Source organism: Nicotiana tabacum, chromosome 6, assembly GCF_000715075.1.
Source record: "Nicotiana tabacum cultivar K326 chromosome 6, ASM71507v2, whole genome shotgun sequence".
Taxonomy (NCBI): Eukaryota; Viridiplantae; Streptophyta; class Magnoliopsida; order Solanales; family Solanaceae; genus Nicotiana; species Nicotiana tabacum.
In genome coordinates this window covers 117,870,142-117,942,230 of record NC_134085.1, presented here as the reverse complement: position 1 = coordinate 117,942,230, position 72,089 = coordinate 117,870,142, and the positions used below count along the sequence as shown (strand labels likewise).

Sequence of the window (72,089 nt, the reverse complement as noted above, 5' to 3'; positions counted from 1 at the left end):
ACCATTGACTGTTCCACAATGTTTTTAATTCTTTCTTTGCACAATTTGTTTGTCTTCTTTTCTGTTTGAGAGGAACCCGACAACTTCTGAAGCCTTTGGTTCGCTTAACCCTTGGTAGCAAATAATAAAAAATAGTCAATAGTGTATTCACAAATATATGGATTCTTTCGGAATTTTTCATATTTCTCATGTTGATCAATAAGATATGAGATGATTTTTTCAAGATTTTTTCTTGTCAATATCTGTTTAATTTCTTCTGCCACTCCTTCATAAGAAATACTTCTTCTAATAATCCGTTTTGTTTGTTATACAAGATTTCAGCGTCCTTCACAACACATTCATTGCTAAAGAATGTTTACCCCTTCTTCTCCATAAACACACCATAAATTGTGTTTTCTTGATTTGGTGTTACCGTGCTAACCATTTAAATCATAATTTAAAGAAGGCATTATGAAGGGTATGAAGCATTTTCTGTAGAAGTTATATTTATATATTTAATCAATAACAGCAAACAAAGGCTACAAAAAAAACTTTAAAAAGTAAGGCAAAAAAAAGCAATTTCAAGTAAACTTTAATCAAGTCGTAAAAATTCAAATTCATTCAACGCAAATGATCTCCAAATTCTAACCGTGTCAAAGAATATATCTCAGGTGAACAACTGTAAACAACGATTCAAAAACCATTTAAGGTAAAATTATAATAAAGTCAACGAAAAAACAAAACAAAGTAACTTAGAAGACAAAACCAAGGAACTTACAAATTAACTTTTCCAAAGATAAATAGCGGCTAGGATTTAGGGCTGGGAAGATGAAATAGTAATAGCACCGAAAATCTGATATAGAAAGAGATTAGGAAAAATTGGGTAGGAAAGGACTAATTGAAAAATATACCTATTGCTTTAATGGACAAAAACTTAGATTGAGAGAAAGCTGTCATGGGATTCTGATATTAACCGGTGCAACTGTTTGGGAAGATGATCGATGAAGGTAATAGGCGTCTGCCGAGGAGAGGGTGCGAACTGCGAAGAGATTTTTTAAAAAAACAATTTAAGTGAAGGTAATTCGTATAAATATACTAAAATAAGGGTAATATAGTAATTTGGCTTTTAGCTAAAAAGGCTCCTCCTTTTAATATATTGTAGATGTAGATAGATATATAATGTACATGGGCAGCTGCATGCGTATGGAGCTATCTCTCATTGTGTACATGTACTGTACCTCTTCTTGGTTCCTGACCCAAAAATAAGGTTATCCAAAAGTTAAAATTGACATATCTTTCTATCTAATATGATATCTGGGTAAACTTCGCAAATAGTTACTACATAACTATGTGTCTTTAACACCAAAGTCAGACAATATTAATTTTATCACATAAAATCACGACACTAACACCAGGATAACTAAATGATCACGATACGGTAAATATAAATTTCCCGTGGACTTAAATATTTTTTTGCATTAGTGGAAGACACAATTATTTCACTTATTTCGTTATATAAATTAAATACTTTTTCTATTTACTGCGCGATAAATCAAAATGTTCTGGCCGTGTGCAAATAGTATAATAATAGGACGAAAGGAATAACAATAACAATATATATAATGGAGAGAAAATGGGAAGGTAACAAAATTGGAACATGTGATATATTATGGTGGAGTAACGGGACGGGGACCCGCAAAGGCAGAAGGTGAGCTTAATGATGCTGGCTAGCCCACGCTAGACCCTGTAGAGCCGCAACGTGAACGGGCTCCAAACACCCCCATCATTTCTCCTCCACTGGGTCCCGCTTTCCACCCATTTGTCATTTCCCCGTTTTTCTCTCCTTCTCGTTACCAGCTCAAGCCGCCGCATTACTATTTACTTGGCTTAACTAGCCAACATGTTTTTCCTTTTCAATGTGTTTTCCAGTTAAAATTATCGCTAGAACACCATACTCTCTCTCATGTATGTATTATCCAAATCATATAAAACTTAGCCACAGATTATTTTCTATGTAAAACATTTTGAACTATACCAAAAACCGCCAAACTTGTTCTTCACGATTTTTAATCACAAGAACTTCACCTGATCAAGAAGGAATTCTCTGACCTCATTAATGTCTTCGTGATTTTTAGCATAATTATGGTTCCCTATTTTTCTAAATCTTACTTTGTCAATACCATAGTTATGAGGACAATAAGTTTAGGGTACATATATAGCAACGCGGAACGGCCAAATTACAAACTGTTGGAACGGGATTGAAGCTCCGTTTCACGTACGACTCTCCATCAGCTGAAACAGTCTAGGTTTACATATATGATACTCATATATAATTAAGTAGCCATATAGAGAGAGTTGTATAATGATGACAGTCGGTGGTGGTGTAGGAAGCGTATTAGTCACGGGCAACAACAATCTGCGACACTTCAATCATGTCTCGTACATTTATATATTTCATACGCTAATTCAACTTGGAACCAAATATCTACTCCGGCCTGCTTATTTCTTCATTCCCTCTTCTTCTGCTTTTAACTGCATACCAACAGAATATTGGAATTAATCCTTAAAAAGATTCGTAAACATTCTAGAGAGACTTATATACAAATTTTGTTTTTGTTGGTACACTTTAATAATTATAGCTTAAGCTGGTTTCTTTAGCAAGGTGGAATTCATTAGTAGTAAATTAGTTGAGATGTTTAACTTCAAACTTGAAAAAGGGAAAAAAGAGAGCTTAAATCCATAATTATATTACCAGACTCCCGTCGTTATGATTCTCTATCGGTTATTAAGTCGAATCATTGCCGCTTTGTTCATACAACTAAATCAATCTTCAAACTTAACAAGAAAAGGTCCAAACTTTTAGCATTCAGTTACAAAACCCCATCCACGGGAGAACCTAAAAGGTGAAGAAAAGAGAAATGAAAGAGAAAAGTAAAGCAAATTTGGACATAGAGAAATGATGCCTCAGTAGTCATGAAATGTCTTTAGTGAGAACAAGAGGTCCACCAAGTTGTGGTGGAATGGTAAGTATTCCTTCATTTTTAACTAGAGGTCTCGAATTTGAATCCTAAATATAGAGTCAGATTTGTTAGGGATCATTTTACCCCTCAATGTAAGATTTTCCAACGCGAATTAATTTGATTTAGTTAGGTCTCAATGCAAGTAACGGATACTGGGTGGGAAACCCACCCCCCACCCCCGAAAAAAAAGAGGTTAGCTCGTTGGTCAGCTGGTCCCAAGTAAGCAGTATTTTCAGTAATTCACAAGAAAGGGTAGAGACTAGGGAGAATGACCATGGTTTGAATTGTTTGGGCCACCTTTTATTTACCTCTTTTAGACATGAGGAGAATATTGTCCAATCTTAAAATTCTTTTCCCTGAAGATTTTGTTCCATTACGTCACCTCTGTAAAAGAACAAAACCAAGATAAGATTTTATTACTTGCATATTTTGAATTAATCAATCTCACTAGGGTTCCTTTTTGTAGGGTCTTACGGGAGATCATCTGTGCAAATTCAATTAAGCTGATTGGTCTGGTGCCATTACTCTCTTTGACATCCCCCGTTTACCCTCATTTCTTTATCATAGAACTGTTTTCATTACCTCCTCTCTCTTTTTGACATTCAAACAGAAACAAAATATTCTCTTCCATGTTATTCTCTCTATGACTATAACTAAAAACAACCAAGAAATTAAAAGAAAAGGAAAAAGATAAGAAAGTCATTATCAATGGTGGGTGAGTGGAGATGGCAGTTGCCCACACGCTGTGTGCCAATTTTTTTGCCACCTTTTTTGGCGCCCAAAAGCTTTCCCAACAATTCTGCTAAGTGAGAGAAACAGAAAATAACCATTCAAGATTGTGGTGGGGTGGTAAATATGTCTCTATCCTTAATTAGAGCTTTAGGTTCGACTTTTCGATTTATGGATATGATATTATTTCTTGTAGGGAGCGATTTACCCTAAAAAGAGATTTCTTTACTTGAAATAGGATTAGTCCAGCCTCAAAGCAGATACCGAACACCAAATGGAAAACAAAAAAATAGAGAAACAGAAAATGACGCCATATATGATCAATTAAATTTTGAGCTCTTGTCACTAGCTAGTTACTACTCTATTAAAAATATTATCCTTCATCATTAGGGCTTTTTCTTTCTCTCTATTTGTTGGGTGGAGTGGCTTTATATAACCCTATTAGTTCATCGTTTTTCCATTCCCTTCAGCCCTTTTCCATTTTCGTTCATTTGTCATCTTCTTAGCTTTCCTCTCCTCGGGATCTGGTCCGAGCGACAACTTCGAGTTCCACAATTCCCGAGGATTGAACTTTGAACTCCTCTTTTATCTATTTTAGTCTTTTTGTCTTGTCTTGTCTCTTGTCTTTTACATGTTCTTGGACCCTTCTCTTGACTTGGAGAAAAGAATAAAACCCTATTCTTCTCTGCTCAAAATTGACCTTGCTCAGATCTGTGCACTTGAAAATTAAGGCTTGCTCCACCTGTGAGATCTTGTCCTTTATCTCTTTAAGCTTGTTTTTAAACAAAATCTATGCTAGCCAGTCATGTGTTATAAGTGATTTGTGTCTATTAATGAGCTTATAATTAAGTTCTAATAGGTGCTCTTAGCTTGCAGGAATTAGCTAACTGTTTGGTTAATGTGGTCTTTTCAATTTTCTGTGGGTTTTTTAAGAGTTGAATTTGCTTGTTGGTTTCTCCACACAATGACTAGTAATCTTGTGATAAGAAATACTCATTCATGTGTCTCCGCTGATATCACACGCTAAATGATGAGAGTCATTATTTTGTTACTCCTACACTATCATATGCTTCATAATAATCTGTTTAGAGATGGGGATAAATGATAATAGCTATATTAATCCTTGATTTCTCTTTGGTTAATCTACTACTCCGGAAATAGAGATTTATAGACTTATAGCAATAGTCCCATTTGTGTACTAGGCTATTAAGAGTTCATCCTCCTTATTCTTTTTCTGACCTGTACGCAAAATAAAGTCAAAGGACAGTAATGTGGACCTGAAAATATTCATGTCATTCCTTGGATTAGATTATAACTATCCTTAAGAAGCGTAGAGTACTCGATGTAAACAATCAATAAAGTATTTCCAAAAAAATAAGCAATCTATTTCAATCAAACATTTTCTCATGTTGAATTTAAAGGAGTTCTATACTTCATTGTAAATAACTACTAGTATCTAATTTTCTGTTTTATATATTTCCCTTTTCTCAATGTTCTTTTTTCGTTTTCTCCATGTAGTTCGACATTATATCTTGTTTATTGTCTTTGTTGGACTTTCTTAATGTGTAGTCCAAGCAGTTTGCAGTGTGAGGAGTGAAGCAAAATAGTATTTGATCTGAATAATGTTTGCTGGAAATTAATCGAATCTTTTAAGATAAGCGATTTTTATTTCAATGTGTCGATGAAATGTTGTAAGTAGATACTGAGAATAACAGCACTGCAGTTTGGTCGAAGATGATTCGAGAAATCAAAAGAATAAAGTAAATTGTCTATCTCTAGCCAAACGCTGAAAGCAAAAGAGTAATTAATGTCTGCTTCTCTAATTGTTTAGAAAATTTTAAGTCACCTCATTTTGCAGAATTAAACATCCACTACTGAAAAATGCCCTGATGGTTTTCTACCCGAGACCACTTCTTTTTTAAACACTACTTCATTGAAAAATAGCATTATATAATTTAGCCTTATGAAGAAAAACTTATATGAGATTAAACTACTTTAGCATTTATGGACTTCAGGTGAAGTATTTGTCCTTCTCGTATGCTTCTTTAGATGAAGTATTTGTCATTCTCATATGTATATTATAGAAATGTGTCATTCTTTTTGGAACGGACTAATAAGGAAAATGTGTCATCTAAATTGAAAGAAAAGGAATATAATTGGAATCAAATAGAACTAGGCACCCCCCCCCCCCCCCACACACACACACACCATATGGTAATTGTTCGACCAGATATAGTAGCAAATCCTGATAATTTTTTTGATATTTTATGGACAATTTTATCAAATTAGGATCACTTATATAACATATACACCTTTTTCTCTACATTTCGAAAAGAATAGGAGCGGTGTTATTAAGAGATTTAATTAATTGCATGCCCAAGTTGAATGAAACAAGGAGTCGACCTCCAAATTTATTTTGCAGCAATCTCATACTTCTCCAAGCATTTGGTTGATCAAGAAACTAAGCGACTCATATTTGTTTGTGCTCCACTAAATATCTCATAATCAGAAACTAGATAGAAACTTTCAGTCTGCATTTTGATCTCCTTACCAAGCTTTCAATGTAAGTACTGAAAGCTGATATTCTTTTATTCTTGTGAATATTACAGGTTTGATTGCAAGATCATGAATTCGTTTTCACATGTTCCTCCTGGCTTTCGATTCCATCCAACTGATGAAGAACTTGTAGATTATTACCTCAGGAAAAAAATTACTTCCAGAAGGATTGACCTAGGTGTTATCAATGATGTGGACCTCTACAAGATTGAACCATGGGATCTTCAAGGTACTACTATTAAGATATAATTAAAAAAACTCAATAACTCATATACTCAAAAAATAAATGATGTAACGGGGAGAAATTCTTTGAATATAGAACTATGCAGAATAGGGACGGAGGAACAGAATGAATGGTACTTCTTCAGCCACAAAGATAAAAAATATCCAACTGGTACAAGAACAAATAGAGCAACAGCAGCAGGATTCTGGAAAGCAACAGGAAGAGACAAAGCTATTTATTCCAAGCATGACTTAATTGGCATGAGAAAAACTTTGGTGTTTTACAAAGGGAGGGCTCCAAATGGTCAAAAATCTGACTGGATTATGCATGAATACCGACTTGAGACTGATCCAAATGGTGCCCCTCAGGCGAGTTATTCTACTTTTTATAGTTTCAAACCTTATGCTTTACATGTCTTTTTGGTTGACCACATGCAAAGTCCTCCTAAGAAAATCAAACCTATAACTTCACTAAATAAGCTACTCAGTCAAATGATTGTTTGGACTTGTGCAATACTCTTTCCATTCCATTTTATGTGATGTAGTTCTAAATATACGGGTCAAACTGACTAATTTTCGGTTTAAATTTTTTAATTTTTTTAAAATGGAATTTAACATATTTAGGAACTATGTAAAAGTATTAGTCACAATATAGTTAGCAATACAATATATTTAAGAAGTGTTTGCAAAAGATATGATCAAAGAAAATCTTCTTTGACCTATATAGTAACTTTATTTCAAAGAACTTAAAGAATTCATGTCTGAAAAATAGTTAATTTGACCCTCGTACATGAAAAAGGTTCAAACAAATTGAATAGAATGGAATACTAGTTAGACGACCTGATAGTGTAAAAACTCGTTTGGATTGGCTTAAAAAAGTAGTTTTCCAGCATAAATAACTTTTACGTCAAAAAGCAACAATAAGTTGTGGTTGCCCAGCTTATTGCTTTTGGCTTATTTTAATCAATTTTAAACTTATTGTAAGCACTTTTTAACTTTGTCAAACACTAGAAAAAATTGAAAAGAGCTTAAAAGCTGATTTGACTAGCTTAAAAGGCAATCCAAACACCCTCTAAATGTATAAAAATTAAACTCTTTCTTGAATTGAACCACTCATTGATTGTTCTTAAAACAACCACAGGAAGAAGGATGGGTGGTATGCCGAGTGTTCAAGAAGAGAATAGCAACAATGAGGAAAGAAAGTGAACACGAGTCACCAATATGGTACGATCATGATCAAGTCTCATTCATGGACTCCCCAAAGCAACAACACTCTCAGTCTGGCCTCACTTACCACTATCCTAATTACCCTTGCAAGAAGGAGCTTGATACTTTGCATTACCAAATCCCACCTCCTCCTCATCATCATCATCAGCAGCAATTTCTTCAACTTCCTCTTTTAGAAAGCCCAAAGTTTCTTCCACCACCTCCATGCAGTTCAATGCCAGTGTTTGCCATTAACGTTAATAATCATGTGCATCAGTATGGAAACAACAACAATATTAGTACCAATACTAATGAACTAGCTGGAGATGATCAAGTGATGGATTGGCGAGTGCTTGACAAATTTGTAGCTTCTCAACTTAGCCAAGAGGAGGTTTCCAAGGAAAATGATTACTCAAATACCTTGCAGGGTGCTGCCGATGACTCAAATTTGAATATGGTCAGAAATTTGAACAAGCAATTAGAAGCAGCTACGGAAAATACTTCAACGGCATCCTCCTCTTCTCAAATTGATCTGTGGAAGTGAATTAAACTCCTCCTACTTAAGACAAGTACATATTGATCATAGGAATTAGTACAGTTCTTTGTTGACTAAATAACAAGTATTATTTGTACATAATAATACTACTAAGAAAGACTATATATATGACCCTTCCACTAATATTAAGTTAAGAGAAAATGAATTAACCGCTTGGTGATGAAAGAATATATAGGTGAATTATATATGCAGCCATCTTTATTAGCTGCTTGAGATGTAATTGAAGCATTTTCATTTTGTCAGGCATGGCTATCGATGTTATGGTATGATAGCTACTGCTTTGGTTATGTAAACCAGTGGATATTTCGAATGTGTTTAAATGTTACATTATGTAGTGATATTAGAATAATAATATCCGTGTTTTATTTTTTGAATTTATTTTATATTGGTATTCATCCAGTTAAAGGAACTCCAAAAGGTCCTAAATGGGAAAGTAATTTCCAATATCAGTTCTTGGTTTACTTTAGCAAAATTTTTGTATCCACAAGCTAAGTAAGGGGTAAAAATTAAACTGGACCATTGAGTTCCAAGCCTAAAGTCGGAAAAGGCTTAATTAACTTGGCAATATGGTGTCAAAAAGACAACCCATAAGTACTTTCTAGAGCTGATTAAATACCAATTTGGGGAATCATAGCTCAATAGGTTGGCTACCTAAATTTCACCTTGTCTGTGAGAGTTCAATTACCCCTCTATGTAATTCCTTTCACCCGTTTCCCTTCTCCTACCCCCTTATATATAATTTTATTTTATTTTAAAAAAACCCAATTTCAAAATTTTTAAGAAAAAGTAGATCTATTTTCCTTATTAAAGTTTAACTATATATGTCACTCCATTATATATGGGTAAAGCATTTATAAACATGCATTGCTTATAGGTTAAGTCTGTCTTTGGTTAATTTTTTTTTTTTCTTTTGGAAAAGAAAAATGATTTATTTTTCCGGCTTAATTTGCGGTCCATCAGCGGATGAATATATTACGTAACTTTGAAGGTGAGACTTATCCGGTTCATCGGTACTCTTGGCAGCTTGAACTGCAATTGCTTTGCTTAAAGACTTGTTGTTTCTTCAGTCTTCACAGCAAAGAAAATAATCTAGTAATACTCTGAAAATATTTACCAGATCGAAAGATCACGACTCGAAGTCCAAGTTATGCATGCATGCCACTGTACTATTACCTCTAAAGGACATTTATGTAGCTTGAAGAACAATTAAATCCATCTATAACAACAAGCAGGGGCGGATTTAGGGGGGCTGAAGGGGTTCACCCGAGCCCCTTCGCCGAAAAATTACACTGTATATAAGGCAAAATCTGATTTTTACCTCTATATATTAAGTTTTGAACCCTCTTAACACAACTCAAAAGTGTAGTTTAGTGGTCAAGAGGGTTCAAAACTTTTATAAGGTTATAGGTTCAATTCCCACTAGCTACAATTTTTTTTGAACCCCATCGTGGAGATTCTAAAGATTTTTTTACAATAACTTGTACTAAATAATATTTATCATAAAGAATTAATTACCCGTAATTATTAACTAACTTTTAAACTGAGCTGATTGTGTAACATTTTTATATTGCATGCATAGAATTTAAACAAAAGAACCAACAACAACAACAACAGTAGAAGCTTTCGTATCAAACAAAAGGTATTCCTCTGTTCCTTTCTGGGAGAAGCTAGAAAGAAAAAAGAGGAGGATGAGATGGTCTTTTTCCAACATGTTGACATGCAGATGTAAGCAAATACTTAAACGGTGAAACTTGTTCTCAGTCTCAGTTCCTTTTTCTAAAGTATATTTGCTTAATTACCAAATATCTCCTCAGAGTTGAAATTTGAAAACGAGAACGTAACATTATCCTTAAGAATATATATATATATACATATACCAAAGGAAAAAAAGAGGTTAAGCAAGATAGTGACAACGATACTTACAAAAACCTTTTCTCAACATGCATCAGCTAGAAATCCTCTGAACTGATGAACCAAGAGAAAAATGAAGGGAAGTCAGAGTTGATTGTAGAAAATCTTGTGGATTAAATACCATGAAAAGGTGGGACTAATTGGGACATGGCTTTGATAATTTCAAGCAAAGGTAAAAAAAATTCCATACTCATTAAGTATGTTCCCAACTCATTGACCGAGAGAGGACAGTAATATATGTCAATCAATACTATAGAATGGTATCCTAGGATGAAAAGAAGAATTATCTTAAGTCTGAAAAAGTGCGGATTCTAGGAGTCAAAAACATTGGTGTGTATACGCATGACATGAAGATGATGAGCACCTGGGGATCATAATTAAGGTTTTTGGAAGTTATGTTTTGTGTGTAAATTAAGTTAACATCATTTACAACTCCCATGTGACTCTTAATTATTATGCTCTTTTCCATAAATGGCTTTGTCCTGCATTCATAATTTCGTTTGCTCTTCTCATAAGAAATGTAATAAACACTAATTTGAGAGTAAATATTTCTGCGTCCAATAATATTTCCGTGATTAATCCATTTTTTGATAGTCAACTGATCAATTTTTAGTAAATTCAGCACATCTTACTTAGCCTATAAATCTATGCTACATTAAAAGCACGAAGGCCCTTAACGAAATGTCGTTCGCCTTTTTTACCCTTTAAAAATAAATTTTATATTGGACAAAATTGTAATTGTAGTTTAATTATTTACCTAATATGTAGGACTTTAAGATAAGCTAAATTTTATTTATTAAATATTTTTCCTTGAAGGTATCTAAAAACTCCTAATATTTAGGATCTAAATTGAGTAAAATTTTACTTATAAATATTTTTCCTTAGTTAAATCGTGTAACAATTTTCCTCAAATTTGACTCTTTCATGTTTACAAGTTTTAACACTTTTAGAATTATAAAAGAAGACTTTTGCAAGTTTCTGCCTTCGTTTTAATTTTTGTAGGAATCATTAGCATTTTTCAATGTTAATCCAGATTTTTACATGTGCGCAACGAGTTTAAGTTGACTTATAAATTTGCTATTTTTAATGTAAATCTTTTAATCATTAATGATGGATAACATGTAAGTTATATTTTATGTCAGATATTATATCATTCAAATTATATTATAACATTAAAATTTTAAAATTAACTAACATTTTGCTATTAATCTTTATTTATTTGGATTATTCGGAGGGAGTTCTAATATTTAGAAATTCAACATCAAACAAAATTTTAACTTATATAACTTATTTTCTTATCTGAATTGCGTAAAATAATCTTTAGTCAAATTCATATCCTAAGAAGTAAAGAAAAAATTTTAATTCAATTCCTTATTTATCAAGATCTAATAACAATCGTGAATATTGAATATCACCAAACTAAGTTGCACACACTTTAATAATTTTTTTTTGGATCAAAGAATAATCGAGAATATCAAGATATATTATCTTCTCTTTAAGTTGAAAAATTTGATCAAAATTATTATATCATCAGTTCAAATGAGAAAAATGAGTTTGGATATAAACGACGAACAAGGAAACCAAAAATAACAAAGTCAACAAAGAATAAGTAAGAAATTATCGTTTGGATATAATATCGTTCGCTTTTTACCTTTTATTTGTTAATTTCATAATGGACTAAATTGTTATTTAGGTTATTTTTCTAATACTTAGAAATTTGAAATCCTAATATTTAGGAGTTTGAAATTTTAAAAATAGGTTGATCATTAATGTTTTCTATATTTTAACTAAGTAAAAACTACTAATATGTAGCAACTCAAAATATATATATATTTCCCTAGCCCAATATTTTGAACTTTATAAATATTTCTAAAATATAATACTTACCAAGTTGCCCCATTTATACCAACCACTTGATTTTCTCTTCATCTTCTAATTTCATAATGCTTATGAATGTTCTTTATAATGTTTGGTGATGAAAAGTTAGTATACTCCCTAATTTTAGTGATGTAAAGGTTAAACCTCAAAGTCTTTAAAAGTATATCCTTCCCAACCCCATGAAAGAAAACAATGAATAAGAAGATTTGTTGAAAAAGATAATTAACTAATATAACTCTTAAGGTACATGATAATTTTATTATCATTAATAATGTGGAACTTATAGTAAAAAAATTTAGATTTTAAACGAGAGATAAAGAGACGTGATTGACAAGAGTCAATAACACTAATAATTCTGCAAATATGATGATCCAAAGTAAAATATTCGATAGATATTTTACCCTTTAAAAATAATTTTTTGGATAAATTATAACTATAGTTAAAAATGTAAAATTCTTGACAATTTCATACTAAAATATGAATAAAAATAAACGATTTTTTAAATAAATACTTGAGTTTTTAGAATTAATAGAAAAATAAATTCATTTCACTTCTTTTAAAACTATTCATATACGAAAATTATTTTTCAAGTTGATAAAACTAATATGGACCATAAATTTATTTTTATAAGAAAAATATTGGTGAAAAGAGAAATTAGAGATAGAGCAAACTTGAATCGACAAGAATAAAACATTAGAAGACAAAACATATTCTAAATGAGTTGTAATTTTTCATGATTCACTATAAAGAATGGTAACTCCCTATATTTTTTATACATTACTTCTTGTAAAATATTAACTCAACATTGGCAGAGGCAAACGAGAAAAAAATAATAGTAAGACGTTTGAGGACTTATGTGATGATAGATTACTTTTTCTAATTTGTATTTTACAACTCAAATATATTATGTGGTATATATAAGAAAAATAGAGAGAGATTTTCTCAAAATCGTATATTCACGAATATAGTATACACGCGCAAAGCGCGTACCCTAAGACTAGTAAGAATATAAACAACTGTCGGAAATCAAATACTGGTGTAAATTTTTGGTGTACTATTTTTTGCACCTCTTCCCATTTATGTGACATATTTACTCAAAAAAATACTAATACTTCTCTTTTAAAACTATTTACTTTTAGCATTCCAATTATCCTTAGTGAAATGACATTTTGCCCCCCCCCCCCCCGCTCCAATACTCATTTAAATGAAGAGACATGTGCTGCTCCCATTTTCAAAATACAAAGATAATATATTTTTCCACCATATTAATATGAGAAGAATAACAACTTATACCATTTTTTATATAGTTTTTAAATATTTAAATTTTAACTTTAAAATCTTAAATTAATACGATTCAATCTAGCTTCAAATATTAGTCAAATTATCACGAAAAGCGAAAAGGTTACATAAACTTAAACTAAGGAAGTACATATTTACGTACCAAAAGTTTTTAAATTTTTGTAAACTCGGTGTCCAATTAAATTTGGATAAAATACCGTCTCATTATGGAGTAATTTTTTTAGTTTTCTTTTTTATTTTGATATATGAATAAAGCACAGTTGGTTTAACACTCTACCTAGTAGTAATAGATAATCCACATTCCTGTCCAAGTCTAGTGGGACAGAGTAAGAGTCACAAAAACTAATTGCCACGAAAGGACACAGCACTTTGGTATTCGACGAGGTGACGCCCCACTACGGAGACAGTAATTTGCTACTCCCTCTTGTCCAAAATAAGCGATTTTTTTAGTTGTTTTCACACATATTAAGAAATTCATTTTTTAACATTAATTAACAATCAAATTGATCATATTAATATTTACTAGCTCTTCACATAAATACTCCTAACACATACTCCAACATTAATTACTCCAAGGGCATTGTAAGGAAAAAATAATTAATTAATTCTTGAAATCTGGAAAAATCACTTAATTTGGACCACAAAAAAAAAGCAAAAAAATCACTTATTTTGGACAGGAGGGAGTAGTTATTTGACACCTCTGCATCCACTAAGGAAAATTGCGGACAAAAAATGATTTTTCTTTTTTCAAGTTTTCCTATTACATTACGACATAAGAAAAGAAAGAAAACAATATATGAGAATTGAACCAAAATATATGTCGTAGGACTCCTTCAGTACTATTAGACTATCTGTCTTAATGAACAAAGAATAATTTGTTAACATGTTAAGTAATTCAGTTACTCCCTCCATTCCACTTTATTTATAGTGTTTCGAAGTACGAAGGTTAAAGCAGAGATGGATCCAGAATTTAAGTTCTATGAGTTCAATCTTTAAAGTTTTTAGCATTAAAGTCATTATATGTTTAAAATTATGGGTTCATATATACTAATTTTATAAATTTTTACACATAATTTATGCTTCGCATCAGAAATATTGAGTTCACATGAACCTGATACCGCCACTCACATCCGCCCATGGGTCAAAGTAGTTAATTGTTTCATTGTTTGTGTGAATTCCTGCTACATGTGCTGGTAAAAGGAATTAACCTGCTCGTTTGCCATATCCCTTTCTTTATGTATGTATTTTTGGATCTTAATATATTAGAAGGGTCTATCTAATGATCTGTGTATGACTTTTTTATTCTTATTGTGTAGTGTTATTAAATGGCATTTTACTTTCGGTTATATTTGAAAGTTAGTTAGCAAATTAGGGAGAGTATCTGTTCAAGGCACGATGCAATGTTGGGTATAAGAACTGGTGCTTAAAAGAAAGGCGAGGTAATATGATAGAGGTGGATTAAGTATAAAAGCACTTTCCAAAATTTTGAGTGAGTTAGTACCACAAAGCAGGGCAGATTGAACACCCTTCGTCGGAAAATTACACTATATATATAAGGCAAAATCTGTTTTTTATCTCTATATATTAAGTTTTGAACACCCTTAACACAATCCAAAAGTGTAGTTTAGTGGTCAAGGGGGTTCAAAATCTACATAAGGTCATGGGTTCAATTCCCACTAGCTACAAAAAAAAAAAGTTTGAACCCCCTTCGTGGAGATCCCAAAGGGGAAGTATGGATTGGAAGAATTCCACCAAGAGCGGAATGAGGTATCATTTCTCGGATAAGCCTATCCTATTGACAACCCTACCAAAATTACACTAGGCCTCAGTATATTTGGTCGAAGCATGTATACGTTTTTAAAAAGTTCACAATATTAATACAAATAACTTATTTCAAAACCCAGTATATCAAATTAGTAATGATAGAATACCAAACTAGAACTCATAAAGTTCAAATCTTTAATTTGACTCTTGCTCGTACAATTTGCCAGACTAATGGCCCGGACGATATTGTTATTTTAAAAAGTATGACTTAAATGAGCATTGTTTTTTGACAAAATTACAGATTAATGCAATCCATAAGTTCACGTTGCACTATTTTAGCCCAATTACAAGTTTACAAATGTATAGCTAAATATCAATAAGCTATTTTATTTTCCAATTCCTTCTATCTATAACAACCTCATTTTTTTTCGTCACCTACCTATCCATATTGTAGCTCTATCCTCATTTTCCACCAATAAATATTTAATTTAATTAATAAAAAAGAATCATATGCAAACAAAAATAAAAACAAAAAGTAGTTCCCCCATTTTTAGTGTAACCATTGATCGACACACTCAGTCAACACTCATTCGTGCCTTCTCCCATAACCAATACTTCTCTGAATTATTTTTTTTCCGTTTTTCTTGATTTTGTATATCTTCATGCGTGAAATATTCGTGAATTTTTATTCTCTTTTTTCCTCAAGTTTATACATACCTATCACAACTACAACACACAAAAACAGACGCGAGAAACCTAAAATCTCATCTTCTTTAATGTTAATCTTGTTAAATTTTCAATATGATTTTGTGAGAAACTTTGAGTGGGTATTGTTTGAACTTATTAGAAATAGTCTAAGTAGGTTGTATACAAAGTTTGAAGTCATTTGCTGGAGATTTGGACTAGTTTTATACAAGAACTGCAAGTGAAAATCGTATAAAAAGTTCGTCAGAGATGTTTATACACTATTATGGCATACACTTTTATATAATGTTATACACTTTATATAAAGAGGTGCATTATGTATATAGTTGTATAAAAGTGTATAAAGACGTATAATCACAATAGTGAAAATATTCGTAATACACTACGTAAGAAGAAGAAGAAGAGGTGTTTATAGGTGTATAAAAAGAAGAGGGAGAGGAAGAGGAGGAAGAAGAAGAAGAAGAAAAAGAAGAAAATGCGAGAAATTCACCAAATACATGTAAGTAATGTATCAACCTTGTATACAATAGTGTATAAGAGGCGTTTATACACTATTATATGCTATTTATACATATTATACAAATGAATCCTATCAATGGAGCTTCACGGGTTCTTCTCCTTCCTTGGGCATCCTCTGAAATTTAACTCAAATCTAGCTTAAATCTACTCTAAATCACTTGAAATTTAAGTTTTGAACTTCTCTTGATGATTCCAATCAATTGGGACAACACCCATTCCAAATATCTAACAAATCGGAAAATCCAATTTCTGAAATCGAATCTTTCGTGACAATAAATTCTCCTCATTCTTCCTTGGGCATCCTCTGAAATTTAACTCAAATCTAGCTTAAATCTACTCTAAATCACTTGAAATTTAAGTTTTGAACTTCTCTTGATGATTCCAATCAATTGGGACAACACCCATTCCAAATATCTAACAAATCGGCAAACTCAATTTCTGAAATCAAATCTTTCGTGACAATAAAGTCATTTCTCCCTATTCCAATGGAGGGAGTGATCTTCATGACTCCAAATAATTAATTCTCTTGCAAATTGGTTTACTTCTTCATCAGAATAGTGATTATCAGCATTGAATTTGGAAGAAAAATTGAAGGAGAATAACAATGGTAGAGAAATTTTGGGGTGCAAAGGCGTGATACAGGAAGAAGAAGAAGAACGAAGAAAAAAAGGTGGGCTAACTGGTTAAAAGCAATTTTCAGATTATGTACAACCTGGGCGACACTAGGTAAGAGCTTCAAACGTGAGCCATTTTCTGATGGGTTGTTGGGCCCGGTGATAAAGGGGTGCAATTCTCCCCTTTTTTCCTTTTGTGAAGGCAATAGAGAAACGAAGCAACTCTGTTTATTAGCATTGTTGTAAATACCCGAGGCCTATACTGTCATATGGCTATAAACTGTGAGATTGACCCAAAAATATTTAAATGCTTGATCAAGCTGACCCATTTTCAAGCTAAATAGGCCATCAGACATAGGCCTAAAACCAAATAATTATAACTTGAGAGGCACAACAAAGCTTCTAGAGACAACAAAATAATTACAAGAGTTTTATCTCAAAAGATCAAAGTAAAAGGGGCTAATGACACCAAATTAGAGGACAAACCAGAATAATCACAAAGGGTTGCTCATCATAACTAATAGCTATGCAGTAATTGAGACAAAGAATGATGGATCCCCCGCGAAATACTGTTTGTTAGTTGGCTTCACATTTTTCCAAAACTTTTAAAAAAAATTAAAGAAAAAGGAGGGACACTGTGCAAACTAATGTTAATTAACTTTCTCAAGGAAAAGAAAAAGAATTAAGAAGCATAAATCCTATCAGCACATTCCTCCCCACAAGAAAGTGAATTCCCGGTTCCAGCTATTCCAATGTTTTTTCACAAGCTAGCATAGGAGACTGATAACAGCAGAGAATATCAACATAAACGTAAGATACATCTCCGAGCTTCTAAATATGGTTGTCGCTGAAGATGTTTTCTGTGGCCTGAAATGCATGCATGATCAATTTAGAGGTGCGTTAAGAGTAACCAAAAATATGTGCGACAAAAGAGATAATATCATACTTCTGCTTAGAAGCAAGGGCACCACAGTAGAGAGCATTGCTAGGAACTGGCAATTCTGTTTTGTTGCTATGATCTTCGGGATTAATGATTCTCATATAAGTTTCCTGCCCTAAATACCACCTGTCCAGGTTTTCTGCTCTGAGGTTCCATACCCCTACGTTGTCAAGAGATGCCATGATTGCTGTCCATCCTCCAGGAAAAACCTAAAAGGAAAGCGAATAAGTCACAATAGAGAGAGAGGAAGAGGTACATAGATACAAAATGAGCAAAGCAAAAACAGTAATCGAAAGCCTTCAACCTATTAAAGGGCTATATACGTGAAGACGACTACAGAAGAACAAACCTGAGTTGTAGACCGGAAAATTGCATCCCACCGATTATAAGAGCCCCTGTTGTTCTCTGTCCATTCTCCAAAACCCATCCTGCAGCAAACAGGAAAATAACCACATTAACATTCACTTGACTGGAAGGTACAAATAATAGAACAATACATTTTTAAGGCAAAAGCTATACCCAACAACAAAAAATGAGTAACCATCCATGTGAAAGCTCTGTGCTACAGTGTCATTGTTCTGCAATATGACTTCTATAAATCCTTTGTACGTCGCATTGATAAGGGAGGTATCCACCTTGGGTGGCCTGTTCATTGGCTTGGTTGGGAAATCAAGCTTGTAGTCACCCTTCACACGGTATACATCGGCAAGCCTTATTGGAGTTTCAGGATTTTTAAATGATATCCCATTATACGTAGCTCGAAGTTTTCCATCAATTACCACTGGTGGCACACTCTTTAACAAATAAACATCTGTGACATTAATTTGACCATAATGGAAAGATCCTTGAGGATTCGGCCGAGCTCCACTTGCAGAAACATTTTGCCTACAGACATTGCATCACATTATTGAATAGAAAGAAACAATCGCAAATTCCCAGTCAAATTAGTCAACTTAAGTAGTATACCAATTTGTATTACTTGAACGACATAGTGAAATCAATAGGTAAGGAAAGGAAACAGTCAATGAACCTGATGGACATGGCCTGATTCAGTGCATAAGATGTGTCATAAGCATCATTTGGAGGGTCCGGAAGGGGTCCCGCTGCGTTTCCTTTGGAATTGGAATAATGCAAAACAGCAACACCAGTTACTTTCTGCCAGAGTGATTGATTTACAAACCTAGGACTCGCCACAATGTAGTAATCACTACTTGCATTCTGATCCATGGTAACCAGAAATGTGTAAGATTGCCCAACATGAATATCTACACTAGTATAATTCTGCTGTGAGGTGTAATATCCCTCTGTCTCCACCAAGAGTAAATTATGATTTTGAATCCTAAAATTCAAACAAGTAGAGACTCCAACATTGTGCACCCGAACCCGATAGGTTTTGCCTGCAGAACGACATATGCAAAGGATTAAGATTTATGTCAACCAACAAACAGAAAAATCCAAATTACTTGCTTTCAAATAAGATAATAATGTAAAATAACAAGGTCCAGTTCTTAATATAAGCTTTCACAAATCTGCTACTTGCAATGTTTTTATGACATCAACCACACTTCAAATTTCGACAGGCTCAAAACGAAAAACAAAAGTTGAAAATACAAAAGAATCCAATAAAATTGTTATCACTTCCCTAATGTGAGTTTTCTTTTCATTTACTACAAAACACAAAGGATAAATACAACTAAAGGTGATCAAAAAACAATTCCAAGTGGACGGATCAATTTCATGAACATAATAAGCAGGCAATTTTCCTGTCAAAGCGCCAGTATAAGGGAAACCAATCAACTATCAAGTTTTGAGACTTATTTAGCAAGTTCTGAAGAGCTTGACCTGGATTAACATTTATCGTTTCGTAATCAATCCCATCAGGCACATACGTCGTGTTGTATCTAAATGGTCCTTTTCCATTAATAAGTACTCCATCTGGCATCCCCAATTGCTTTCCAGCATCAAGGTCCTTCCTCAAAGCCTATAATTTAAAAGTAAACCAGAGTTGGTAAATTTGAAAATTTGTAATCCCCACTGCTTAAAAGAGAGAACTAAAACTGGAAGAGACACTAACCTTATGGTCGCGGGTGTACCAATCTCCAATAATTATCACTATATCCCCATCAGGAGGACTAAAGGGAATAGGGATAATGTTACGGTTTGTGATAATAAAAGAACCGAAACCACCAGATGCCCTCTGTAGGTTGAGGGAAGGAGCATAGAAGAAGCTACCAATCTGATCCTTTACTTGAAACTGGTAAGTGAAGTTCCATTTAGCAGGGATAGGGCAATTTGTACCAAGAACACCATCTTGCCAGGAACTGCGTCGCATCTGAATTCCAGACCTGCAAAAATTCAAAAGTAACAACTAAAATCCTAAGTATATAACACTTAATATCACATAAGTCAACAGCCATTCTTCCTATTAAACATAGAAAATGTGCTTGAGATTATAACTTGAAACTTACCAAGTGACAAGCAGATTTTCATCCAATTTGTTCTTCACGTTCACCACGACATTATAATTAGTTGTAACGTTAAGGACAGGACCTGGAAATTTCCCATTCACAGCTATAACCTGCAATTATATGTCAAATCATAGTCCATTAACCAACAGTCAGAGCCTGTTTTCTATTTATTTTTCTCCCTCATTCGGGGAAAATTGGAAAACAGGACAGCATATATTTGGGCATAGCACCTAAATAAGTTTTTTAGCATAATTCAGTAAAAATAGAAGACATAAAAATGTTAATAAGAGAAAAAACTGCATCCAATTCATAATAATATTATTTTTATCACGGTTGTGTGCGGACCAACTTGAGCGCACACCTCAACTATTGCACTGAATACCTCAACTATTGCACAGGGTACCTACTACCTCCCTCATAATATTTTTTTTATGATGGTAGTGTGTGAACCAACTTGCACGCACCTCAACCAACCAGTACAAGTACCGGGTAACTTATGAAGATGGTAAGAAATTACCTAGTAAATTTTACATCCAATTCATAATCATATAACTGAATATAGAAACTATACAAGCAAAATGTGTACAAAAATCGCCATTCTATGTACCAAAATATAGCAAAACTTAAAGTAACTCTAGCATTTTGGTCTCAAGCACAAACTAAAAATCACCACTATGGACGGAAATTTACTAACACAAGGGGCCCAAATAGTGACCCTAAGTGGTCCCTTGCAACTTTTACACATCAAATGATAAAGAGCAAATCTTAAAAAAGTATTACATCAGGGGAAATTGAAACTGACATGTATCTCTAATGAGATCCTAATCTTTTTCATCTACCAAAGTATCAAGATACCATCAAAATTATGAACAGTTATAAAGGGTAAAAGCGAAAGAAAAAAAAAGAGAGAACCCATGGAACATACCACATAAGTTCAAACCCGATAACCCAAGAAAATTATAAAAAAAATAGGTTCTTTTTCTCAAATCTTTCATGAATAGCAAGAGGGAAAAGATTCTTTTTAGTTAATAAAGCAAAAAAAAAAAAAAAACGGTTGGTTAATGCAGATAAAAGATGGAGGGGAAAATGGGGAAACCTGTTGAGGAACGCCAAGAGGAGAAACGGTGATGTAGGAATATTCCAACTCAAAATTGACATATGGGTCAGCGGCGAAGCAAAGAGTGAAGAGCAGAGCAATGCAACACAAACGGCAGCCCATTGATGATTCAATGGAAAAATACAACGAAGGGGTTTTACTTAGTATAGATTATATATAGAGAGAGAGAGAGATTAGATTACTTTTTGTGTATGAAAACACCTTAAAAATACATGAGAGTGGTGTGCAGTGCTAAGTAGGGGAATGAAGTTTGAAGAGTCACAGGGGAGAGCAGAGCCTCTTTTAAAACCTCTTCTTTTTTCTTCCGTGGGGGTATGTTTGTAGGGTTTTTTTTTTAATTTTTCTTTCAAATGTTTGTATAGTATCGAAATTAGTAAATTAAGTACTAGTACATAATAGTTGGCTTTAAAAACAAGGGAAAGGAATCCCTATAATGAATTGGGGTGAGTCAGCAAAAAACGGTTCTGTATTTCGCCCTAAATTTATAAATCCCTATAATGTGTGGCGCAATGTGCGTTCATATCTTACCCCACTAACCCGTCAAGCCGGTCGTACACCAACTCTCTTTTTATTCCCATTTCTATCTATTTTCTTTCGGTGGTAAAATACATTTTCAAGAAGATTTGGACCTACAAATGTACAACTTTGACTTATGTGGTCCTTTTGGTGATTAAAGTTCATCTCTATTTCTTCTTCCCTAACAAATTATTCGAGAAAAAGAAAAGTTAAAATTAATTGTTATTATATTGGTCAAATTCGACTTTGACACATGGATAAATCGCATGTATTCTTTGTGATAAGTTTTATCTTGGACAGTAGCAGAATTCGATGTTTACAGGAAGTACTTATGGCTCCGTAATCCCCTCGACAAAGAAATAAGTGTTGTGTCTCGGTGAAGCGCCCCAACTATTCCAGAGACTTACTAATGAAGTCACGACCTGAAACTTGACTTAGTCCTCAATTCTCCTTGTAACTCACGAGATTCACCCATGCCCACTATGCCAGATTATTGTCCACAACTGCCGAGTATCTCGCGATTGATAACCGCTTCGAGCGACGTGCAAACATGGAGATGATCATGTGACCGTTAAACTAGGCTATAAATACCCCACTCAATTTACTTGTAAATTCATTCACAATCGATTGATCTTACTCTTTACTTAAAGCTATTGTATTATTGCGAGGCAATCTTTCTTGATCTAGCAAAGCATTGTAGTTCATAGTGACAACTAATAGGATCCTTTCTTTGCTTAATTTCATTAATTTACACAATATTGGCAACTTGATTTTACGTTTCATTCCATTGAACTTTGATTCGAACCGATTGTTAATAATCTCGTCAAAAATAAATTTAATTGTTTATTTCTAAAATTAGTTTTTGGTTAAATAATTATATTTATTTTATTTGAAACTGAGTAATCCAACTTGCATTCTTTAAACCACAATGATTTGTTTGGTATTCTATTATTACCTCCACAAATTTTCTTTTACTTTTTCTTGGACATATTTTGCTTTGTATAGTTCGTGAAAAAATAGTTAAGAGACAAATGGGTTTTAATATTTTTTCCTAATTAGGTAGCAATTATAATAATTTTTTACAAAAGTTAACCTCAAATGCAATTTACCTTCAAGATTCAGTATTTAAATCCAATCCTCGTTAAGTTCCATCACTAAATGAAATAAAGAAAAAAATGCATTTCAATCCACATAAGTTTATGTTATACCTATGTGGTAATGACATGGAGCCTACATGGCAAAAGCAACAGGCTATTGCCGGTGAGACAAATTAGTAGAAAGTGGAAACAAATGGATCAGCAATGAGTAGAAAAATCCCCCCTTCCAACGTTCATATTATTTCCAAAAAACCGGTTAAAGGGCCCCACGCATTATGTGGTCCCACACCACCCACCAACGCAAAAACCGAAACACACGCTCGTTTTTGCACTTTTCTTGTGAACTTAAATTTCCTTCCAAATGGTGACAAAAGTCAAATTTTGCTTTGTTTTGTTGCTTACCCCTGTTTCGGGTTTAAATCTTGAATATCATAATTTTTTAATGGGAAATACTTTCTCTTTTAATGGATTTTATGCAAAATAAATTTAAATTATTCAAAAACTCAATGCAAATGCCGAAATATATGTTTTTTTCTAAATAAACCATACACTCTTCGTTTCCTTATTTGTTTTGAAATAAAATGACTAATATGCTTTCAAATACAAACTGATAATGAGGTTAATTCTTTTTCGTAAAATATGTGATTTATGAAATACTACCATTATGAAGGAGAGGGACCACCGCAACCAGACCCCTCTCAGGTTGAGGCATGTTTTCTTGTCGACTTATCCATTGTCCCTAATGTCTTTTTTTTTTCTCAATCAGTCCATGAATTATTATTATTTTGACATAATGAGTTGTTTAATTTGAAGGTGAGAAATGGCGTGATCGGTGGGCATATGACAGGAATGAGTAAGATAGAGGAAGAGAATAACTTAATAAGGTTGGTTATCCATTAATTAGGGCATTCTCTAAAAGTGATGCCTAGCTGTCATTAAACGAATTTAATCCAAATCCTACTACTCCATTGAGTAGGAGAATACTCAATGCCTTTACCAGCTTTGCTAAAACTAGGTCCACATGTTCACTTATTACTCTGTGATGTTGATTTCAATAAGGTTCTATATTCGCTAACGTATTTAATTTTAACTATTAAAGAGCATAAGTCAAACTTTCACTAGCAAAAAACAAAAACAAAATCACTATAATAAAAATTATTCAAGCCCTCATTTTTAACCAAATATCTCCGGTTTGAATTAGAAAACGATAAATTTTTTAATAAGGGGTGCGCTTTCTCTTTCAATGAGCCTAATGCGATGCAAATTCGAATTGGTTGGAGCCCTAATACATGTGTACTGAATACCATGTGAAAATTAATAAAAGACTTCCACTTGCTGCTAGGATGAGGATTGATTTAAACACAAAGTACAATTACAGTATTTGCAAATATTGAATTCAATAAGAGAGAACCTTCGTGTTTTTCTATTATTTTTTTTAAAAAAACAATTGAAATGTTATACTCATTGAAATTTGAAAATACGAGATTTAAAACTATGTTTTTGCCTCATTTCAAATTAATGTGCACATGAACACAGTTTTAACTCTAATCCTATGGAAACATGTACAATTAAACTCTAATTTCATATATTCATCATCACAACTCACAAGAAATATTGGTAACTAATTGCGGTAATCATATAAATATGGCTTGGATTTTTTCTTTTCTGCGTAATGGGATCTCATATCTCTAACCTAAAAAAAATGCTCCCGTATCAATCTTGGATGGTTCACAATATGTGACAGATTTGCTTTTTTATTTTGATTCAAAATAAGTGTCCATTTATATAATTAAGAAAGAATTCAATTTGTTTTTACAAAATTGCCCTTATGTACATATCCATAAAAAGTTTTCTTACTCCTCACATTAAATATTTAATTAAGGGTAGTTTAGTCATACTAGATATTTTTGTATAGAATTTAGTATTCTCTTAATGGGCGTGCTAAAAGTAAATTGGTCACTTATTTTAGACCGAAGGAGTAAGAATTTATATTGACTTATTTAGATTGGATCAGAAGGCCAAACTTGTACTATCATAGTTGGAAATTTTGTTTTAATTACCATACAATTAAATGTAGGTTTAAATCAGATTTGATTCGAAGTAAGAAATTAACCTTTTACGGTATCCCCCAAACAAAATTTAAAAAAAAAAAAAAAAACAGCGACACATAAATTCAGATGATGATGATGCCTTTGAATTCGTCCACTAAATCCTCATTCCATAGGATTCTACCAATGAATGTTGACTTTGAGAATATAAATATAGTTCATCTTCCAATAAATATTAAGGAGTACTAATATTTATAAACCCCCAAGCCCCCAAGAAAAAAGGAAAAAGAAAAAGGGGTTCACACAATTTCACTGGTTGAGACTTTGGAGCCGGCGCATAATTTCTTGTTCTGTTTATTTATTTTTCTCCACTTCACTATATCTCTTCTTTTCTACTAGTTTTTATTTTAAACTTTTTACTATTATTATTATAACCCTCCATGTTTTAGTGGAAGGGATTGGTCGCACTTATGGTTAGGTAATCATTAGTTGAAGGTTGAAACAAGAAATTATGAGGGGTCATCATAGTTACATTTAACGTGATTTGAGCCGGATTTCGTTATCTTGATGGAGACTACCAAATGGTTAAATATAATAAAAAATTTAGAACATTTTCAGTGGTCCACTTTTATATAATTGTCTTTTATGTGGATCTCTATTCGTCCTCTTAATCTTGTTTTTGGGGGCTTGGGCCACCATAGATAATATGGGTGGATAATTATTTTTTTAAACCATTTTGCCACCACCATGTAAAACCAGCAGAGGATGAGGATAATCCCTTTCAACTTAAAATTCATAAGTGGTATTTTTTTTTTTCCTTTTCTAGTTTAGTTTATTTAGGGGTGTTCATGAAAACCCGAAAAATCGAACCAAATCGAAAACCAAATCAAACCGACCAAAAAAATCGATACTTTTTGGTTTGGATTGGTTTTGGTTTTAAATTTTAAAAACCGATCAAATTTGGTTTGGTTTTGGTTTTAATCAAAAACAACTGAACCAAACCGACTATAGGAGTAGCTATTTCTAATTTGTTATTACACCTATACATATGTTTATTGTTATACAAAGTTTCAAAAAATTTATGGTAAATGTTAATAGTTTGCACTTTTAATATAGTTCTTTACCTATACATTCTAGTTTGATTGGTAGTTTTCTTTTGTTTAGTGTAAGAATCCATTTCGTGTTAAAAATAACATATTTTTAATTGAGTCCTTAAATTATTCATCACTATTTGATTCAATTATACTCAATATATTTTGGTAAATAATAGATTTCTCAAAGGCCAATTGATTTGATAGTGTTACATTGAAAATGTGATCGCCGGAATATGTGTTTGGTAGTGTATGTCTTATATTTAAGAAAAAACTGACAAATAATCAGAAAAAACGAAAAACCGACATAAATCGAATCGAGAAAAACCGACTTAATTGGTTTGGTTCTAATATTTGAAAAACCGACTTATTTGGTTTGATTTCTTTTTAGGGAAAAACCGATCCAAACTAAACCATGAACACCCCTAGGCACGTCTGTTGTAGGTAAAGTGGGCATTTGGATCCAAGACTAAATGACTGTTTGCTAGTAATTAAATGACTTCCTAAGTATTGAATCATTTTCTAGAGTTCAAAACACTAGCATTACACTCCCGTGTCCTCTTTTAGATGTTCTGTTCCTAGCCAATTTGGAGAGACTCTGTTTCATTTTGAATGCCTCACAACAGCTCGCAAATGGACCAAATCATAGAGTACTAATCTGATAACAATTGAATTTATACGCGGTTTTAAGAATACGTGATATAACTTGGTACAAATTAAGAAGAATAAATTAATATTGAAATTGACGATAGAGAGTAATTGCAACCACACGAGTCGAATTTCCTTGGCCCTCGAATTCGACCACCCTCGAACCAAAGGTGTTCCAACTGAAGTATGAACAAAGTAATAGAGTAACAAGATAATAAAAGCTAGAAAATGACAGTATATTGCTTTATGTTGCATAAAGATGATGTCTTTTACAAATGATCAGACCCCCTTTATATAGTAGTGGAGTCTTACTCTTAATACAATTCTATATAAAGTAAGAAATCTCATGATTAGCTAATTAATCGGCCTCTTCTTGATACGTGCCAGGATTTTCGCCGTGATCCTCGCCCGATTGCGGATATTTCGGCTTTCCGTTACTTTGTTCGGTAAGCTTCCCTTGATCTTGCTCGGTCTCTATCTTGATCGGTCTCGATCTTGGCCGATCTCGAACTCAATCGATCTCTGGGTCACGAGCTCGACGATCTAACTTTGCACCATGGTTCGATACAACACGAAGTAGAACCTTGACCTATCATGTTCCAATCTCGATTGGTCACACAAAAAGGGGAAGCCCGGTTTTGATCGTATATAGATAGTCCCTTTGTTTCTCGGAGAGAAGATGACAAGAAACGATATGAACCTCCCAATCCCGTCTCGAAGGGCCATGACGTAAGCAACGAACCCGACCATGACGTAAGCGATAAGTGGATACCAAAATGTCCCATCAGTTCAGTTACTAAGGCATTTAATGTCTGTCAGTTGTTAGTCAGCCACTACCGGTTCTGAACCGTCACCAGCAAGCTATAAGTACCCTAGCTTTCCTTCATTCAAACTTTACGTTCAAAGCTCCTCCTACTCTAGTTTTTTCTTCAAAATCCCTTTGTCTTGCAAACTCTTGCACTCAAATTTTTTGAGCTTTTAGCAAACCGCACATCACTCCAATTCTCTTTTCTTCAATTCTATAATGGCGAAAACTTCCAAGACTGTACCGCAAAAGGAGGCCACCTCTTCATCACGACCGGCCAACGGTGGGGCTACAGCGAAGCCTCTTCTTGAGGAGTTTGTTCCGGCAGGGTGTCCTACCGTTGCCAATTTTAAGGTTGAGAAGACCTCCTCGGTACCTGGCCGATGTGGCCGATCTCGAGGTACATATGCACAATTACTAATGATCTCCTCAACAAGGATAAAGAATATTGCAACTAGGTCAACAAGCATGTGGTGGTTCCTGATCAAGGCCAACCCTACACTACTATTGAGTAGCGAGAGAGGTCTAAGCAGCTTTTACCCGATGAGGTCGGGATCGATTTTCACAGGGAGCTAGATATTGGAGTTGAGTGTCTATCTAAAGTGGAGTTGTGTATTTGTTCCAAATTACACTTCTAAACATTTTGAGTTTTGATTTTACTTCTAATTGTATAATACTACAACGCTAAATTATGCCAAATATAGCTAAGATTAGACTACTGAGAATTGATCAAATAAATAAAAGGCACTAAGGTAGTGACTTTCTCCTAGGTGGTTAATTAACGAATTCTTGAGTCTAAGGCTAGATTGTCATATTTGGGGGGTATGATATAACCATTGCACGATTCTACTCACTCTACACCTCTCAGTGGTTCAAGTGATTTTGCCCTAATTGACTTTCTCAAGTCCAATTGCGTATGAAAATTTGTGCAAGCATTTGAGGTTCAAGTCGGGTATTACTATCTCTAGGTTTAACCCTTTAATTGGGTCTATCAATCTCTTGAGTACGCCCCAATTCCTTGTTGGACCAATTTCAGAGACTTAGGCTCTCTTTCTCAAGAAGAGCCAAAGTCAACTAAACAATAACTAGTGTTTGCAACCACTAATTCAATAATTAAACATAAATTAGTCCAAATATCAAACATCCATAGTCAATCAAGCCCTAAAACACAAGACCCATCAATTACCCACACTAGGGCTGAGCCACAACCCTAGCTTATGGGTCTAGTTACTCATAATTAGAGAAGAAAACAAGGCAATAGATGAAGAAAAGTTCATAATAATTAATTGCTAAATTAAACTTGAAGATTCAATGTTGAAATTAAGCTAAAATTACTCAAAATAGGTAAAAGAAATGAAGTCACGAGCGCAATTCTGAGTACAAAACTATCTGATGACCTAAAAATCGGAAAAAAAAAGCTATTTATACTAAGCTGAAAATTCTGGACAAAAATACCCCTGCGGGGCTAGTGCGGACCGTACAAAATCGAGTGCGGCCGCACTAAGGCTCTAGGCTCCAATAATTTGCTCTCTAAACTTGGGCAATGCGGACCGCACAAAATTGAGTGCAGCCGCGGTGGCTTCTAATGCGATCCGCATGAAATGGACCGCGGACCGCATTGGGCTTTATCCTCCAAAATACCACCTCTCTGAACCTTGGCTCTACGGACCACACAAAATCGAGTGCGGCCGCGGTGAACCCAATGCGGACTGCACAAAATCCCTTGCGGCCGCATTGCCTTATGGCCCTAAAAAGCAACCTCTCTAAACTTCACTTTTGCGGACCGCACAGAATATTGTGCGGCCACACTGGCCCTATTTTGACTGAGCTTTGTCTTGTCTTGGTACTTGTGCAAGTTTCACTCCTTTTTGAGCTGGTTTTTGACACCTTGTCACCTTGTTGATCAAACCTGCAATCAAGCACAACTTGTGAGCCTTTGGGACTATTTTATACACATTTCTAATCAAAACTTAAGCAAGAAGGAGTGTAAAATACATCATATTCCTTAGTTATCAACTCCCCCAAACATAAGTTTTTGCTTGTCCTTAAGCAAACAAAATAAGACCCACCTCTTAAGAGAAAATCCAAGAAAATTCAGTTGTCCTAAAGTGACCTCATCTAGCATCAATTGGGACTAACAATTGCCCACAATACAAATGAATCATTAACAACATTCACTCTTTTAAACACCATAGATTTAGTGTGACACAAGAGTATCAAGAGTTGACTCAACACATCAAAGAAACTCTTTCTATTATTTTGGTCATTGTGGAACCCAAACTCACACATCCTCAACTCTCCCTAAGCAAACCTCACTTTTAGGGTAGTGGCACTCAGAACAAGGTTAATGGAAATACACTTATCTCTCTCAAGGGAAAGTCACAAGTCCGGCTCTAAGTACCATATGCTTGCCCCTTATGTGAGTCACTACTAATGTAAGCTTCATTCAACTCAAGATCATATGGGGTTTTTATGGAGACATAGTAAAGGCTTATGGTTCAGGGTAGGAAATGTTTGGTCTAAGTAGGTTCCATCTTCCTTTAAGCACTTCTTTTGCTTCATTTTGACACATATTCACTTGACTTTTTAAGTCATTTCACTTCTTTCTAAGAGGTTAGAGAGACACACTGTCACTCTTTCTTGTTCATTTCAAATCTTTTCTCTTATTTTAACTTTCCACACCTTTCATTCTTTGCTTTTCTTGAATCCATTTCTACATTGAATATTCTTTTTGGTCTTTTTGCTTTTTTTTTTCATTGCCTTTCCTTTTCTTCATTTTGTGCATTTTTACCACTTTGTTGCAATCCTCGTCTCCCACCCCCTAAACTTATACTTTTGTCATGTGCTAAATAAAGATTGGGTGCCAAGGGATGGTATATTTTAGAACGGGTAAAGGCTTGTATTATGGTTCTTGAAGAAAAAAGGTCTAAGGCTCAAAAGGGTTGACTAGGGATTTTATCATTGGTAGGCTATGGAAGTGTTCAAGTTATCATTTGGATCAAAGAGAGCCTATAATCATGTCTCAAGTCAAATTTCACTTAGGATTTCGCCTAGACAAATATTCAGAGCAAGTTCTAGACCAATGGCTCGGGACTTGGACTTGCAATGAAATTTCTCACCACATAAGCTATGGGATCGCTAAAGACATAGAGTCAGGGGGCCACAAAGACCTCAGATAAGATTTGAGCACACAATGGTCCCGAAAAACCACTTGATGATTATCGGTCAACTCAAAAGTCTCAAGATCACGACTTTCACCATCCTATACGCAACAATTTGTTTTTGACCATGAGATCAAAGGCAAATGTGCTAGGCTCAAGTGAAGCTTTGCTTGAGGCACCCTTACCACTAACTACTAAAAAGCAAAAAGAAAAACGGATTCAAACCCTTAAGAAGGTTGTCACGCCATCCATCATTGGGAAGAGCCACCCGATTCACATAAATTCCACCTTTGGAAAGAACCGTGGCATTAAGAAAACCAAAGGCTTATTGCAAAAGTTCAAAATAAGAAGCTACGAACATAAATAAAAATCTAAGCAAGGAAAATTGCGGAAAGTAGAATGAATATGTACAAGAGAGGATTAAATCGAATATACAATAGGGGAGATGAATATATACAATGTAACATAACTTTTATATACAGACCCAAAGTAAAAAATACGAAAAAATGTAATGAAGTGCTGAAATTATATACATACCAAAGATGAAAAATAAAGAAAGAAATAAAATCTTTCATATATTTACAGTCATCCAAATCAATCAAAGTAGGTCCTACCCCCTCAAATGAAAGCTGGCATTGTCCTCAATGCCAACTAAGCAAAATAAGCACCAAAAATATAGGAAAGAGGATACAGAAACTCCTTATAGGCCATCTATCAGCATGGGATCCTGAGTGGTCCCTGGGTCCTCAATATGCTCGGGAACCTGAGGTTGGCTCCCTGTGACCTGTGGCTCTGCTGCTAGGACCTGGACAGGCTCCTGGGTTGCATCTTGTGGCTGACTGGAGGAAGTCTCTGGTGGGTCTGCCAACTGAATAACTGTATCATCTGAACTGGGTATCATCCTTTTCCTCTTGGGAGGCCTCTGGGACTGCTCTGGCTGGGGATGGGCTTCTCGCATAGGGTCCTGTAGTAGCAAATCCAAAGGTAGGTGATCTGCCTTCAATCTCACCATCTCGACCCTCAACTCATTCACGGACTCTTTGGAAGCCCTAGTCTTCCTCATCTTCTTGGCCTCCCTAGCAAGCTCCTTGAGAGCCTTTCCATGTGAATCAACAGCGTCCGAGAGCAATTTCTGGTTCTCAAGGATCTTCTTCTAGTTGTCTAGAAGATCCTTGAGAGCGTCCTCAATAGACTGTGGGACCTGTGGAGGCGGAGGTGCCAACTGAGCTACCATGGTAGAAGATAACACAAACAGCTTGGAAGTAGCTGTCTGCATCCAGTTGTTGATGCTAGTGAGGGCCTGGCTCAGACGGTGGGCAGTCAATGGATAGGTAGTGGTGGATGGAATCTCTAGATCAGTGGAGCTGAATGGACTTGGGGCCATATCTGCTGCAGCGGGAGGAGGCTGTGGAGTAGTCACTACCACTACTGGCTCTTCAGACTGGCCAGTTGAGGTAGTGGATTTTCCTTTGAAGTGATTTCCCTTAGGGTTGTCATCACCCTGTAGGCTATACCACGAGACGGGTGCCTTTGCCTTCACATTCACGTCAAATTTCCTCTTCTCCATATTGAGGTCCTCAAATACATCGTCAGGAAGTTGGGGAATGGGTAGGACCTGTCACCCTCATCCACCCCTTAGCTTCGAAATTCAATGTCCTACTCAATATCTTTACCCCTACAGTCAACCACTCCGGGGTGATGCCTGGGATTGCCATGTACTCCGCCAACCACGGGCGGGCTTCTTCACCCAACTTCATCTTCTCCAAGTATAGGGACTCATCCTCCTCTGCGAATCCCAAGTAGTCATTGATGGACTTGCCATCGAATTTTACTTTCAAGTTCCACACCTTTGTGACATTGGTTTCCTTTTTGATGTGGGCCACATTGGTGTAGAATTCTTTCACAAGACGTTCATTTGTGTCCCTCACATGGTCAATGAAAAAGTCCCATCCTGTTCTGTCTGTGAATTTCCTCAACACATTTGGGTTGTGAGGCATAAGGTTCCGGGTGACTATTTTCCGCTCAGGTATCAATTTCTTCTCGGGCCACCACTTTCTGAATTTGTGGTAGCCACCTCACTCACGAACCAGTCCTCCTATGCCTCCAGATTCCTAGTCCGCTCAACCCCACCAACTTGGGGATCACCCCCTTGATCTTCTTCCCCCTCCTCCGGTACTACATCCTTTCCGGATAATAAAGTTGTGGGAGAGGTCACTACTAGAAAATTAGCCTATGGCAACACATGAAAAACCGTTGCAATAGACATGTAAACCGTTACCATTGATCTAGTGCAATGGTTTAGCGACCGTTCCACCAGGTCGCGTGCCAATAGCTCTGAAGCAATGGTTCGTGTAACGGTTGTAATAACCGTTGCTATAGGACCATCTATCGTAACAGTTATTCCTCTTTCTGATGGAATACTTATTTTTCCTCTATTGCTACGGTTCAAAGCCGTTACCATTAGTTTTAATGCAACACTTATATAAGCTATTGCAACGATTATTTAAAGATATCACAACTGTTTTCTAATGCTATTGTTACGATTTTCATATTGCAACGGTTGTTAAGGGAACAGATTGCATGACCTATTGCAACGGTTTACACTATCTTTTTGAATATATTTTTTTATCATATTGCAACGGTTCTGGTAGGCTATGCAACAACTTAACTATGATATATACACCTTGTTGCACAATTATAAATTTTAATACACCAAAATTTATATAAGTCACATAATAAACTACTCATAAACTTTTGCAATCCAAAATAATTGTCCAACAAGCTATATATTGATATCCATCAAAGCAAAATATTCAAACCCATGTGCATAAGCTTTACAATTCAAGAGTTAACATAAGCTTCAAAATGTTCCATAACAATATTCCTAAAATATCTAAATTCTAGCAATAATTCAAGAATCTTCTTAAGTTACGTCTAGATCGTCCCTGTCTTCGTCTTCCGTTTTACATTTTATCTGCCTTCAAAAAAAGGATAAATAAAGTCATTACCTTCAGGCGCTAGTTGACAATTCAAGCAACCATGAACAGAAAAGCAAGCAATTCAATTAAACTTCGTGTTAAATGGGAAAATCATAATGGCCTTTCAAGTTCCATCATAATTGGAAAGAGTGCAAAGAAAATTCACAGTAGAGAATTTTCTCAATCAACAGTACAAGATTTCAGATAATCTTCCAGAATCTTCCTCAGAAAAAGAGTCTCAAGTTTTCATCTTCTAGGGGATGACAATAGTATTGTGCAGCTAAATCAACACACACAAGGCGTCATGGACTTGCATTGCTCGTCTTTCAAAATACTACATTTTCTATATTCACATTACTAAACTGTTTATTTTGCTCTTTGAAAAGATCTGGGAAAAGGGTTGTAACAGTAAAGATCACAAAAATCTACCAGATGCATGTGTTTCACTACTTGATTCAAGAAAGAACAATCTCATTTTTGCTTTTTGTGAAGAATATTATTCTATGAATGGTGACGAAGGAAAATCAGTGAGGACCAATATGCATCCCTATTTACATATTTAAGGAGGTACATTGTCTCAACCCCAGTTTATACACTACGAGATAATATTTATTGGAGACAACGATCATTATCAATTATCAGTCGCACAATCCGTCTAATTACCATATGCTTTTTCCATGAAACAAAACAATAATGTCTCGTATATTGCCATGTAACAATCATTTAAATCCTAAAACATGGATATATACTAACGGATCCTTATCAAGAGAAACTAACTGAATGCAACTATCACCAACTTGTTCAGAAAAATAGGACATGAATAACCAAGCTAATTTTTAAATCGGCTAAAAGCATGGACTAACAACAAACAGATGTCAAGCAGAAGATTGTAATGTCTAATCAACACACGAAGACATAAACAGAGTTTAATTAAAGATTCACCATTAACAAAAATCAAACCAACCCCTAGATCGAAAGTCGCACAACCAGTAGAAGTGAGATCACTCAGTTGCACAAGAGAGAGAGAGAGAGAGAGCAAGAAGAAAAACAATTGTGAATAGAGAAAGAAAGTTGTGGTATAACTTAGAAGAAGCAATAGAAGGAACATAAAGAGAGCTGTAGTAGAAGAAGCAACAGAAGGAACATAAAGAGAGTTGTGGAATAAGGAGAAGAAGTACTAACTTTGATTGCTACTACCAGTAGACAGGCGCTTAATTGGTTGAATAGCATTTTGTCGTGAAGATGAAGCTTCTCTAGGTGAAGAAGCACTAAAATTTAGCATGTTAGGATCAATTAGTAATTCTGGATTCAGATGTCGATGTTGTTCAACGACATTAAGTGTAATTTCTTGTTTCATAGCATCCTTTGGTGCATTGAATTTTTTCTACAGTCTTTGTTGCATCCTCTCTTTTATTTTCTCCATTTTTTGTTGCATCCTCTCATCTGTAGCATTTAAAGAGGGTCCAAATTCTCCTATTTTTCATTTTAAGATGATCTTGGTTAACCCAAGTCCATACAATTTTTTGCGACTTGGATGCTCAGGTCCCATTACTTTTTTGCCTGGTTACATAAAAACAAATATGAGAACTTTTCATGTAAAGCAAAAAAGTTCATATTTAACAAAAATAATAAAAATAGATTGTGTCCTATAGAGTTGGGGCATTAATATAGATAGTGTAAAAAAGATAAAACATCAAACCTCGCGGATTAGAGCAACAGTTGTTTTACTAACAGTATATGGATACCTCAACTTTTTTTGATTCTCAATGTTGGTTTTGGATTGTTTTTGCAAATAAAATGAGTCAATAGATTTGGTGACAGCAATAAAAATACAAATCAAGATTTAGCAGCATGTAATGTTGCTCCAGAACTCACTTCATCCACAGAAGGAAATCAAATTTATGACTAGGGTTCACATCATAACTATCTTAGGAGTTAATTTTCTACTAATAAAAGATGTACAGGTTGTAAAAAAAATTCAAGATCTTGTGAATTCAATATGACATATGTCTAAACTACTTATAGCATCCTCAGTTTCCATGAGTATTCCTAGGTAAATATCATATGTCAGTCAAAATATGCCCCTAGCTGAATAACTCTGGCAAGAAGAGTTTCTGCCTCTGGTTCACCACTGATTCCGCTTGATAACTCTGGCAAGAAGAGTTTATTTTGTGATGATGATATGCCTGAATGGTTGCCACCAGATGCTCAGGATGAAAGAACAAAAATGAACCACCATAAAAATACACTAGACTTTTTACAGTAGTGTGAATATGCATTCCTTTGTTGTTCGGGTAAAAACTGATTCGCCATTGATATTTTCAGCCATATATATATATATGGAACCAATGTCAGCAGTCACATCAGTAGGTGTTGAAAAGAAATCAAAGAAAAGTCTTGCGACCAAATCAGTAATATCTCATGAAATATTTATCTAGACTGTTAGCCGATTCTTGTGGACTAATTCAAAAGCTTATGACTTCACTTCTAGCCAAAAATACCCAAAATTCAGATATTAGTAATCTTTTTGGTTTATCAAAAGAGCAAGGAAGACTTGATTGCATGTAAACTCAATCAACAGTAAAAGATTTATTTGAATATTAGTCAACGACATTTCAAAGTTTTACATATGCATGAATAACAGGTTCATTGATAGGAGTAAATTTTGATAGGTTATATAGTTGATTTTTCTTCCCTTTTTCCCCCCTTTGTCTTAAGTAGTGTTGCTACAGTAAAATTTAAACATAGGACAATTGTTGGTTACAGTCTTTCCTGCATCTTATACTTGATTCATTCAGTTGTAATGAACCAGCTACATTAGTGGTTTACTACTTTAAACAAGTAGTGGTTTCTTTCTGGCATGTAACTCCTATGTATTCATTGATTCAGTTTCAATATGACTAGTGCTTACTTGATTGAATTCACAAGATTTAAGTAAATATTAATCCTTCTCTCAAGTTTACCTTGTGGGAATCGAAGTTCTAATAGTTAAAAAATCCTTAAAGTGAGATTCGGAAACATCTACCGGTCTATTCTCCATTCGAAACTCATCATTCAGATAGGCTTCAAAGTGATCTTTCTTCAATTGATTCTTATACTCTCTTCAAGCTACCTAAAGTGAATGAAAAACCCATGTTTTTGCATCCTTGAAGATGTCATATTTTGCCTACAAATTTTGGTGCAATTAGGATAGTGTAAAAAATATAAAATATCATCCACGCTTATTGAAAATTGAGAACTTCAAACCTTGATATAGTTCCACATATCGTCTTTTGTGTCTAGTTTCCTCCAATTAAATACATTAAACGGATATAAGGTCTCATTCCTTGCCAATGTGCCGAGGAGCTACCCAACTCTTTTACAACTACTTCAGTTGGACCAATGAGCTGATTCCTTACTCTACTTTTTAATACATTTGTTTGACGGTTAATACACTTACGTAATGCACAAATAATTTACTCATGTTGAATTAATCAAATCATGAAAGATTATATATAACTTCAGTTACAAGTAGATCAACACTGATGATGGAAAATATTTCTACATCATCAATATATTGTAATCACCCATAACATGTAATACTTATAATAACTAAGCAACGAGTCATAGTTCAAATTGGATAGTGGTACTAGTAACCCTAGAATAAGGCCGTCCTACTTACATTTCATTAACTGAAAACTTGCCGAGTAATAGTTCAAAATAATTGACCACAAATAGACATACAATGCTGACACTTATACCAATACAATAAGAATAATTCATGTTTGCTATAGTTGATAAATTGATCAACTCAAAATCAAGTATCAACATGCATGTTTCAATGCAACTACCAGCGGAAAACTCAAACTGAAAGCTTGATTCGTAAACACAACCAGCGATATTTACCCCAAATTTTGTTAAAAATACTTTTTAAAACTTATAGTGATATTTATTCCACAGCTACCAACGGCAATTTCTTCTTCAGTGAGGAATGGAATCTGCGAATTAGGGCTGAACTGTTGTGAAATTACAAAAGGAGTAGAAGAAGATCATGCAAAGTAAATCAGAAAATTTATGAGAGTTGAGAAAAAACCTAGAATTAGGGATATGTGAGAACTTGAAGTGTTAGCCGAGCTTAATCGAGAAAAACCCTAAAACTTTTGGACGGTTCGAATTGATTGAAGGAGGTAATTTTTTATTGTGGAGGGGATAAAGTTTATAGGGTATTTTTGCTGAGACTTTGGTGGATTTTACGGAGGCTGGCGGAGGGATCGACTGTCGTCGATGTGGGACTGTCACCAGCATGAGAAGAGCTGGACAGAGAGATCGATTTCTTTGATTTTGGGCATGAGGTTTGACAGGAAAACTTAATATTTGTCTTCTCCACTTTTAATTAATTAGTAGTATTACAATATACAAAAATACAAGTAAAAAAAATAGTATATAAAATAAAATAGGAAATTTGGCGGGTTTCATGAAAACTGAGGGGGGAAATAATTAAGAGGGAATTAAAATCGTTCCCAATGAATTGTTTCCAAGATCCGTTCCAATAGATACATCTATAGGAACGGTTCAATTAAACGTTGCAACAAAAAACATCTATGGAAATGGTTCCCACACAAGTGCAACGGTTTTATAGTAAAGTGTGCCAACAGTACCTATGCCTTATTGTAACGGTTACAACCGTTGCAATAAGCCATCTATAGCAATGGTTTTTGAACCGTTGCAATAACATCCGTTGCCATAGGTTGATTTTCCAGTAGTGAGTACTCATCTCCACTACCTTCAGCTGAGCCCTTAGACGACTCAGAAGATACATGAACTGAAGCTTGGGCAGTGGGGGATGCTGGGGGTATATCTCTCAATCTGTTTCTCTCCGGCCAGTCAGGAATGAACTCTGGCACGGAGTCTGATGATGCCTCCCGGGAGGGCTCGTACTCACTCCCCGACTGATCAATAGCCCTATCAGCAGCTGTAATGATTTTTCTTGTGTTCTTTATGTTTTGACGGACTTGTAGGGTCAGTCTTATCATGTTCTTGCCTTTACCACCCCGGGAGGACTCTCCCTTGCCTGGTTGTTTACCACCTTTGCCTCGTGATTTCACCATTGTCTGCAAACAACATCATTAGACTTTGTTAGTATCCAGAAAAACAATGAAGTTCACATTTGCAGAAAAGAACATATTGCAGATAGTATTGATTATTATAGAGTGCGGACCGCACAAAATGCAGTGTGGCCGCAAAGAGGCCATTGCGGACCACACAAAATACCATTGTGTTTCGCACATAGGTGGGGTTCAGACTATCCACTCTCTGAATATATGCACTGCGGACTGCACAAAATGGCGATGCGGTCCGCATTGAGGCACCACGGACCGCAAAAAATGCAATGCGGCCGCGGTCCTCCATTGATAAGCTTGCAGGACTTTGACACTGCGGTCCGCACAAAATACCATTGCGGACCGCACAGGGGCACCGCAAATCGCACAAAATCCACCACGGTCTGCACTGAATGCCTATTAGCAATACCAACCTAGGGTTAAAGTGTTGATCAATTTTAGTCTAATTTTTCACATAATAATGAGTCCCTAGGTGTTGGTTCAGTGTTCTAACTACCTAAACTAACTTTAAACAAAAATTACCCAACCTAAGCTACACTATTGAAAGAAAAACGGGTAGGGCAAGAAGAAGAAGAAGAAGAAAAAAAATAAAAATTAAAAAAAAATACAAAATTAAACAAATGAAATGGGATTACAGTACCAGAAATGAGATGCTGAGATGATGAACAAGCCTGTAGTCAGTTACGTGCAATAAGTGGAGATGAACAGTGATTTTTAAAGCTCTGAGAGTAAAAGGATCGAAAAGTTTAAAATGAGGGCCTCGGGTCCTATTTATAGAAAAAGGTCATGGGGCCCAAATTACCTACCCACCGCTGACTGCACAAAATGGCACTGCGGTCCGCATTGCTCAAAAACATAGGGCTCGAACAAGACAACCACTACGGTCCGCACAAAATGCAATGCGGCCGCGGTAGACCATCGCGGACCGTACAAAATGCAATGCGGCCGCGGTGGTAAACTTCAGAGAACCACCACTTTTGTCAATTCATCAGTGCGGTCTGCATTGATTTCTTGCCCACGTACTGAGGTCTTTGTGGCAGCACAAAATTGCAGTGCGGTCCACATTGACAATCTTCAGAGAGTAGTCATTTTCCAACTTTTTTCTGCACTGCATCAGCACAATCCTACAACATCTCACAACCAGTCAGTCCAAAAATAAATCCTACACTACAATGAAAATCAAAGAAAAATAAGAAGAAAAACACATGGGTTGCCTCCCAAGAAGCGCCTGATTTAACGTCGTGGCACGACGTATGTTACCATCAATTCACTTGAGATGAAAAAGTGCCACCACATAGCTGTCATCAATTTTGCCAAGATAGTGCTTTACCCAGTGCCCGTTAACTCTGAAGACCTCTCCATTTTGTTTTTCAAATCAAGGGCACCAAAAGGAGTCACAAGCACCACTTCAAAGGGTCCACTCCATTTTGACTTAAGCTTTCCCGGAAACAGACGTAACCTAGAATTGAACAAGAGAACCAAATCACCCACTTTGAACTCCTTTCCACGAGCATATTTATCATGAAGGTACTTCATTTTGTCCTTATACAAGGAAGAACTGGAGTAGGCATGGAATCAGAATTCATCAAGTTCATTAAGCTGCTCCACACGAAGATTGGCTGCAACATCTCATTCAAGATTTAGCTTCCTCAAAGCCCACATGACCTTGTGCTCTAACTCAACTGGTAGATGGCAAGCTTTCCCAAACACCAACCGATACGGAGACATACCAATCGGAGTCTTGTAAACAGTCCTATAAGCCAATAGAGCGTCATCCAACTTCTTTGACCAATCGGTCCTATCAATATTGACCGTCTTTGACAGTATGCTCTTGATTTCCCTATTGGAGACTTCCACTTGACCACTTTCTTGGGGATGATATGGGGTAGAAACTTTGTGATTGACACCATATTTTGCAAGTAAGGAATCAAAAGCTCTATTACAAAAATGAGAACCCCCATCACTTATAATCGCACGAGGAGTGCCAAACCTTGTGAAAATGCTCTTCTTGAGAAATGCAACAGCACTCCGGGCTTCATTGTAGGTAAAGCCACGGCTTCAACCCACTTCGAAACATAATCAACCGCCACAAGAATGTATGTGTTCCCATAAGAGCTAACAAATGGGCCCATGAAATCAATGCCTCATACATCAAAGATATCCACTTCAAGAATGGTATTGAGAGGCATCTCATCTTTCTTCGAAATTCCAGCCGCTTTTTGGCATTCGTCGCATCTCTTCACAAAATTACCCGCATCTTTGAACAACATTGGCCAATAAAACCCATAACAAAAAACTTTCAAGGCGGTCCTCACCCAACCGTGATGACTATCATAGGGTGAGGAATGACAAGCCTCTAAGATACTCAATTGTTCCTTCTCTGGGACACATCTTCAGATCACACCATCCGTGTAATCTTGAACAAGTACAGCTCATCCCAATAGAAATCCAAACTATCCCGTTTGAGCTTCTTCCTTTGGTTAGAAGAGAGCTCACACGGGATTATACTAGTTACAAGGAAATTAGCAACGTCCGCAAACCATGGCATACCATTCACCGACACCGAAAGGAGTTGTTCGTCGGGAAATGAATCATTGATCTCTAGGCCAACACGAGGCCTCTCCTCCTCCTCCAAGCGGTACAAGTGGTTCGCCACTTGGTTTTCACTACCCTTCAAGTCCACAATCTCCAAATCAAACTCTTGAAGTAACAAGATCCATCGCATCAGTCTAGATTTGGAATCCTTCTTCGTCATCAAGTACAGGAGTGCGGCATGATCGGTATGAATTATGACCTTGGCACCCATGAGATACGACCGGAATTTTTCCATTGCGAACACAATAGCCAAAAGTTCTTTCTCGGTCACCGTGTAGTTCACTTGAGCATTATTCATTGTCTTGTTCGCATAGTACACCGGATGAAATATTTTGTTCACTCTTTGGACCAAAACCGCCCCAACCACAACATCGCTTGCATCACACATGATCTCAAAGGGCAAGTTCCAATTAGGTGCGGTAATGATAGGAGTGGTGGTCAACTTATGCTTGAGAAGTTCAAAGGCTTGCATACATTTTTCATCAAACACGAACTTGACATCTTTTTCCAATAGCTTGCATAAGGGATTCACTACCTTCGAAAAGTCTTTGATAAATCTCCAGTAGAACCCCGCATACCCAAGAAAACTTCTAACTCCCTTGACAGAGGTAGGGGAGGGAGCATTGAAATAACATCTATTTTTGCGTTGTCTACCTCAATACCATGCTTTGAAATTTTATGCCCAAGAACTATGCCCTCTTCCACCATAAAGTGGCATTTCTCCCAATTGAGAACAAGGTTAGTTTCTTCACAACGGGCCAAAACTCTATCAAGATTTTTCAAACACTAATCAAATGAATCACCCACAATGCTGAAGTCGTCCATGAACACCTCCAAAATATCTTCCACCATATCGTTAAAAATGGCCATCATACATCGCTGAAATGTAGCCAGTGCATTAAACAACCCAAAAGGCATCCGAGAAAAGGCAAAGGTGTCATATGGACAAGTGAATGTGGTTTTCTCCTGATCTTCCAGAGCAATCAAGATTTGATTGTATCCAGAATACCCATCCAAGAAACAGTAGAAGGAACGCCCAGCAAGTCGGTCTAACATGTGATCAAGAAAAGGCAATAGAAAGTGATCTTTGTGGGTCACTTTATTCAGCTTGCGGTAGTCCATGCACACCCTCTAACCGGTGATGGTTCTGGTAGGAATCAACTCATTTTGTGAATTTGCAACCACGGTCATGCCACCCTTCTTCGGTACACATTGCACCGGCGAAGTCCAAGAACTATCAAAGATGGGGTACACAACCCCGACATCCAATCACTTGATCAACTCTTTTTTCACAACTTCTTGCATTTCTTCGTTCAACCTTCTTTGATGCTCTAAGGAGGGCTTTGCATCATCTTCTAGAATAATCTTGTGCATACAGAATGCGGGGCTTATCCCCCTAATATCAGCTAAAGTCTATCAAAGTTCCTTTTTCCGCTTTTGAAGAACTGCCAGTATGGCATCAACATGTATGTTTGTAAGACAAGAGGAAAGAATAACTAGCAAAGTAGAACTTGGGCCTAAGAACTCATACCTGTGGAGGCAACGGTTTCAACTCCAACAACGGAGGTTCCTCAATTGAAGGCTTTGTTGGCGGAGTCTTCCTATTCTCGAGATCCAAAGAGAGTTTTCTAGGCTCATAAGAGTACGAGCCCATTCCATGTAAAGAATTCATACACTCCACCCGGCTTGCATCCTCATTGACATCAAGATTTAACAATACGGCTTCAAGAGGATCCTCTACATTGATCATTGCACTGGTGTCATCAACTATCACTATTGTGACAAGGTACACAAAAGAGCATACCTTGGTACTGTTGGGTTGCTTCATTGAGACATGAAAAACCACCTTTTTATCACCCACCCGGAAGGTGAGTTCCCCTGCTTCCACATCAACTAAGGCCTTCCTCGTAGAAAGGAAAGATCTCCCCAATATTATTGGAACTTCATAATCCACCTCACAATCCAAGATCACAAAATCAGTTGGCAAGATAAATTTGTCCACCTGGACAAGGACATCAGCAATAATGCCCAATGGTCTCTTCATTGTTCTATCCGCCATTTGCAATCTCATGGAAGTCAGCCACAGTTGCCCAATACTCAAAGTCTTGAAAACTGAGTAGGGCATCAAATTAATACTAGCCCCCAAATCACATAGAGCCTTAGCAAAGTCCGCACTCCCAATGGTGCACGAAATGGTGAAAGCACCGGGATCTTCAAGCTTCAGGGCCATTGAATGCACTATTGCACTAACTTGGTGGGTCATCTTTATAGTTTCACAATCCATGGACCGTTTCTTTGTCACCAAGTCTTTCATGAATTTAGCATAGCACGCCATTTATTTAAGAGCCTCCACCAAAGGCACATTAATGGATAAGCTCTTCATTATGTCAATGAACTTTTTAAACTGATTCTCACTTTTCTTTCGCGAGCCTTTGAGGATAAGTCGGAGGTGGCCTTGGCAAAGGTGGCTTGGTTTAGGCACAACCGGCTCCGACATGTCTATTATGTGTTCCCTAGACGGGTTCACGCCATTTTGAGTTTCCACCTTGGCATCTTGAATATCAATCCTCACTTCTTCATTCATGTTCTCATCAATCACATTTTCAACCACCAAAGGAACTTCATCTTCTTGCAACTCAACACCATCACTCAAAATTTGCTTTTGTTTGGAGACATTCACATTACCACCTCGTCCACTCCTTGTAGTTACCTCCATAACATGATTGTTCCCACCCTTCGGGTTCACTACCGTATCACTTGGTAGAGCACCCTTAGGGCAAGTATTCAAGGACTGTGAGATTTGGCCTAACTGAACCTCCAAATTTCTAATAGAAGTGTTGTGGGAAGACAACTGGGCATCGAAATCCGCACTCTTTTTCATCATTTGTTTGAACATCATTTCAATTCTCCCCATATCATTGTTAGAAGAACTAGGACCTTGAGGTGGAAATGGGGGCGGATTGTTCGGTTGTTGGTACATTAGGGGCCTTTGAAAGCCTTTCCCCCCGTTTCCTTGGTTTCTATTACTCCATCCACCTTGATTGTTGTTGCCACCCCAATTGTTGTTGTTACCATTCTAATTTCCTTGATTATTTTGATTGTTGTTCTGATTACCCTAGTTGTTGTTTTGGTTGTTGTTCCCCCAATTACCATTGCCTTGTTGTTGTTGAATGCCCCAGTTGCCTTGGGGTCTCCATTGTTGTTGGTTGGAAGAATTGCCCCTTTGGCCTTGATAGTTGTTCACGTATTGCGCCTTTTCATTCTATCCATCATAACCATCATCTTGAAATCCACCACAATCATTGTCTAATTGCTCTGAATTCCCTTGATTTTGTTGACCTCTTTGTCTTCTTTTGTTGACAAGCATGTTGACACCCTCCATAGCATTCACTTGGTGATGATTTTGAACTTGTTGCAACTGTTCCTTTGCTAGTTGGTTTATAGTAGTTGTCAACTCAGCTATAGCCTACCTATGATCATGTAACTCCTTGTGCAAATGAGTAACCATGGGGTCACCCTGGGGCATTTTGGCTCTACTTTGCCAAGCAGAGGAAGTGCCAGCCATCTCGTCAAGAATGTCACAAGCCTCATCATAAGACAGTTTCATAAAGTTGTCCCCAGCAAGTTGGTTCACTATGTACTGGTTTGTTGTATTAATACCCCGGTAGAAAGTCTGTTGGATCATCACCTCAGTATTATCATTGTTGGGGCATTCCTTCACCATTGTTCTATAACGCTCCCAAACTCATGTAAGGGTTCCGTAGGCTCTTGCTTGAAAGCCAAGATCTCATCTCTCAATGTTGCTATATGCCCTGGTGAGAAAAATTTTGCAATGAACTTGTCCACCAACTCATCCCAAGTAGTGATGGAATGGTTGGAAAGTCGCTCGAGCCAATCCAATGCCTTCCCTCTAAGTGAGAATGGGAATAGTCTCAACCGAAGAGCATCCTCGGACACATTAGTTTTCTTGCTCCCCCAACAGGTATCCGCGAACCCCTTGAGATGTTTGTAAGCATTTTGATTTGCAGCGCCCCTCAAATACCCACGTTGCTCCAATAATGTCAGCATCACATTGGTTATTTGAAAATTGCCCGCCCGGATTCGGGGTGGGATAATAGCACTTGCATAGCCTTAGTTTGGAAGCACTCTAGGAGCCACTCTTTGATGTGGTGGAGGAGGGTCTGGAATATTGTCATTGGCATTAGCATTGGCCTGACGGCCTCTATGTTGTCCTTGAGGTACAATAGGTATCTCATCATCTCCGACATCATCTACCTCCTCCCCCACAATCACATTTCTAAGAGGGTCATTAGCATTTGCTGCCATTTTGTACTTCAAGTTTTGACACACACAAATTAGTAACAAAGAAGGAAAGAAGAACAATATATAAAACTATTTAGATAGATAGCCAAAACCGTTAGCTCCCCGATAACGGCGCCAAAAAGTGATCTAGGCCAACCCTACACTACTATTGAGTAGCGAGAGAGGTCAAATCAGCTTTTACTCGATGAGGCTGGGATCGATTTCCACAGAGAGCTAGATATTGGAGTTGAGTGTCTATCTAAAGTGGAGTTGTGTATTTGTTCCAAATTACACTTCTAAACATTTTGGGTTTTGATTTTACTTCTAATTGTATAATACTACGGTGCTAAATTATGCTGAATAAAGCTAAGATTAGACTATTGAGAATTGATCAAATATATAAAAGGCACTAGGGTAGTGACTTTCTCCTAGGTGGTTAATTAACGAATTCTTGAGTCTAAGGCTAGGGTATGATATAACCATTGCACGATTCTACTCACTCTACACCTCTCGGTGGTTCAAGTGATTTTGGCCTAATTGACTTTCTCAAGTCCAATTGGGTATGTAAATTTGTGCAAGCATTTGAGGTTCAAGTCGGGTATTACTATCTCTAGGTTTAACCCTTTAATTGGGGCTATCAATCTCTTGAGTACGCCCCAATTCCTTGTTGGACCAATTTCAGAGACTTAGACTCTCTTTCTCAAGAAGAGCCAAAGTCAACTAAATAATAACTAGTGTTTGCAACCACTAATTCAATAATTAAACATGAAATTAGTCCAAATATCAAATACCTATAGTCAATCAAGCCCTAAAACACAAGACCCATCAATTACTCACACTAGGGTTGAGCCACAACCCTAGCTTATGGGTCTAGCTACTCATAATTAGATAAGAAAACAAGGCAATAGATGAAGAAAAACTCATAACAATTAATTGCTAAATTAAACTTGAATATTCAATATTGAAATTAAGCTAAAATTACTCAAAATAGGTAAAAGAAATGAAGTCACGAGCGCAGCTCTACGTACAGAACTATCTGATGACCTAAAAATAGGAGAAGAAGTTATTTATACTAAGCTGAAAATTCTAGACAAAAATACCCCTGCGGGGCTAGTGTGGTCGCACTAATGCTCTAGGCTCCAATAATCTGCTCTCTGAACTTGGCCAATGCGGACCGCACAAAATCGAGTGCGGCCGCAGTGGCTTCTAATGTGGTTGGCATGAAATGGACCGTGGACCGCATTGGGCTTCATCCTCCAAAATGCCACCTTTCTGAACCTTGGCTTTGCGGACTGCATGAAATCGAGTGTGGCTACGGTAAACCCAATGCGGACCACACAAAACCCTTTGCGGCCGCATTGCCTTATGGCCTGAAAAGCAACCTCTCTGAACTTCACTTTTGCGGACCGCACAAAATGGTGTGCGGTCGCACTAGCCCTGTTTTGACTGAGCTTTGTATTGTTTTGGTACTTGTGCAAGTTTCACTCCTTTTTGAACCGGTATTTGACACCTTGTCACCTTGTTGATAAAACCTGCAATCAAGCACAACCTGTGAGCCTTTGGGACTATTTTGTTCACATTTCTAATCAAAACTTAAGAAAGAAGGAGTGTAAAATGCGTCATATTCCCTAGTTATCAATTCCTTCACCCGAGGAGTCGATCACTACCCACGTGGAGGGTTTTCTAAGTTTATACTTACCCCTTCATGTTGGATCCCTTAGACCCTATCATCATCGCCTTTTGTAGGAGATACGACGTGACTCGTAGCCATATCCACCCTTCCTTTCGGAGAATAGTGATTCTTCTCTGATTCTTCTTGGGAAAAATCGAGGGATGTCCTTTTACCCTCGATCACCTTATACACCTCTACAGTACTCGAATCTATCGAGAGGGGCTGATTAAGCTTGCTCGCCGGGATAGTAAGGCCCCATTCTCGAGCATATACGAGTCTCGGGACCGAGATTGGATGGGCTAGTTTGTTCGAATAAGGACTTCAGACATGATCCCTGCGAAAGACATGCCATTTCCCAAGAAGTGGAACATGAAACGTAAGTAGTACTTTGCCTTAAAGGTTCAATCTTGTTGTTTTCCCTCTTATATTCTTCCTTATTGATGTTTTGTTGTTGTAGCTGTGGCCCGGATACCGGACGTAATCCCTAAACTCAAGGAATGGGTCAAGGGCTTTATTTCATAGAGACCGTATTCCGAGCGTGCTTGGATGGAATTATCGAAGGGTCGACATGAGACCAGTAATCATGGTAAGCTTCTTTTCCCGAGGTAGTAATGTTCAATTTTCTTCTTTCGCTACTGAATCTTCTTGTACTTCCTTTTGTAGGTCTTCCCAAGGACGTAGCTATGAGGCCTACATCCGGTGAAGAGGATGTGCCTCCTGAGTTCCCTGCTCTGAAGCAGGGCGACTACAAGAAAAGAAAAAGGGTCTCGAGTCCTCCGAACTCAGAAAAGAAAAGATTGGCGAGGAGGTCTCGCAAGCCCAGGGGAGTTATGGTGCCCTACCTTCGAACTTAGTCCATCGACTAAGGGATGAGTTCGAAGAAGAAGAAGAAGAGGAAGATAGATCCAAACCGGTGTCCCGTATGTGGGCTGGTGTTTCGATGCAAAAGCCCTCCGAACCGGAGGAGGTTGATGAGGGAGATGTGGCCGAAGTTCCCGAACCAGAAGGGTTTGAGACCTCTTCGCCCTAAGCAAAAAGGGTCAAGAGAGAGACCGGGGGTGATACTTCTCAAATAGCGGAAGATGTCCCGAGGGACGAGCTCGGGGTGATCGACATTTGCATATCCCCTCAAATTTCGGATGCCATGATTCGCGAGGCTGGCATTTAGAAAGTCATTCTTATGAGGGGCCTCGGGGGGCAGCTGATATCCTCGGCTTCTTGAAAAAATTCGAGTCCACTACTTCGGAAGATGTCACAGGGCTTTGTGACTTGCCGGTGCCGAAGAACGTACGGCCAGTGGGTGCTTCTAGGTCTTCGTCGAGTCCAAAACTGGTGGACCAATTTCTGGCCCTAAGCGTTAACCCCGGTCGTAGGTGGTCGATAACTTTTTTTTCCCGGAGGATGCCCGGGTTTTCTCCACCCCTGTGGGGATTGCCAGCTACCTTAGATGCTTGGTGACCGAGGAAGACCAGGCCGTGATGAATGTGGTGGAAGCACCTTATCTCTTTAATGAGGGCCAACATGCTTTGAATCGGATAATTTCGAGGGTCATTTCATTATTTATTTTAAACTTGAAGTTGTAAATAATTCCAACATCTTTCTTCATGCTTGCAGGCTTCGGTGTTGCATCATGAGGCTTTCCTTCGAATTCAGGAGAAGCACAAAGTTGAGGTTCGGGAGCTTACCAACAAAAAGGGATTTTTACAAGCTTCTAAGCGAGAATCTTCATGTCGAGTTGGAAGCGGCTTAGAGGAAGCATACCGAGATAGCCGAGCAGGTATCTTGAGTGCTTCATGATAGTGAAGACAAACTGGAGATCACTACTAATGATCCGATCCTACAGGTTTGTCAAAGGCTTGAACAGATCGGGCAGCTTCAGGCACAGGTAGATACGATACAGGCCTAGGCTGACGAGTTCAAGAAAAATATGGACATCTTGGCCTCGAAAAAGGAAGCTATCCAAGCATAGCTAGAGTCGACCGAGTCCCAACTCCAGGCTACAAAAGAGAAATCCTCGATGCAAGTCAAGAAAATCGAGGAGCTTCAATCCCAACTAGACTCGGCTATCTCTGATAAGGCAAACTTGGTCAACGATCTTGAGGTGGTTAAATCTGAGGTGGTTGTGACCAATACCAAAGCCGATGGTAAAGTGGCCCAGTTCAAGGTCGGTGCCGAGGCTATCCAAGCGTAGGCTAAGAGCATGATGGATCATGCGATGTGGAAAGCTTGAAGGGAAGCCCTCAAGGAAGCTTGTGCCTAGGACTTTGACATATTGGCCGAAATAAAAAATGCCAAATCGGAAAAAGCCAGGCCCGAAAGCTAGCCTTTCCCGAGGAAGATTCCGAAAGCTTAAGTGAGTCCGAAGATGAGGAAGATCCTGAGGACAGGGATGCTGCCTACGATGAAGACCAGTCCACTTAGGACTTTATATTTTTTGTTTTCTTCTGCATCTTTTTGAGGCAATTTCGACCATTGTAAATCTTTGAATTAAGCCATTTTGGCCTTTGTAAAAGACTATTGGGTAAATATATACAAGGCTTTCTCTTCCCTTTCGGCTTTCGATTTTTTTCCTTTGCTTTACTACTTGTATTCACAAAGGTCGGAATGACTTAGCATAAAATAACTTAGGTTGTGTAAGTTCGAACAACCTTGCCTTTATATTTTTTTTGAGTTATCTTGGAGGTTCGGTGTTACCGGAAATCTTCTCCTAAAGTAAGTAACTCAGACTATAGTTTGTCGAGGGTAGCCTTTAAAACCAATTATGAAAATTTCAAAGGCCTATTTTTTATTACGGTTCTCGGACATCTCCGAGCCGTGTTAATGCGGCTGTAGCCTTTTAATTCGGGCGCATCCTAGTGAGCTTGTTTTCCCGAGTTATCCAGGCTTGCCTAATATAAAAGTCCCCGAGTGTGTATGGCCGTGGCTTTTTAAAATTCAGGGGTTGCCTATGAGGTCTTATGCCACCGATGATTAATAGTTCGATCTGTTTGAGTTTAATTTTTGGACGATAGTCCCCGAGTGTGGGAGTGATCATCCGAACTCTGGTTACAATCGGCCCTTGAGCTCGTTTCCTTAAGAGAGCGAAAGTACAAAATTGTAAAGTGGAAATTTTTCTAAGACATAAGATAGTTGCAAGGAAAGTACTTCTCTTTATTCTTGTGAAAAATAGTTATACATGCATACATATTTTATGCTAGGGATCGAGCGACCTATGTGGGAACGGATTGTATGACTGTTTGGCCCTTACAACAAATCCTACCTATCGGGACCCTTATATTACGAAGTAGTTTCCTCGTAAAAAGTCGACATTCGAGGGTAATGCCCCATAGTATTTGAGGTTGATTGTAGAGGAACCTCAGATACTGTTAGTGCTGTCTTCGAAACCAATTCAAGATCGGGCTTTGATTCTAAGTTAGCACGATCAACTATTGACATCGTTAAAAACCTTGCCAAAATACCCAATTGGGACAAAACGGTTCAAGGGAAAAAGAGTGCAACACGTACTTTCAGACCTAAAGACTTCGTGCCGCTCCTTGTCGATCACCTGCAAGTGTTTGTCCAAAAATAGAAAGAAATGAAATGGGCTCGTACCATAGTAGTAGTTTCATTTAAGGTGAGTTACATTCCAGTTATTCGGTAGTTGTTCACCATTTTCCATTTCGAGCTTATAGGATCCTTTCCCTGTGACCTCAAGAATCTGGTATGGTCCTTCCCAGTTCGGACCCAATTTCCCTTCGTTTGGATTCCGGGTGCATAGTGTAACCTTTCTTAGTACTAAGTCTCTGATATTGAAGTATCGAAGGTTGGTTCTTTGATTGTAATACCGCTTGATCCGTTGCTTTTGGGCGGCCAATCGAACAAGGGCAGCTTCACGCCTTTCATCCAATAGCTTCAGGCTCGTATTCATGGCCTCGTTGTTTGATGCTAAGGGTGGCATGTGGGCCGGTTAGGACCGGGCCCGACCCAGGACCGCAAGCCCATATGGAGTGTGGGCCTAAACGGTCCTAATCGGATAGGACCGAGACCGTGGGGAGGTGGGCTGGGTAGTGGGCCGGTTTGTTAGGGGAGGCCCGCGAGACTGGGACCATTTGGGACCGGGACCGGCTGAGAAGTGGGCCGGTTCAAGTGGTCCTAACCGGGCCTAAACAGGCCCAACGACTCCAAATTTTAAAAAAAATATCTGCCCGTTAGGGAATTTAAGAAGTAGCCGTTTGGGCTGCCAAAATAGTTGTTGGCTATTTACAAAATAGCCATTTAACACCCTCCCAACTTTGTTTTAACCCCAAAATTTTTATAATTACACCGTTTCCCTATTTTCAACTATAAATAACCCCACACTCTTTTATTTTTCTCACCAAATCATCAATTTCTCTCTAATTTTCTTTTATAATTGCTTACTTTTTTATTGCAATTTGTGAAAAATTGTGAAGTTAGTGAATTAAATTATTCAAGTCTTCAATGCTAATTAATTTTTCACCACTAAATGAGCTTGAAATGTATTTGTCATAGGGAATTGAGGAAGTGAATCCCGACGGCTCCTTTAATATTTTAGAATGGTGGAAGGACAAAGAAAAATACTTTCTGATTGTTTCCAGGATGGCCCGAGACACTTTAACTATTCAAGCTTCAACAGTGACATCGGAGAGCGCTTTCAATCAAGCAAGATTTTAACTTGATGATTATAGAGCATCTATGAGGGAGAGCTTGGAAAAATCAGTACTTTCCAGAGATTGGATTCGTTCGGAACGAAGAAATTTTGGACTTGCTGAATCACAACCAGAGGTAGACAAAGCTTACGAAGAAATACTAGCTGATCTTGCGGAGGATGCTTCTTCACCCGGAAGCGGTGATGAACAAGCTTCTTTTCCGCCACCACCAACGAAAATTCCTCCGAACCTTGAAGGATTTATGAAATTTATTAGAGATAATATGTAGACTAATATGTAACTTGTATTTTGGCACATCTTGATTAGTTTTTCTTCTTCTTAATGGTGGTAGTAGCACCTTGTTGTGCTCATTCCATGGGAGGGAGGAAGACTAAGAAAGATATTGCCATATTTTGTTAATGCTATAATAAAACAATAACGCATTACTTTGAATATCTCTTTACAAAATTTTTTGTGTTTAAATTTGAATTAAAAAATTTAGGTCACAATTCTATAAATATAATTTACAAGGAATTTCCTTAGTTAAAATTTTTATAAAAAGAATAGAAAGTATCTATTGGGCCCACATAGGCCCGGGACCATTAGTTTGTGGTACGGTCTTGGACTGGTTCCTACAAAAAGCCCACATAGACCTGGGACCACTTAGGACTGGCCCACAAAGCCCAGGCCAACTTAGCACCGGCCCACGAAGCCCATTTAGGACCGGTCTGATCCATATTATAGCCTTATTTGATGCCTCTGTTGCATATCAGAATTTGATACTTGGCTCCCCGACTTCGATTGATATTAGAGCTTCAACGCCATAAAACAATGAGAACGGGGTAGCCCCGGTACTAGACTTCGAAGTTGTGTGATATGCCCAATGAACTTCGAGCAAGATCTCTTTCCATTTTCCCTTGGCATTAGTCAACCTTTTCTTGAGATTTTGGATTATGGTTTTTGTTGGTCGATTTGATCTGTTTGTTCCCACTAAGGTGATAAGGTGTCGATAATATCCTTTTGATCTTATGGTCTTTGAGAAATTTCGTCACTTTACTGCCAATAAACTGTTTTCCGTTGTCACACACAATTTCAGATGGTATCCCGAATTGACATATGATGTGGTCCCAAATGAAGTCAATGACTTCCTTCTCCCTAACCTTCTCGTATGCATGTGCTTCAACCCACATAGAAAAATAGTCAATCATAAATAAGATGAATCAAGCCTTACTGGTGCCGATGGAAGAGGGTCGACGATGTCCATCCCCCATTTCATGAATGGCCATGGTGATAAGATCGAATGCAACATCTCCCCGTCTTGGTGAATCATCAGAGCATACCTTTGGCATTTGTCACATTTTCGTACGAACTTTTCGCATCCTTTTCCATGTCGATCCAGTAATAACCGGCTCTGATCACCTTTTGAACCAAAGATTCGGTGCCTGAATGACTATTGCAAGTGCCCTTGTGAACTTCCCTCAGAACGTATTCGGTATCTCCCGGTCCCAGACATATCGCTAGTGGGCCGTCGAACATTCTTTTGAACAAGGTTCCATCTTCGGACAAGCTGAATCGGGCTGACTTTGTGCACAGGGTCCTCGATTCCTTGGGATCTGAAGGAAGTTTCCTGGTCTTCAAATACTCTATATATTTATTTCTTCAATCCTAGGTTAAATTTGTGGAGTATATTTCGGCGTGACCTTCCTCTACTACCAACCTTATGAGTTGTACGACCGCCTCAAAGTTAAGCTTGTCGTCTTCGACCGACGACCCTATGTTTGCAAGGGCATCGACTTTACTATTTTGATCTCGGGGAATGTGCTGCAAAGTCCATTCTTTGAAACAATGTAACGTTACCTGTAACTTGTCCAGGTACCTTTGTATTCATTCTCCTCTGACTTCGAACGTTCTATTTACTTGGTTTACTACAAGAAGGGAGTCACATTTGGCTTCGATCACCTCCGCCCCCAAGCCTTTGGCTAGTTCAAGACCTGCAATCATGGCCTCATATTTGGCCTCGTTGTTAGTCAATTTTACAGTTTTAATAGACTGTCTAACTATATTACATGTAGGCGGCTTTAGTAAGATGCCACGTCCGGACTCTTTTACGTTTGGGGCACCGTCCATAAAGAGGGTCCTGATTCCCGAAGACATTCCCGAGTTTACCAACAACTCTCTTTCGACTTCGGGTATTAGGGCCGACGTAAAGTTGGTCACAAATCTACCAAAATATGATATTTAATGGTTGTTCGGGGTTGATATTCGATATCGTACCCGCTGATTTCTATGGCCCATTTGGCCAATCGTCCCGAGAGTTCGGGTTTATGCATTATGTTTTGTAAAGGGTAGGTTGTCACAACACATATAGGATGACACTGAAAATATGGTTTTAGTTTTCTAGGGCACTTAGCAAGGCGAGCGCCAATTTTTCTAGGTGAGAATATCTAATTTCGGTCTCACCTAAGGTCCTACTAACATAATAAATTGGAAATTATGTACCTTGTTCTTCTCGAACTAGGACTCCACTTATCGCTATTCCAGGGTCCATGTGAAGTTATTTTTCTTCTTCAGCAACGAGAAAAATCGATTAATTTTATCAGAAGACCTCGAGATGAATCACCCCAGTGCTGCATTGCACCAGTTTAGCCTTTGTACGCCCTTGACATTATCCACTACCATGATATATTTGATAGATCTTATCGGGGTTGATCTCGATTCCTCGGTTGGATACCATGAATTCGAGGAATTTACCCGATCCAACTCCGAATGCGCACTTCTCTGGGTTCAGCTTCATGTTGTACTTTTTTAATATGCTGAAGGTTTCCTACAAATACTTTAAATGGTCCTCTTATTGTAGGGACTTAACTAACATGTTATCAATGTAAACTTTCATGGATTTCCCTATTTATTCTTCGAATATTCGGTTTACTAATCGTTGGTAAGTGGCACCGACATTTTTTTTAATCCGAATGGCATTATGTTTTAGCATTATGTGCCATACTTAGTGATGAAAGAGGTTTTCTATTGGTCTTATGAGTTCATCCGTATTTGGTTGTACCCGAAGTAGGCATCGAGAAAACTGAGGATCTCATGGCCGGCCGTGGCATCGATCATGTGATCGATGTTAGGCATAGGGAATGAATCTTTGGGGCATGCCTTATTTAAATATTTATAATCCACACACATTCTTAGTTTGTTCCCTTTCTTAGAAACTAATACTACATTTGCTAACTATTCCGGGTATTTGACCTCCCAGATGGACCCTATTTTAAGGAGTTTAGTTACATCATCCTTGATGAAGGCATGCTTGATCTCGGACTGGGGTCTTTTTTTTTGCTTTACCGGATGGAACTTAGGATCCAAGCTCAGTTTGTGAGTAGTGATATTTGGTGGGATCCCTGTCATATCGAGATGGACCAAGCAAAATAATCCATAATAGTTGTAAGAAATTGAATGGGTTTTTTCCTGAGCTCGGGAGTTAACCCTATGCCCAGGTATACCTTTCGATAAGAGAGATGTTCGATCAGCATGGCCTGCTCCAGCTCTTCGACCATTGATTTGGTAGCATTGGAATCATCAGGGGCTATAAAGGATCGAGGAACCCCGTAATTGTCATCTTCGTCAATCTCTTGCTTGTCTGATTGGGTCGAGGTTAGCATCGATGACTGCTATTTGGCTTCCTGTTTTGCTTTCGATCCTGAGCCCTTTGTCGATGAGAGTGTTGATATTTGAATTACTTCATCGATGGCAAACATCTCCTTTGCGGCAGGTTGTTCCCCGTAAACCATCTTTACTCCTTCTGGTGTTGGAAATTTTAATACCTGGTGAAGGGTCAAGAGAACAGTCCTTATATTGTGGATCCATGGTCTCCCGAACATGCGTTGTATCTCATGTCCCCCTTAATTACATAAAACTTGGTTTCTTGGGTGGTACCAGTTATGTTTACCGGCAATGTTATTTCCCCCTTAGTAGTTTCGCAAGCCATGTTGAATCCGTTCAGTTGTTCTACGACCCTCGATCGAATGATGTTGGCTGAGCTACCTGGATCAATTAGCACACATTTAACTCGAGTTTTATTCATGGGTACAAAAATTACCAGTGCAACATTATGGGGTTGCATGATCCCTTCTGCATCCTCATTGTTGAAAGATAGAGTCCTTATTGGAATGTAATCTCGAGTGCGTTTTTCCCTTGTAATCGATACTTTGATGCGTTTTATCATAGGACCTTGAGGAATATCGACCCCTTCGATAATCATATGGATGACATGCTGAGGCTCGTCTTGTTTATTTTGTTTATTGGAATCTCTATTTCTGAAATAATTCATAGCTTGGTTGCTTAGAAATTCTCAAAGGTGCCCATTGTCAAATAACCGAGCTACTTGTTCTCTCAATTGTCGACTGTCCTCCGTCCTGTGGCCATGATATTTGCATATTTGGTTAGGATCCCTCTAGATTAGTTTGCAAAGGTCGAGGCCATTTAGTATCTTTGATACGTCCAATGGCCGATATTGTGGCAGTTGCGTCCACATTAAAGTTGTACTCCGATAATCGTGGTGCCCCTTTGGGACCGATAGATATATCGAAGCCGTTCTTGCACATGAGTCCTCGTGATCTTTGACCTCGATCATTTCTTTTTTCATTTCGTGTAGAGCTTTACCCAAATTCGTTGCTCCTCCGATCTTCATTATATGGCTGATATCGATCTCTGTTCGACCTTGGTTCTCGGTCAATATCCCTCCTGATTCTATCGACGGATCTGATGGGATAAACTGACCTAGAAGGAGCCCCAAGTTGATCATCTTCGACCCTGATCTTTGATTGATACCGATTATGCATATCGGCCCAAGTAACAACCGGGTATTCTATCCAATTCTACTTCAATTGTTCTGAAGCCACTGAACTTTGAACGTTGAGTCCTTGAGTGAATACTTGAACAGCCCAATCATCGGCGACCGGTGGCAAGTCCATCCATTCCATTTGAAATTGAGAATCGAATTCTCTGAGCATCTCGTTGTCCTTCTACCTTACCTTCAAAAGGTCTGACTTCCTGGTTTCAACCTTGATGGCCCCGGTGTGTGCCTTTACGAAAGCATTTGCAAGCATATCAAATGAGTCAATAGAATTAGGTGGTAAATTATGGTATCATATCATAGCTCCTTGTGACAGGGTCTCCCCGAATTTCTTTAGCAAGACAGATTTGATTTCGTTGTCCTCTAGATCATTCCTTTTGATAGTACACGTGTAAGAAGTGACGTGTTCGTTTGGATCGATCGTTCCATTATACTTAGGAATCTCAAGCATGCGGAACTTCTTAGGGATTAGCTTTGCAGCCGCACTCAGGGGGAAAGGTTTTTGTACGAACTTTTTGGAATCCAGTCCTTCAATATTAGCGGTGCCCCTGGGATTTGATCGACCCTGGAGTTATAAGTTTTCACCTTCTTTTCGTTTGTCTCGATCTTCTTTTCCCCCGACTCGATTCGCTTTGTCATTTCTTTGAGAATCTTCATGATAGCAGGATTGGTCTCCGATTCTTTCTCGCTTAATTTCCTTGAAACTGATTCAACCCTTTGTACAACTTCCTGGAATGGTTGTAGCTCGACCCTGCTCGATGTCTGATTCTAGTTTTGGAGCTGGGCTATTGCTGCCTGCTGAGCCTGCAACATTTCGAAGATCACCCGCAGGCTGATCCCACCATCTTCACCATCACATGCACTTTGAGTGGCTGATCGAACATCGCCACGGATGCTGCCTTTGGGATTGACGGCCAAATTTCCGTTTTATGGCTACTGTCACACCTCCTTTTTGCGCGCCTACCCCGAAGGATAAATGCGTGAAGGAGTTTTTCCAAATTTAAGTGACAATATTCGAAATGAGATTATTTATTTAATTTAGAGTCGCCACTTGGGAAAGGATTGGCTTTTGGTGTCCCAAGTCACCGGTTTATCTTGAATCCCAATTCGAGGAAAATATTCGACTTTCCAAATGAAAGTCTGCGAACCAGAAATTCTAAGTAAGGAATTCTGTTGACCCGAGGGAAGGTGTTAGGCACCCCCGAATCCCGTGGTTCTAGCACGGTCGCTTAAATTGTTGTAATGGCTAAATATCTGATTTTTATACATGTTATGACTTGTGTGCTTTTATTAAGTTTAAACCGCTTTTATTATTATTTTTTTAATAGAATTGCAACGTTGTGAAAATGCATCTCGAACCACGTCACAATCAATACACCCGTGGTTGTTAATACGTTCCGACTCCGTTGAGATTTGGATTTGGGTCACATAAATGCGCACCCGAATTTAAGAATGTAAATTAATTAAAATCGCGCCTAAAGAGTCTAACGCGTTATTATCTTTGAGGAAGGCAGTGAAATTCGCTAAACGGCCCATCCCAAATTCTAAGTATTTATTATGACCAATTATTGAGGGCCCCGCAATTTGAATTTTTATTTGACGAGGCTCGTCTCATTATCAAAAGGATTGACCTATAGTGACTATGTTTTCTATTTAGTCCGTCTCTATAATGAAAGAAAAAGAGTTCTAACTTATTTACATGCTCACGAGTTATTATAGTTGAGTTTCGAAAGTGAGTCGTTAAATCTGAAAACGATACAATAAGAGCAGTCGGTTAACAATTATGGGCCCAGGTCCGATGTATAAGGGGTAAAACTGGACCTGTGCCATCCTTATTCAGATGTTGGGCTTAGCTAAATGATTCTACACATGTTCAAACTTTAAGAATCCGAAATGAAAGTGATACCTAATGAAACCCGTTTTTAACGAATTTAGATGAGCAAGTTGTTAACTAAAATAGTTTGAACTATTGAGTAATCAACCTAGGCCTGATGTGTATTTGGAACATGCTGTTTAATCGAATAAATTGAACTAGCAGAATGTTACAACTACACTATTAGTCCTTTTAAACTAAAAACCTACGGGGAAGAAGTTTACAACTTAAACTGCTATGGGATAGTGCCCATGTTATACATAACCAACAACTACCTGATTCTAGTGAATGCAACTAGCTAACATATATACAACCGAGATTCAGTATATAACCAGAGTTTACATGGGCAGCGCATAGAATGTTCTAAGTACAGACAATAAAAGAAAGAAAAGACTACATTAAACTACAGCTTCAAATCTTTCCCATTTTTTGCATTCATGCTTCGAGTAGCTTACAAGATGAACCAGTGTATCAGTTTGTGTACCTGGTATTTGGAAAGCAAGGAAAGAAGGTGAAGATCAGTAGAAGCAGCAGTAGTGTAAATACACAGCAACAACAGGTTCAGCAACACAGCAAAACCAGTAACGACCAGTAGATCCCAGTAACAGATTGAAAACCAGCAGTACCAGAATGCAATCGCACTCAAAGCAGAAGAGAGACGGATACATGACGCAATAGTTTACTGATTTTTGAATAACACTCAAGGAAAAGCAGTCTGAAATTATTCAAGTAAAAGTTCAGCTTGTTTTTCTCTTTTTTCTCTCAAATTATGATTTCTCAAATTTCAGTCAACTCTCTCCACTTTTTCCTCTATCCTCTTTTTTACACTGTGTAAAAAATGACTCTATTTATAACCAAGACTCTTGTCTTGAACCACTAACCCGAAATATTCCCATAATTGCATGCCTTGCCCCCACTACTTAATATTTTTCTTATTTAATTCCCTTGTTCCCCATGCCTACATGTTTTGTCCCCCACTATATTAAACAAATACATTATTCCCACTCCATTATGTCTTGTCCCCCACCATGTACAATTGTAATATTATTAATGCCTAGTGGACGGAGCACTCATATTAAATAATTGTTCAAATTTTCAATTCCAAAAATACCCCTCCGAACTTATTGAAATTACCATTTTATCCCTGAAAATACTGTAATTTACCATTCTACCCCCATCAGCTATAACCAATTCGCCTAATCAATTCTAACCAAAATACAACAGCTATAACCAATTCCTAAACAAATTCAAACAACATATTCAAACTAAATGATGAACAACAAAGAAACAACTGGAATTATTTTGACTGAACAATATTTTTATTTTATTTTTTTCTTTTAACAACAAACCTACTTTCAGATTCAACAACAATAACAAACAAGTAGATTCAAATCACTAAACTCAAAAAATCAATTGAACTTCAAATTAAATCTAACAACATTATAACCAACACACTTCTATATTAAACTAAACAAGAACAAATGAATAAACACAAAATGAAGAAATAATTAAGAAATGAATCAAACATATACTGATTTCAAATCCGAAAATATCAAACAAGATACGGACAGAAATGAAACTTAAACCAAATAACCGGATCGGAACAACGACGAACTCGAACGGAAACAAATCTGCTCGGAAATAATTATCGCACCAAAATAACTCGACGATGAAGAAGACCACGAAGAAGCAACTAAACGTAGCAGAATGCAGCAGAAATAACGGGCCTGACTGTTGCTGTGTCGCTGAGCCGGAGCTCGACGAACTGAGCTCGAGCTGGGGTTGTCGCTGCTTGCTCGTTCATGGCTGCTCGGAGACGACGCAATGGGGTGTTTGGCGATGAGGGGAAGACGAAGCAGTGGCAGCAGGTGGTTGCTGTTCGCTGGACGAAGCAGGAGCCGATGGGATTCGTTTGGACGTGAGCTGAGTGGAGGACTATGGTCGTTTGGTTTCGATGGGAATGGGGTTGTCGTTGGTTCGAAGAAAATGGAGGATAGCAGCCATGGTGGACGTTCATGGCTGAACGTAGCGATGGGGCTGGGTTGTTGGTGGACGATGGTGGAATGCTGTGTGTGCGTGGGTGCGTTGGAAGGAAGAGGCAGCCATGGTTGAGCTCGAGCACGAGCTCGGCTGGAGAAGGTGAATGGAGGGGGGTCGTTCATGGCTGGTCCTGTGTGTGTGTGTGTGTTGAAGGAGAAGAGGCGGGGGGAAGGGCAGCCATGGTTGAGCTCGAGCACGAGCTCGGCTGGAGAAGGTGAATGGAGGGTGGTTTGGAGAAGAAGAAGAGAGGGGCGGGTAGGTGTTTTAGGGTTTGGGTTTTTTTTTGTTTTGGGAAAAATGAAAAATGAAAATAAAGAGGGGGAGTTGGATATTTGGGGTTATGGGTCGGACCGGGTCGGGTTTACCCGGCATGGGTTTGTTTCTTTTGGGCTTTGTGGTTTAAATTTGAAGAAAAGGCCCAATCCGGTTTTCTTCTATTTTTTGTTCTTTTCTATTTATTCAATTTCCTAATTAATAAAGCTAAAAATGCTAAGATTAAATTATAAAACCCAAAATTATCTCAAAATACTAATTAACTCCTAATAACAATTATCGCACATTTAAGTAGCAATTAACGATAAAATCACACAGTTTGGACGTTAAATGCTAAAATGCAACGTACATTTTTTTTATGATTTTTTTTTTCGTTTTGTAAAACAAACTTAAATAAATATCAAATGCAAATGCGACATATTTTTATATTTTTATTAATTTAACACATTAACATGCACAGGCAAAAATACAAATAATTATCAAAAATGCCAAGAAAATTCAAAAAAATTGCACACAAAGGAAAATTGTTTTATTTTGAATTTTTTGGGAGTAATTCTCATATAGGGCAAAAATCACGTGCTCACAGCTGCCCCTCTTTGTCCGAAAACACGAAGAGTTTTCGTGCAAAGATAAAGTGAGCGGATACGAGCGATTTTTGCCCGTTGGAATACTCAGTGCGAAGCATTTTTTTTTGAAAGATTTGACCGAACCTTTGTTTCAAAGGTTTCCTACATATCCTGGGCTAAACAGGAATCAAGTCAATGTAGTTCGGGAAGTTTTGGTAGCTGGGACTACCATGGAACTGCAATGCTGCTGTTACTGCTATTGCATGCTGTTACTACTGCTTTACCGACCTCCTTATTACACCAAAGGAGAATTAAAACTAAGCTAGCTATGCCTATCAACTACTAGTTACAAGATTCCTATCTATAATTCTTTCGCAAATTGATCTTGAGTCTTAGCTGATTCTGCTTGTAGACTTCGATCTGAATCTTGATGCTCGCAAGTTGTAGGCGCATGTTTATTTCTACAGCATTGAGTGAAGCGGGATTGGCGGAGCTCGTGACTTCAATCAGATTTTGAGCGATACGCACTTTGTCTATTCCAGTATTTGGGATCGTCTTCTTTTGTTCTTTTCTTCCTTTCTTTTATTCTGGATTGAGACTCACTCCGTAGGTCATCTCGATCCCTGTGCCTCGAGGTCAAACCTGCTCAGACAACAAAACAAACTGATCATGCCCAACTATGTCTTATAAAAAGGACAATGCGGTCGTTGCAAATATAACCCGGTTTACAAGTCCGGAGTCGAATCCTACAGAGAACTAAGGCTTAGCTACAGCTATTCACTATCACCAAGAAGACAAGCTTGAACAGTTCCTAACTTATAGATATTTAGATTCTTGTGTTTAACTAATTGATTAACAAATTAAAATAATAAATTAACAACTAAAGATACTAAGAGTTAGAGACAAGATTAAGGAGGTCTAGAGTTATGATTTCCCCAATTGTTAGAATCTTTCCCGCTATGTCTTTTATAATTTCGCCTAAGTATTCTCTACCGATCATGAGCACTCTTATTACCGTAAATCTCTCCCGAGTAATCATGACAATTTACTAGACGCGCTCTCCCGAGCTACGCTAGCTGGCTTTTGATACAGCTCACTTCAGATCGCACCCAAGGCTTCGTTATCCCTAATCCCGCCTTTAAACCCTCGGTTATTGATCCCTCATATACTCTGGGAGTGGTGTTGTTCAACAATTACCTAAATATGCACTCTCTCCCGAGTTATGCATATTAAATAGGCACAGCTAATTGAGAGCTCTTCAATTAACTACAATAAGAACGTAGTTGAACAAATAGAGATTATACTATGGCTCAATTATATAAAAACATAACAAGAATTTATCCTACAAAAGGTTCTATCAAAACTCTAGATAACAATTTAGCTATTCATAATAGTATGTAAAACTACAATACTAAAAGTCATAACCAACAATGAAAAATAGGAAGAGGAAAGAAAAAACTTGTAGAAGAATTCCCAAGCCTTGCTCCTATTGTGTCTCTGCCTCCTTAGGTCAAACCTATGTCAAAAATATGTCCTCTCCTTTTCTTGGCTGGCTTCCTTGGTTTAATATAAGGTTTGGGGCTTAAAATACCGTATTTTGCACCTTGTTCCCTGAAATTTACGCATCCTACCGCGGTTCCACCGTAGTCGCGCCCGAACCGCGGCCAAATACCCTCTCAGATTCTTCAGTTGTCCGCGACTGCCCTCTGCCGCGGTTCTGCCGCAGTCGCAATTTTTGAGCTTGTTTCGTTTGGAATTTGGAAAAATGTAAAACATAAAAGTTGTAGCCCTTTGAGTTAGCTTTCCAACCATATATTGTGGAGCCCAAATGAAGTTCTGAGTAAAACGTTATGTCTATTTTACTAGACAGCGCAATATACCTCTTCGAGTTTTCGTTTTGTTGTTTTATCATCCGTTGATCCCCGAACGCGATACCGGCATAATTCCTTGAGCTCTTACTCAGACTTCAAAGCTCCAAACCACTTAAATTCATTCCATAACATCTATATAACTCGAAATCACACCTACAAGGCATAAAACACACAATTAGTGCAAAACAGTAGCGATTAAAGCGCAAATTCAACTAAAGTGCAGTAAATTAGAGTGTAATAATCGACTAAAATACGTAATTATAGCCTATCATCAACACCCCACACTTAAACCATTGCTCGTCCTCGAGCAATCAAACTACACTTTTTTTATAGACATGACCTTTTTAAACAATTCTCCTAACTCATCACACCAAGAATATTTAAAATAGACTAAGCACAAAAGCGTAACATCTTCACCTCAAGATTTGACTCATAAGTACCACGCATTATTCACAATTCACCTACTTACTCTAACATAGAGGTCACTGACATTACCTTTCCTTCATGAATCAAGTGCCCTCACACAACAAAAAAGAGTAGTTCCACATAATAAAATTTAAGAACACTTAGGAACTCAAGATAGAAAGAATTCACTCACTCTCAGAAATAACATTCATATGCCATAAAAGATGCACCATAAGCTTGCCCATAGTGTACTACTCCACTAATCGAGCTCATTCAATTTAGGATAAATTAGGACTTTATTTGGTTGTAATGTAGGCTATGGGACGGGTAGGATACATTTAGATATAAGAGTGACTACACCTCCCTAAGCACTTTAATACATATACTTCAAACATCATACTTATGTCAAGCCAAACTCCACCTTCACATCAATATACATCAACTCCCAAATTATTTAAGCACAATTATATCAAGAGTCACCACTATCAAAGAATATATTTTTTCACAGCAATGCAACTATTTTTTTTTCTTTTCTTTGTCAATTCGAGTGGCTCTTGCTCTTTCAAATCAGTGCACCTTTCTCCTTATTTCATTGGTTCCACTCAAAAGCCAAACCAACCACCCCACACTTTAACTTTTACAAAGTTTATAACAATTCAAGTGATCATAAGAGGTTACAATGGTTCAAATAGATAGTTAATTCAAACAAATGGGTAAGACTTGAAATGTGGTTGCCAAAAAAAAGGATTACAGGCTCAAATGGGTTAACTACAATACATAACAATTAGGCGGGTAAAGTATACATATCTGGCTCAACAAAGAAATGCCTATATCACTTCCTAGACTGAATAAAACTACTATTTTGCTTTGCAAACACACGGGGCAAGTTCTAGGCATCAAATGCAATGCACAGAATACAACAAACCTCACACACACATGGCACATAACTCACTCAGGATTGGATTCATGGACACTCTAGTCAAAGCAGTTAAGTAATTTTAAGATCATACAATTTAAGGTACTTCTACAAGAGTCAAAATCTGAGCTTAAGCGTCACAACCAAAGTACTCACTATTCTCAAGGCATAACAAAGTCAAGAGATATTGCTTCAATTCAATTCATCTCACACTGGCTCTTACTCCTAAAAAAAAATAAAACTAACTACACCCGGTTCAAACAAAACCCTTGGAAAAGAACTGTGGTTTAAAGAAAAACCAAGAGGTAATTATTACACTACCTAACAAAAGAAAATCTTTTTGTACTTTTTCTTTAGACTTAAATCTCTCAAGAAAATTGTCTAATAGATCCATCGTCGGGAAAAGTCCAATCTTTTCTATTTAAAAAAAATGTTCAATTAAACTAACACAACTAAAATAGCATAGAAAGTCACCCAGTCAATCTCCTCACCCCGCACTTAAAATTGGGCATTGTACCCAATGCACACCATAACTAATAAAAAGGGTAAAAGAGAATCCCTGGTAGGCCAAAGCCGAGGCACTAACAGCTCATGGGATGCTCAGACTTCTCCCAAGCTTGGTCCTTCGTGCGGGTACCTCACACTTAGTTCCAACCATTTGGTTTGTTATTGTATCCTTCCAATACCTTTTCTTTCCATGCTCCTAGAAAATAAAAAATTGACACTACAATAATACAATTAAAAAAAATTAATACAAAAAATAAAAGAAAGCAGTAAAGCTGGGTTGCCTCCCAACAAGCGCTTGATTTAACGTCGCGGCACGACGTGAATCACTTTCTGCCTCCACTTCGAACTTATGAATCGCACCCCAAGTTTTGCTTCAAGCTTATGATTATGCTCTTGGGCCGGTACAAATTCTTGCGAGCCAAAAATTAGATAGAGTCTTATGCACTTTTTGGCTCTCGACCGAGGAGTGTCACCTTGCCTAGACGGCCTTGAGAATTTCAAAATATAAGGCCCATCTACCTCTTCCTTGGACTCCTTTTTATGCTCGTAAAGATCCATTCCCATTTCACCGTCCGAACATAATGTAGAGAAGTGTTTGGAATGAGGTCCAACACGTTCCAATACATGAACTTCAAGATTTTCGACCTCCTCAACACCCAAAACACTAGAGTCAACTAAATTTGTATCTTCAACGTCCCTGGTCGACTCTAGTATTATTTCTTCAACATCGGCATCCTCAAATTCTAGATGGTTAGAGTGTTGGGGTTCCACTTTGGACCCCTCCATTTCCGTCTCTAATGTAAACTGCTCCTGGCTACTATCCATAATATTGACATATTGAGCATTAAAAGCTTCAACTAATTGACTCACTTGAGCCTCTAAGTTGTAAATAGTTTCATCTTGCCTTTCTATCTACAGTAGTATTTTACTTTGTTGTTCTACTTTAACATATCTTCGATCTTCTTTAGGTCAGCTTCCCGAGGTTCTTTGTTCCTATTATCCTCACAAGAAAACGTAGAATCATCATAATAAGGGGTTGGGGGAAGATAAGAAATATAAGCACAACCATGAAAGTGACCATCTTGACCACCACACATATCACACACATTCCACACATAAGATTGAGTTGGTGCACATAACTCGCTCTCGGGAATATTTTGATAATTTTGCCAAGGGTAGTTTTCATCACAATATTCGTAAGAAGGATTAAAAGTAGAATTACCAACATCAAAAATTTCATAATTCAATGATGCCATATTTTTTTTAAATCGACAAGTAAAACAAAAAAAATCAAATACAAAAAATAAAAATAAAAGTTCAAACTGGAAACCTAGCAATATGTACACCTACAGCTACACCATTAGTTCCCCGGCAATGGCGCCAAAATTTGATCACGCCCAACTATGCCTTATAAAAAGTACAATGCGGTCGTTGCAAATATAACCCGGTTTACAAGTCCAGAGTCGAATCCCACAGAGAACTAAGACTTAGCTACAGCTGTTCACTATCACCAAGAAGACAAGCTTGAACAGTTCCTAACTTATAGATATTTAGATTCTTGTGTTTAACTAATTGATTAACAAATTAAAATAATAAATTAACAACTAAAGATACTAAGAGTTAGAGACAAGATTAAGGAGGTCTAGAGTTATGATTTCCCCAATTATCGGAATCCTTCCCGCTATGTCTTCTATAATTTCGCCTAAGTATTCTCTACCGATCATGAGCACTCTTATTACCGTAAATCTCTCCCGAGTAGTCACGACAATTTACTAGACGCACTCTCCCGAGCTACACTAGCTGGCTTTTGATACAGCTCACTTCAGATCGCACCCAAGGCTTCGTTATCCCTAATCCCGCCTTTAAACCCTCGGTTATTGATCCCTCATATACTCTGGGAGTGGTGTTGTTCAACAATTACCTAAATATGCACTCTCTCCCGAGTTATGCATACTAAATAGGCACAGCTAATTGAGAGCTCTTCAATTAACTACAATAAGAACGTAGTTGAACAAATAGAGATTATACTACGGCTCAATTATATAAAAACATAACAAGAATTTATTCAACAACAGGTTCTATCAAAACTCTAGATAACAATTTAGCTATTCATAATAGTATGTAAAACTACAATACTAAAAGTCATAACCAACAATGAAAAATAGTAAGAGGAAAGAAAAAACTTGTAGAAGAATTCCCAAGCCTTGCTCCTATTGTGTCTCTGCCTCCTTAGGTCAAACCTATGTCAAAAATATGTCCTCTCCTTTTCTTGGCCAGCTTCCTTGGTTTAATATAGGGTTTGGGGCTTAAAATCCCGTGTTTTGCACCTTGGTCCCTGAAATTTACGCATCCTACCGCGTTTCCACCGCGGTCGCGCTGGAACCGCGGCCAAACACCCTCTCAGATTCTTCAGTTGTCCGCGACTGCCCTCTGCCGCGGTTCTGTCGCAATCGCAATTTTTGACGTTGTTTCGTTTGGAATTTGGAAAAACGTAAAACATAAAAGTTGTAGCCCTTTGAGTTTTCTTTCCAACCTTATATTGTGGTGCCCAAATGAAGTTCTGAGTAAAAAGTTATGTCTATTTTACTAGATAGTGCGTAATATACCTCTTCGAGTTTTCGTTTTGTTGTTTTATCATCCGTTGATCCCCGAACGCGATAACGGCTTAATTACTTGAGCTCTTACTCAGACTTCAAAGCTCCAAACCACTTAAATTCGTTCCATAACATCTATATAGCTCGGAATCACACCTACAAGGCATAAAACATACAATTAGTGCAAAACAGTAGCGATTAAAGCGCAAACTCAACTAAAGTGCAGTAAATTAGAGTGTAATAATCGACTAAAATACGTAATTATAGCCTATCATCACAAACGAACGAACGAAATTTTTTTGCCCCAGTTTCACTAGGAAAAGTTCGTGAGTTAATTGCCATAAAAATCTACAGAATTGATGAGAGAATTGGAAACCTCAAGTCTAAAAGACGCAACTCAGGGATTGGAGCCCTAATGTCGGCTAAAGAAAAATCTCTCAACTCAGGGATTAGAGCCCTAATGTCGCCTAAAGGAAAATTGCTCAACTTAGGGATTGAAGCCCTAATGTCGGCTAAAGGAAACTTGCTCAACTCATGGATTGGGGCCCTAATATCGGCTAAAAGAAAATTGCTCAACTCAGGGATTGGAGCCCTAATGTCGGCTAAAGGAAAATTGCTCAACTCAGGGATTGGAGCCCTAATGTTGGCTAAAAGAAAAATCGCTCAACTCAGGGATTGAAGCCCTAATGTCGGCTAAAGGAAAATTGCTCAACTCAGGGATTGGAGCCCTAATGTCGGCTAAAAGAAAAATCGCTCAACTCAGGGATTGGAGCCCTAATGTCGGCTAAAGGAAAATTGCTCAACTCAGGGATTGGAGCCCTAATGTCGGCTAAAAGAAAATTGCTCAACTCAGGGATTGGAGCCCTAATGTTGGCAAAAGGCGACTAGGGAATGGAGGCCCTATGTCCGAAAATCTCAACTCAGGTATTGGAGCCCTAATGTTGGCAAAAGGAGACTAGGGAATGGAGGCCCTATGTCTAAAATCTCAACTCAGGAATTGGAGCCCTAATGTTGGTAAAGAAAAGGCGACTAGGGAATGGAGGCCCTATGTATAAAAATCTCAACTCAGGAATTGGAGCCCTAATGTTGGTAAAAAGGCGACTAGGGAATGGAGTCCCTATGTCTAAAATCTCAACTCAGGGATTGGAGCCCTAATGTTGGCAAATGTGACTAGAGAATGGAGGCCCTATGTCTAAAATCTCAACTCAGGAATTGGAGCCCTAATGCTGGCGAAAAATAGGTTGATATTGGGGATTCTACACTAACCCCTTTTTTTGGAATTTTCTTCTTATTTCTCTTTTCGTTTTTTTTTAATTATTTTTTGTTCAGTAAAAATGCAGGAAAGAATTTGGAGGAAACTTCCCTTTTGGGTTGATTCCTTGCTGCAAAGCTGTTTCTTGCACTTGTGCATTTCTTTTCCCTCTTGGTTGCACCTGCTTCTTGCACGGTTGCTTTGGATTGCACCTGTTTCAATTTTCCAAACAAAGAACAATTGTCAGTTTGAAAACAGTGGTTGGTTCGGTGGCCTTGATCATTCCAATTGCTTGGTCCTGGCCTCATTTTTGTTGAGAAACTTTGCCATTGATTGGCTTCAAAGGCGACCCCCCGAGCTGTCACACCTCCTTTTTGCGCACCTACCCCAAAGGATAAATGCGTGAAGGAGTTTTTCCAAATTTAAGTGACAATATTCGAAATAAGATTATTTATTTAATTCAGAGTCGCCACTTGGGAAAGGTTTGGCTTTTGGTGTCCCAAGTCACCGGTTTATCTTGAATCCCAATTCGAGGAAAATATTCGGCTTTCCAAATGAAAGTCTGCGAACCAGAAATTCTAAGTAAGGAATTCTGTTGACCCGATAGAAGGTGTTAGGCACCCCCGAATCCCGTGGTTCTAGCACGGTCGCTTAAATTGTTGTAATGGCTAAATATCTGATTTTTATACATGTTATGACTTATGTGCTTTTATTAAGTTTAAACCGCTTTTATTATCATTTTTTAATAGAATTGCAACGTTGTGAAAATATATCTCGAACCACGTCACAATCAATGCACCCGTGGTTGTTAATACGTTCCGACTCCGTTGAGATTTGGATTTGGGTCACATAAATGCGCACCCGAATTTAAGAATGTAAATTAATTAAAATCGCGCCTAAAGAGTCTAACGCGTTATTATCTTTGAGGAAGACAGTGAAATTCGCTAAACGGCCCATCCCAAATTCTAAGTATTTATTATGACCAATTATTGAGGGCCCCGCAATTTGAATTTTTATTTGACGAGGCTCGTCTCATTATCAAAAGGATTGACCTATAGTGACTATGTTTTCTATTTAGTCCGTCTCTATAATGAAAGAAGAAGAGTTCTAACTTATTTAGATGCTCACGAGTTATTATAGTTGAGTTTCGAAAGTGAGTCGTTAAATCTGAAAACGATACAATAAGAGCAGTCGGTTAACAATTATGGGCCCAGGTCTGATATATAAGGGGTAAAACTGGACCTGTGCCATCCTTATTCAGATGTTGGGCTTAGCTAAATGATTCTACACATGTTCAAACTTTAAGAATCCGAAATGAAAGTGATACCTAATGAAACCCGTTTTTTAACGAATTTAGATGAGCAAGTTGTTAACTAAAATAGTTTGAACTATTGAGTAATCAACCTAAGGCCTGATGTGTATTTGGAACATGCTGTTTAATCGAACAAAGTGAACTAGCAGAATGTTACAACTATTAGTCCTTTTAAACTAAAATCCTACGGGGAAGAAGTTTACAACTTAAACTGCTATAGGATAGTGCCCATGTTATACATAACCAACAACTACCTGATTCTAGTGAAGGCAACTAGCTAACATATATACAACCGAGATTCAGTATATAACCAGAGTTTACATGGGCAGCGCATAGAATGTTCTAAGTACAGACAGTAAAAGAAAGAAAAGACTACATTAAACTACAGCTTCAAATCTTTCCCATTTTTGCATTCATGCTTCGAGTATCTTACAAGATGAACCAGTGTATCAGTTTGTGTACCTGGTATTTGGAAAGCAAGGAAAGAAGGTGAAGATCAGTAGAAGCAGCAGTAGTGTAAATACACAGCAACACAGCAAAACCAGTAACGATCAGTAGAATAACCGAGTAACAGATTGAAAACCAGCAGTACCAGAATGCAATCGCAGTAAAAGCAGAAGAGAGACGGATACAAGACGCAGTAGTTTACTGATTTTTGAATAACACTCAAGGAAAAGCAGTCTGAAATTATTCAAGTAAAAGTTCAGCTTGTTTTTCTCTTTTTTCTCTCAAATTCTGATTTCTCAAATTTCAGTCAACTCTCTCCACTTTTTCCTCTATCCTCTTTTTTACACTGTGTAAAAAATGACTCTATTTATAACCAAGACTCTTGTCTTGAACCACTAACCCGAAATATTCCCATAATTGCATGCCTTGCCCCCACTACTTAATGTTTTTCTTATTTAATTCCCTTGTTCCCCATGCCTACATGTTTTGTCCTCCACTATATTAAACAAATACATTATTCCCACTCCATTATGTCTTGTCCCCCACCATGTACTATTGTAATATTATTAATGCCTAGTGGACGGAGCACTCAGATTAAATAATTGTTCAAATTTTCAATTCCAAAATACCCCTCCGAACTTACTGAAATTACCATTTTACCCCTGAAAATACTATAATTTACCATTCTACCCCCATCAGCTATAACCAATTCGCCTAATCATTTCTAACCAAAATACAACAGCTATAACCAATTCCTAAACAAATTCAAACAACAAATTCAAACTAAATGATGAACAACAAAGAAACAACTGGAATTATTTTGACTGAACAATATTTTTATTTTATTTTTTTCTTTTAACAACAAACCTACTTTCAGATTCAACAACAATAACAAACAAGTAGATTCAAATCACTAAACTCAAAAAATCAATTGAACTTCAAATTAAATCTAACAACATTATAACCAACACACTTCTATATTAAACTAAACAAGAACAAATGAATAAAAACAAACTGAAGAAATAATTAAGAAATGAATC

General features: G+C 37.4%; 2 protein-coding genes across 2 annotated transcripts; one reads left to right on the top strand and one right to left on the bottom strand.

Moving 5' to 3' along the window:
• The first annotated feature begins 4,112 nt into the window (after positions 1–4,112).
• LOC107804104 (NAC domain-containing protein 7-like) lies at positions 4,113–8,268 on the top strand. Its single transcript, XM_075255230.1, has 4 exons — positions 4,113–4,472; positions 6,338–6,513; positions 6,604–6,875; positions 7,648–8,268. Exons 2-4 carry the CDS (start codon positions 6,354–6,356, stop codon positions 8,254–8,256), a joined length of 1,041 nt encoding a protein of 346 aa, XP_075111331.1. The 5' UTR covers positions 4,113–4,472; positions 6,338–6,353; the 3' UTR covers positions 8,257–8,268.
• Positions 8,269–17,378: 9,110 nt separating this feature from the next.
• LOC107804105 (monocopper oxidase-like protein SKS1) lies at positions 17,379–21,936 on the bottom strand. Its single transcript, XM_016627937.2, has 9 exons — positions 21,463–21,936; positions 20,367–20,476; positions 19,973–20,243; positions 19,741–19,879; positions 18,929–19,295; positions 18,418–18,783; positions 18,248–18,326; positions 17,905–18,107; positions 17,379–17,825 (listed from the first exon to the last, which is right to left on the bottom strand). Exons 1-9 carry the CDS (start codon positions 21,583–21,585, stop codon positions 17,726–17,728), a joined length of 1,758 nt encoding a protein of 585 aa, XP_016483423.1. The 5' UTR covers positions 21,586–21,936; the 3' UTR covers positions 17,379–17,725.
• Positions 21,937–72,089: the final 50,153 nt, after the last annotated feature.

Bases quoted from the DNA above. Each gene is read 5' to 3' on its own strand.
- LOC107804104 (XM_075255230.1), top strand. From the start codon at position 6,354: ATGAATTCGTTTTCACATGTTCCTCCTGGCTTTCGATTCCATCCAACT. The intron at 6,514-6,603 runs GTACTACTATTA...CTTTGAATATAG, and splicing joins TGAACCATGGGATCTTCAAG to AACTATGCAGAATAGGGACG. The intron at 6,876-7,647 runs GCGAGTTATTCT...AAACAACCACAG, and splicing joins ATCCAAATGGTGCCCCTCAG to GAAGAAGGATGGGTGGTATG.
- LOC107804105 (XM_016627937.2), bottom strand. From the start codon at position 21,585: ATGGGCTGCCGTTTGTGTTGCATTGCTCTGCTCTTCACTCTTTGCTTC. The intron at 20,244-20,366 runs GTAAGTTTCAAG...GAATTTTTGCAG, and splicing joins GAAAATCTGCTTGTCACTTG to GTCTGGAATTCAGATGCGAC. The intron at 19,880-19,972 runs GTTAGTGTCTCT...TTTAAATTATAG, and splicing joins GGTACACCCGCGACCATAAG to GCTTTGAGGAAGGACCTTGA.